Source organism: Gossypium arboreum, chromosome 2, assembly GCF_025698485.1.
Source record: "Gossypium arboreum isolate Shixiya-1 chromosome 2, ASM2569848v2, whole genome shotgun sequence".
Classification (NCBI taxonomy): Eukaryota; Viridiplantae; Streptophyta; class Magnoliopsida; order Malvales; family Malvaceae; genus Gossypium; species Gossypium arboreum.
Genome location: NC_069071.1, coordinates 9623222 through 9695310, shown reverse-complemented (window position 1 = coordinate 9695310; position 72089 = coordinate 9623222). Strand labels below are relative to the sequence as shown.

The 72089-nt window shown below is 38.1% G+C and overlaps 3 non-coding genes across 3 annotated transcripts; 1 reads left to right on the top strand and 2 right to left on the bottom strand.

The window, feature by feature from the left end:
• Window positions 1-24273: 24273 nt before the first annotated feature.
• On the top strand, window positions 24274-24380 carry LOC128290002 (small nucleolar RNA R71). The gene has a single exon (XR_008279642.1). It is a non-coding gene; the product is annotated as a small nucleolar RNA R71 (small nucleolar RNA).
• A 15891-nt stretch (window positions 24381-40271) lies between these two features.
• Window positions 40272-40378, bottom strand: LOC128289900 (small nucleolar RNA R71). The gene has a single exon (XR_008279541.1). It is a non-coding gene; the product is annotated as a small nucleolar RNA R71 (small nucleolar RNA).
• Window positions 40379-43006: 2628 nt separating this feature from the next.
• On the bottom strand, window positions 43007-43112 carry LOC128289580 (small nucleolar RNA R71). The gene has a single exon (XR_008279225.1). It is a non-coding gene; the product is annotated as a small nucleolar RNA R71 (small nucleolar RNA).
• Between the last annotated feature and the right edge of the window lie 28977 nt (window positions 43113-72089).

Sequence of the window (72089 nt, the reverse complement as noted above, 5' to 3'; positions counted from 1 at the left end):
CAAACCCATCATTTTCATAACATGCATTAATAGGCCACTTTACATTTGCCTAGCACATTTCCTAAATTTTCTCACATAAGTCCTATTTAATAAAATTCACTTACAATTAACAAAATTCAAACATGAAATTTTCACACATGCATATATGCATATAATAAGCATCAACTATGATGGCTAATTATTTTTTTATGACTCGGTTTAGTGGTCCCGAAACCACTTTCCGACTAGGGTCAATTTAGGGCTGTCACATAATCTAACAATTAAACAAAGTATATCGAATTCAATTGCAAAATTCCTATACACAAACATTCATCAATATGTTAGTCTCATAAGTACATATAATCAACCTTTATCTCCATTTCATACATCAATGTATTAATTCATACCAAATTCATGTAACATGTATAACATATGCAACAATTCATCCTCATTCATATAACCGATAAGCCATTTATATAACCAGTAATTCATTCGTATAACCATTAGCAAAATTATGCCCGTTGAACCTATTAGAATATTAGTAGATACTCGGGTGATACACACTAAGTGTATTAATCGGTAATCCGTCAATTTATCATCGTATTCGCTCTTTTTGACCTATGATTGGTAAGCTCCTCTTGAGCTGATTGTAACGCCCCAATTTTTGAGTTTTCTGTGTTTCTGTGTTTTTTAAAATTTGTGTTTATTCTGGTTGATTAATATATATATTTTAGTAGGTTAGTGGCCTTTGGAAGGCCCAAACTTAAGTTAAATCCGTGGTAGACTTCGGAATTTTAATTTTATGACCAAGTGATGCAATTGGCGTTTGGGCTTTTAATAGTAAAGGGGTAAAAGATGACAGAAAAAGGAGTGTGGTGTAGTGGCAAGGTGGCGCCACTTAGGGACAAGGAAGTGACGCCATAGAGGAAGCAAGGGGTCCAAGGTTCAAGTCTTGGCTCTTGCAATATATTTTGGTTTTTCTTTTCAATAAATTTGGAAGTAAGTAGGTGCGCTTTAAAGTTTAATGTGTTGGATTTATGACACAAATGAGTTGATGGCCTAGTGGTGGTGGCGTGAGTTGGCATGTGAGAGGACTTTGGTTTGAATCCCTTGGCACGCAAAGTTTGATTATTTTGCTATGTTGGGACGGCAAGAGTTGGTGTTGGTTTTAAACTCTGGTGATGGAGGGATCCCACATCGGGAAGCTAACATAAGAGTAGATGGAGAGTTGGCTTTAAATAGAGCAAACCATGAGGAGAGTAGGCATACCCTTCTTGGTTGATCCCTTTCGCTTTGTGACGTGTTCGTTTGGGTTGGGCGTCAGCTAAGAGTGTTTGGAGCGCGGATTAAACTGCAGTCTCCTAACAAGTGTGTATTTCTCATCACTCTAGCAGTAGGACGGCTATTTTGGGCCGCGATGGGCTGAAATGGGCCATGTGGTCCTAATGGGTCTGTAGGCCCAAGTGGATAAGTTGTAGAATTACCAAAATACCCCTGTAAGGTAGAATTACCGAAATACCCCTGTAAGGTAGAATTACCGAAATACCCCTGTAGGGTAGAATTATTGAAATACCCCTGTAGGATAGAATTACCGAAATACCCTTGTAAGGTAGAAATACCGAAATTCCCCTGTAGGGTAGAATTACCGAGATACCCTTGTGGGGTAAAATTACCATTTTGCCCCTAGGGTGTTAAATGACTATTTTGCCCCTCGTGCGTAAATGACTAACTTGTGTGATGATTGGGTTAGTTGACATGGATTTATGTTAGTTGCCGTTAATTCGTATGTCTAAATGTGTTAGTGGTCGATTGTAGGATTATCGCGTGGAAGATATCGTCATCAATCATCATCAACCAGGTGTGTAAACGACACCCTCCCTTAGACTGAATCCAGAAAGTGAAATACCAAAACGTTGGTATTTTAGGAAATCACGAGCGTCTGAAGCTTCGTGAGACAGTTGTTAATGAATATGGTGCATTTGGATGATTAGAGTGCAGAGTGTACATTTTTGTGCACAACGGTATTTTTAGGCTTAATGGGCCGAAAACGGGCCAATGGGCCAATGGGCCCACTTTGGTAAAAAGACAAGGTAAGTACTTCTGATTACTTGGTAAACGTTAGAATGAGCATGAAACCTTAGCAATAGGTAATAATTACTGAAATACCCTTATGCATGCAAAATTATGATTTTACCCCTAGGGTTATTTTTTTTTTCTGAAAAGCATGATGTTCTGTTTTTGTATACATATTCCATGACATATTATTTCTATTGCATGGTACGTGGGTTTATATTGATGGAGGAAGTGTTCGCGGCACCTTTTGCAATTTGGTGGCCTCGCCACATATATCTGCTCCGTGACTTCATTATAATATCTGGCGACCTCATTTCCAGAATCAGAATGTGGCTTCGCCATATATATATATATATCTGTTCGTGGCCTAGCCACAATATCTCAGATCCGTGACTTCATCACAATATCCGCGACTTTGCTACAATTTCGTGGTGTGTAGCGGTTGGGTGCGCCGAGTAGTCTCCCACATGGTGTAAGGCTTGTATGTGGGTGTTCGGATGGATCGGGTTGGGATTTCTGCATTCATGATATATTTGTTCTGTATCTGCTATGGGCCTATGGGTTTCATTTTGATATCTGTACTGGGCCAAGGCCCAGATAAGTCTGACTCTGAGGTTTGATCTGTTTTGGGCTATGGTTGGGTTATGTTACACACTGAGTTTACCGAACTCACCCTTTATTTTCATCTCTGCAGGAAATCCCCAACCATAGTGGGCTTGGACCCGTGAGGGATTCGGAGTGGCCACATCATCTGCGAAGTTGGTTTTTCTAAGTTAGTTTATTTTTATTATTTTTATATTTTGATTTAATTTTGGGTTTTAAGTTGTAATGAGGCCGCTATTTAAATTTCTTTTTCCGCTATGGTTTTATTTTCTGATTATATTTATACTATGTTGAAACTGCTAGTGTTAGGCTGCGCGGGTTTTCAAAATTAATAAACGTTTCCAAGACTCAACAAGCACAAAAAATGGATAGCCTAAAGATTGATAAACCGACTTTTCATTCAACCACTATTTTTACAAAGACCACCCCAATCACTTAAACCAACGAATGCATACTAAGTCGTAAGTCCATGTGACACGTTAGATTTGGCCATAACGTCTGGGCCGAGTTTGGGGTGTTACACTGATGGAAAATAAGCTCTATTAAGCTGAAACTGTAAGCTCTGACTAGCTGATATATCGGTAAGCGTATATGAGTTGTGGTGAGTCCATAACACATGCAGGATCTCGACCTAAACAGTAACCCTAGTGATATGTCACTCGTATCCTACGAATTCCTACTGTTCAAATGGGGCTCATAACCATCAGACTATATCAATAAGGCATTCAAATTTTAAGTAGATCATTTATTCAATTACATACATTCATTTCAAATAATTACAAGTATTTAAAAGTTCAATTCTAATTATACGAACTTACCTCGTATCGCTCGGATAGAAATTATTGACTATTTGTCTACTTTTCCTTTTCCCCGATCTAATCCCGATCTCGGCTTATCTTGATCTATATATTATCAAATTTAACACATCCAATATTCAGTCTATTCAATTTAACCTTTAATTCATATTATGGAAAATTTACACATTTGCCCTTAATATTTCACGCTTTTACAATTTAGTCCCTATCACATAAAATTGCATATTCATGCAATTAATCACAAACCCATGCTTAGTCGAATTTTAATGAAGTCCCTAGCAGCCCATATCTTTGATTTATTCACACTTTTACTCACATAATTTTACATTTTCACAAATTAATCCCTTTTTAACATTTTTGTCAAAAAATCACTTTACAAAACTAGTTTATCTATCAATAAACATTCATAATCTATCATCAACATCAAATTACTAAAAAATATAAAAATCATTAAAAATGGATCAAAATACATACTTAATTGCTTGAATTTTGCTTAGCCGAATGAAGAACCCTATTTTCTTCTTGTTCTTCTTTTATTTTCGGTTATAATATGATAATGGGAAGCTTTAATTAGCTTTGTTTTATTTATTTTATGTTTAATAATCAAATTACATAATTAACCTTTAATAATAAACCATTTAATACACCTAAAATGTGTCCATATAAGTCCACTAATGTTTCAAATAGTTTAATTACCTATTAAGGCCACCATATTTCAAAACCAAAGCCATTTGACACCTTTAACTAATAAAACACTAATTTGCATTTTATACGATTAAGTTCTTTTTACCGAATTAAGAATTCAAATGATAAAATTATTTCATGAAATTTTCACACCAACATAATATCATACTGTAGACATTGAAATAATAATAAAATAAATATTTTAACCTCGAATTTGTGCTCCCAAAACTACTATTTCAATTTGACTAAAAATGGGCCGTTCCACCTATTCCGGCAACGGATATGTGTTAGGGGTGTTACACAACAGAACAATCTTCAACCTCATCAGGAGATTTTACGGCCTTAACTATATTAAAAGTCACCTTTTCATCTTGAACTCGCATGATGAGTTCACCTTTCTGTACATGGATTATCATCTTGCTGGTTGCTAAGAAAGGCCTTTCTAAGATGATTGGTACTCCTTTATCTGCTTCAATGTAACACCCCTTGCCTGTATCCATCACCGGATTAGGGCTACGGAGCATTATCGAAGCATAATGCCATACAATGAACAATTTAATTCATAAATAAATCACAGGGTAAAACATAACAATATCAAACCAAAAACATACATACGGTCCCTTATACGAGACCTCAAGGCCCAAAACAGACATTGGAAACTATTCGAGAATAAATCGAAAACATATGAAATTTTTCAAAAAAAGTCAAAAATTTTCAAACTATAGAAGTCACACTGCCAAAAGACACACCCGTGTCTTAGGCCGTGTGGGAATTCGAAATAAGGACACACGGTCGTATCTCAGCCCGTGTCCGCACTTGTGTAACTCTCTGACTTGGGCTACATGGCCAAGCCACATGCCAGTGTGCTAGGCCGTGTACCTTTCGAAATAATCCCACACGCCTGTGTGCCAGGCCGTGTTCTAGGCCGTGTAATAGTCTAACTTGCAATCCTTTGAAAGCTACAGGGGACACACAACTGTGTCACCTAGCCATGTGTCACACACGGTTGAGACACATGCCCGTGTCTCTGCCTGTGTGGACAAAAATAGGCCATTTCCAAGCCATTTTTTTCACCCAAACTCACAATTCATGCCCAGGCCATTATCACCTAAATTCAAGCATTCAAAACTCACTTTATATATGCATATTAAAGCATTCACATCTTAGGAACTATCCATTCAACCAATATACCAAAATGGCACCTTAATTTCATTATTCAAACTTATTCAAACACCTAACCAATTCATTCACTAATTAAACCACCAATTAAAAAAATTCACTAACACATTTTTCATAATGATATTATACCAAAAGTTCATAAACAACCAATGCAAAAATGACCATTTCTCACCTAACATGATCCATACCAATTTGGCCAAAGATGCTTACTTCCAAAATACCAAAAATGAACCATTTTCAACATTATGCCACATTCATTCCATATCAACCATTAATTGCTACTGAATCATTCCCATCAACATTTCCTTACCATTATCTTAACCAACAGAACATCAATTTAACAACCACACAAAGTACCATATAATCTTAATAACATACCAACTAATTTATCAACCAAAATCACATATATACAAACCATACATAATGGCTAAATTCATTAAACAAGACACCTATACATGCCATTATAACCATGATTCAAAATATTCAAAATATACCGATATAACCGGTGGATAGTGTGATGGATCTTCGACAAGCTTCCAAACCATACGAACCTCCGATTAACTAGAATCATAAGAGAAAATTGCACAAGTAAGCATAAATTGCTTAGTAAGTTTGTAAATCATTAACATTACTTACCATTTCATTGTAAAGGTTTAAAAGAAAATAGTGAACATATACAACATTGCTTGGCACAAGCCTAAGCACCAACAAAAATTCTCAAGTATAATTAGCGTATAAATTAACCAAACTCATTATACAACAAAGGGCTTCATTAAACTTTCCATGTAAACATTCGTTCTATTATAAACATACTAAAAATCTTTAACCAATATCTTATCATACCTTTCCCAGGCTTTCATGATATTATAAGTCAATGCTTATATCGATCCTTCACTTTTTGTATACCCGTTGAACCACTAGAATAATATTAGATACACGGGAATCTCGTACACTAAGTGCCCACATGTGGTCGAAACCACTACTAACTCATATCTCATATCAATTCTCTCTCTCAAGTCATAAATGTGTCTGCTCACACAAGCTGTCAGTCAAGACAGAGCTACACGGTGTTGCTCATACAAGTTGTTAAGTAACCGCAACACAATCCGGAAACTCAGCCACCGGTAGGACGTACGAGACCAACACCCAAAACATGGCAACCCCTAATGACATTTTATTTGTATCTTATATATTCCTAAGGTTCAAACGGGATTCAAAAGTCATCGAAACTTCATTGGATATTTCTGTAGAGTCATAATATCAAGAATATAACATAACAAAAACATTTAAATCAAACAGAATTTCATGCTAATTAAATATACAAACTTACCTGATAAACCATAATTTATACATATTATTATCCCATGCTTAACACATTTTTTGGATGAATTATCCTTAGATTTGGTGAATTCGATGCTCCTAATCCTTTAATTTCATATTTTATACTTAGGAGAGCATAGGAAGGAAAAAAAAAGTGAGAAACAGGCCAAAAACAGAGAAAATGAACCCACATGGGAAATCAACACGGCCTGGACTTCCTCACACGGGTAAGCCACACGACCGTGTCCACTTGGTAGGATCGAAGTACGACTTACACGGGCAGACTACACGCCCGTGTCTATTTAACAGCCTTGATCACGGTCTGAAGCAATTGCACATGGGGGTGTTACACAAGCATGTCCCTGTTGAGCCCAAGTTTAGTCCTATTCGGAAAAGGGCACTCTTGAGGGATTTTAGGCATTCTAAAGCCTATTTAAACACCCGATGAGGCACTTAGAACGGGGACACAGAGTAGGAGGCAAGGAATTACTCAAGGGAAGCCGATTAATCCATCTCAGAAGCTGGATTCATCGTCAAGACTGAAGATCTCCCTTCAATTTCCTTCAGGAGTTTTGGGTTTTCTTTATGTTTTGTTATCTTTGAGATGTTTTCTTTCATAATTATGAACTAAAACCCCTAAATACCTAAGGGGAATGAAACCTAAGATGGATCTTGTTATTATTATCTGAATTATATGATAAATATTTGACTTGTTCTTAATTATGTGTTCTTAATTCTTATTTTAATATTCCAGGATATTGATTCAAGTTAATGCGCTTATTCAGAGGAGCAAAAGTCTCTATCTAAGAGTAAATTTGTTATAATTAAGTGGAGTTGATTGCACGCCTAGAGATAGGGTGACAAGTTTTTACCGAATTAGGGTGAAACCTAATAAGAGAGTCCATAGGTCGAGTTAATGCAACACTAGGGTGTTAATTAGAAAGAGATTTCAATTAATTAACCTGGGGTTAGACGTTATTAGTCTCGAGGGAGATAATAATATAACTTAGGGATTTCTATGGATCAAGTCAAATGAATAAATCGTCTGATTCAGAGTCAAACAAGTGAAGTCTAGGTGAATTTTTCCCTGGGTATTGTCTTAATCAATCGAATTTTCTAAAAGTATTTTCCCCAATTTTCTTTCTCTGCACCCTTAGTTTAGTTAATTAGTTTAGATAAACAAATCCCTTAATTTTTAGGCTAGATAATAAAAAGAAAGTAATTACTAGTACTCTTGGTTCCTTTGGGTTCGACAATCCGGTCTTGCTAAAGCTACACTACTGTTCGATAGGTACACTTTGTAACACCCCGAACCCGAGACCATCGCCGGTGTCGGACACGAGGGGTTAACAAGCCAAGTTCACATATTTTGCCCACCAATTTCCACTTTTCCAGTCAGGCTGGAAAACTGCGTCACCGTCGCCTTAAAAATCATATCTCGAGTTTCAAAACTCAGAAACTGGTTTTGTAAATTTTCCCTGAATTTAGACTCATATATCCATCCATGGATTTATTTCTAGAATTTTTGGTTGGGCCAATTGGTACAGTTTATTAGTTAAAATCACCCATGTTACAGGGATCGACTGCTTTGACCTTCACGCGGTATAACTTGAATATCTCTCTGTACAGGGCTTTAATACTGGTGCCGTTTGTTTCTAATGAAACTAGACTCAAAATGGAATCTGTACATATAAGGTATGACTCCTAATTCTTTCTGGATAATTTATAGTAAATTTTTAAAGTTGCGACAGGGGACCCAGAAACCGTTCTGGCCCTGTCTCACAATAGCTTTAATATCTCTTAACATGTAACTCCTATGACCATTTCGTTTCTTCCATATGAAAATAGACTCATCAAGGTTCATTTACATAGCTTATTCACTAATTAATACCATTCCTACAAATTTTGGTGATTTTTCACATTCACGTCACTGCAGCTGGCAGCATCTGTTTTAAGGTAGGTCTTACCTATTTTGTAGTCTCCATGAACCAACTAGTCTTGCCATACATAGGTTCATATATGATCATTTTAACCATACCAATGGCTGATCATGTGACCAACATTCCCATTTCCAATCCATAATCACATCATGACACCATATATATACATACAAACCACAAATAGTCTAAGTTCATGCTTCCTTTTTACGAGCCATTTTCGCATGGCCGTATACATATACATCACCACATTTTTAAACCAACAAGGGGTAGTCCTATACATGCCATTTCAAAGTTCAACCAAAAATTTATACCAAAATAGAGGCGTTGATAGTGTGGATGACTTCGACTTTATTGATCCCGAATCCGATTGCTATCGAGCGAAATCTATAAAACAGAGAGCCAAAGTAACGGGGTAAGCATTTTTATGCTTAGTAAGTCTCAAGGAATATAATCAACTCTAATTACAGCAATACATTCACATAGCCAAATGCATCATTTCATTAATACACATTCTTACTTCACACTTCATCATTACATACTTTCACAAAGTATCAATCAATTCAATTGCTGAAATTCATTAGTCGATTGAGCGAATGTTGCTCAAATATGTCGACTTTCCAATGCACATATAAACGTACCTTATTCTTTGGGCTTTTCGAGTGTACTAATTGAATTTATTACAGCAACCAACACTCACCTCCAGCCCAAGATTCTTGAATATAACCGGATATAACCATGTGCACAAATGCCTTGGTCTTAGCCGGATAGAATGACTCGCACGAATGCCTTGGTCTTAGCCCGGATGTAGCCACTAGCACAATTGCCTTGGTCTTAACCGGATATAATTTCAGCATAATTGTCTTGAGGCTTAGCCGGATATCATTCAATTTCTCATGCACACATACATCAATAATCATTGGACATACATATTTCATTTTCGTTACTAAGGCTCAAACACAATTATAATCACTAGCATAATCGCCCGGGACTTAGCCGGGTATCATTCGAATACTCATACACACATAAATCAATAATCAATACATCCATATTTCATTCCACATAATTCAAGTAAGATCACTTCTTGAGGACTTACCTCGGATGTTGTCGAACGGCTTTACGGCTATTCGATCACTTTTTCCTTCCCTTGTCCAATTGTGGCCCTCTTAGCTCTTGAGCTAATTCAAACAAATTCAATTTATTAAAACCTCATTGTGCTAGCTTATGGCGAATATGACAAGGAGTTTAAATGGTCTTATGGCCACTCTTTAGCTTGAATACACAATGGTCATGCACATTTTATACTACATCAAGCAATTCAATACAATTCATTCGAGCATCAAGGAAAAGCTAAGGCCATCAATAGGCTACCTAAGGCCGAATATACATGTCCATGTTGAGGCCAATTATGCACTTAATACCACACAAAAACAGCATGCATTTTACTAGTTAATGCATTGCATATTGTAGCTCAAAACTTATAATATAGCATCAAGCACTCATATGTGTGCTAGGCCGAATGTGCTTGCAATTTCACAATTATTCTTCAACATCTTCTTCTTTAAACAAACATATTCATCACTTACTTCATAACCAAAACATCATGTGCAAACATATATATACATATATGAGCATGGCCGAATTTCAAGGTGTCCATAGCCATCCAAAACACAAATTTTAACTAACATGAAAGAAGCATGAACCATGCTCATGAATGCATCATGGCCGAATATGACAATCATGCCCCTTTTCAACTTCAATCACGGTTAAACAAAAGAAAACTCAAAATCTTACTCAAGAGTAGACAATCCATCATTGCATGCATCATCATCAAGCTTCACACTTAGCATGCAATGGCTTTATCACCATAACAACTTTGGCCAAATACCATTTCCATGGCATAACAAAGATTTGAGCCATGGCTAACATGCACATCAAGTTAGCAACCAAAACATGCATGAAACTCCAAACAGAACCTCATACATACCTTAATCTTGATGCAAATTTAGCCAAATCTCCTTTTAGGTCTCTTCTAAACCAAGCATGAAGCAAAAATCCTCCCCCTTTTTCCTTAGTATTTTCGGCCAAGAAGTGAAAATGGATGAACAAAAATTTCTCCTCTCTTTTCCTCTACTCACGGCAACAAGGGGCATCCAAGCTCATCTTTCTCCTTTTTTTTTTTCAATTTTTTATGCTTATTTTTATTATAATACTTCCTACATAACTCACTAGCCAAACATGTTGGAAACATGTTTTCCTTGCCCATCATACCCACCTTGGCGGCCATTATAGTCAAATTTGGGAATTTGACATGCAAGGACAACATTTCCTAGTGTGCATCAATAGGCCACTTCAACATTTGCCTATCTCATTTCTAAGTTTTCTCACACAAGTCCTTTCTAGTGAAATTCACCTTTATAACACTAAATCAATCATCATAAAATGTCATACATGAGCACACACATATTATAGGTATCAAAATAAATTTTTAATTATTTTTATGCCTCGGTTTTGTGGTCCCGAAACCACATTCCGACTAGGGTCAATTTTGGGCTGTCACAACTCTCCCCCTCTTAAAAAAAAATTTTCGTCCCCGAAAATCTTACCGGTAAATAGGTTTGGATATCGCTCTTTCATAGAGTTCTCGGTCTCCCAAGTAGCTTCTTCTATCCCGTGCTTGAGCCATAACACTTTCACTAGCGGAACCCGCTTGTTTCCCAACTCTTTCACTTCTCGTAATAGGATACGAATCGGTTCTTCCTCATAACTCATATTAGCTTGAATTTCAATTTCTGATGGACTAATCACGTGCGATGGATCGGATCTATAGCGTCGAAGCATCGAAAGCGTGAAAGACATCGTGAACCTTTTGAGTTCAGGGGCAAAATCAAACGATATGCCACTGGACCGACTCGCTCGGATATCTCATATGGCCCAATGAACCTCGGGCTCAGCTTGCCCTTACGGCCGAATCGAGTATCTTTTTCCAAGCGATACCTTGAGAAACACTTTATCACCCACGATACTCGATATCCTTACGCTTGGATCCGCGCACGACTTCGACGATCGGAGGCTATCTTCAGACTTTCACGGATTACTTTCACTCTCTGTTCAGCATCTCTAATCAAATCCACCCCGAAAATCTTACTTTCACCAAGCTCAGTCCAAAACAATGGTGTACGGCATTTACGACCGTACAAGGCCTCGTAGGGTGCCGTCTTAATACTTGATTGAAAGCTGTTGTTGTAAGCGAATTCAATCAACGGCAAATACCGTTCCCATGAACCACTAAACTTGAGGACGCAACATCTTAACATATCCTCAAGTATCTGAATTATCCGCTCGGATTGACCATCGGTTTGGGGGTGAAAGGCGGTGCTGAAATGCAACTTGGTACCCAAAGCTTCTTGCAACTTTTTCCAAAATCGCGAGGTAAATCTCGGATCTCTATCCGACACGATGGAAATAGGCACCCCGTGTAATCTCACAATCTGAGAAACGTACAATTCGGCTAATTTGTCCATTGAAAAATCCGTACGTACGGGGACAAAGTGAGCAGACTTAGTCAATCGATCTACCACGACCCAAACCGCATCCTTCTTACTTGCTGACAATGGCAGTCCGGATACAAAGTCCATTGTGACTCGATCCCATTTCCACTCGGGTATTGTGATTGGCTGAAGTAATCCTGAAGGCACTTGATGTTCCGCTTTCACTTGTTGACATATTAAACATCTCGAAACAAAGTCGGAGATGTCTCGCTTCATACCATGCCACCAAAACCGACGCTTCAAATCATTGTACATCTTCGTACTCCCCGGGTGGATTGCCATTCGGCTACAATGGGCTTCATTCAGAATTATCGAAATGAGTTCCGAATTCTTTGGAACACACAGACGAATTTTGAACCTCAAACAATCGTCATCATCGATTTGAAATTCGAGTCCTTGTTCGAACACACTCAAACCCATTTTGCGACCAACTCGTCGTCGACTTTCTGAGCTTCTCGAATTTGATGTATCAACAGTGGTTTGGCTTTCAATTCAGCTACTAACACACTGTCGAATCGAACAGACAAGTGCACATTCATCGCTCGTAAAGTGAATAATGATTTACGACTCAAGGTATCCGCAACCACATTCGCCTTTCCCGGGTGATAGTTAATGATCAGCTCATAATCCTTTAACAGCTCGAGCCAACGTCTTTGTCGCAGATTTAAGTCTCTTTGGGTCATCAAATATTTGAGACTTTTGTGATCCGAGTACACATGGCACCTTTCACCAAATAAGTAATGTCGCCAAATCTTTAAGGCGAATACGATGGCGGCCAATTCGAGATCATGGGTCGGATAATTTTTCTCATGTGGCTTTAATTGCCTCGACGCATAGGCCACAAGTCGACCTTCTTGCATCAATACACAACCTAACCCAAGTAGGAGGCGTCGCTATAGATGACAAACTCTTTCTTGGGACTCGGGTTGCACTAGAATTGGGGCTTCGGTCAAATAAGTTTTCAGTTGATCGAAACTTTTCGACATTTCTCCGTCCATTTGAACTTAACATCCTTTTGGAGTAAGCCGTCATCGGCGTGGCTATCGTTGAGAAACCTTTACAAATCGTCGGTAATAACAAGCAAGCCCCAAAAGCTTGAACCTCAGTAATATTTCTGAGGCTTCCAATTAAGTATGGCTGAAATTTTATTGAATCGACTCGAATACCGATCTGAGATACCACATGACCCAAGAAGCTAACCTCTCTTAACCGAACTCACACTTCTGAACTTAGCATATAATTGCTTATCTCGTAAAATTTGCAGCACTAACCTCGGTGTTCAAGCATGTTCGGTCTCATTTCTTGAATAGACCAAGATGTCATCAATGAACACGACTACGAATCGATCCAAATATGGTCGAAGATCCGATTCATTAAATCCATAAATACCGTAGGGGCATTAGTGAGCCCAAACGGCATCACTAGGAACTCATAGTGATCATATCTCGTTCTGAAGGCAGTCTTGGGTACGTCCGAATCTCGGATTCGCAATTGATAATAGCCCGATCTCAAATCTATTTTGAGAACACCGAGGCTCCTTGAGTTGATCGAACAAGTCATCGATACGTGGTAACGGATATTTGTTCTTTATCGTCGCTTTATTAAGCTGACGATAGTCGATGCACAGCCGCATGGTTCCATCCTTCTTTTTCACGAACAACACTGGCGCACCCCAAGGCGAAAAACTCGGGCGAGCAAAACCTCTATCCACCAATTCTTGCAACTGAGCTTTCAACTCCTTTAATTCGGTTGGTGCCATACGATACGGAGCTATCGAAATTGGAGTGGTACCAGGTACCAATTCGATGCCAAATTCTATTTCTCGAACAGGTGGTAAACCCGGCAACTCTTCGGGGAAAACATCCGGGTATTCACAAACCACGGGCACAGATTCGGGTTTCTTTTCTGATTCCTTGTCATCGAGCACGTACGCAAGGTACGCTTCGCACCCTTTTCTTACATATTTCTGGGCCAACATCGGCGATATTACGGTGGCAACCCTTTAAGTCCGTAGACTCAACCCGAATTATCTTGTTATTCGCGCTCCTCAAATCGATAGTCTTGCTCTTGCAATTTACAACCGCATCGTGCATGGTCAACCAATCCAAACCAAGAATAACGTTGAACTCATCGAACGGCAAAAGCATCAAGTCCGCCGGAAAACAAGAACCTCGGAACACTAGGGACCTTTCTTGCACACTTTGTTGACAAGCACGTAATGACCCAAGGGTTTGACACCGAATTACAAACTCGATGAGACTCAATAGGCAAAGTCTTCTTTGGATGCTAAGGTTTCACATATATATGAATGAGTAGAACCAGGTCAATCAAAGCAATCACATTTGTATTGAAAAGAGTGAAAGTACCGGTAATGACATCCGGAGAGGCAGCATCCTCGGCGTGCGTGCAGATGGCATAAGTCCTAGCAGAGCACGAGCCTCGGATCGATGGTAGCATCTCTAGATCCTCTCGACCGCCACCGACATTGCCCATATTTCTAGGTGGCCTACCTCGGCGATGGTAGCACCGGGTTTCCACTCTGACTTACATTCTGTTCATGCATCCTCGGGCAATCCTTCATAAAGTGGTCGGCTGATCCACACTTATAACAGGAGCGATCACGAAACCAACAGCTCCCCGAATGCCATTTGCCACAATGTAGACACTCCGCCCTTTCTCGGCGATCATTTCCACCACTGGCGATCGAAGTGACTCGTGTGGTCACAGGGGGTCGATCACGTCCTCGTCTAGAAAAGCCCGATACGCCTTTAGACCGGCTCACATCATCTCGAAATCTCTTCGATGCTTGTTGAAGAGACTTTCTCGAAGACCTCTTCGAATTCTCCGGTTCCACATCACTTTTGTTTCTCCTTTCTATGCTCTTGACTTTACAAGCTCGCTCAACAAGTACTACGAACTCTCGTATCTCGAGAATGCCAACGAACATCCTTATATCATCATTCAGCCCATCCTCGAAGCGTTTACACATAATGGCTTGGACGAAATGCATTCTCGCGTCTGGCTAAGCCTCACAAATTTTCGTTCGTAGTCGATAATCGACATAGAACCTTGCTTAAGATCAAGGAATTCCTTCGCTTTTGGTCGATGAATCTCGACTAATATACTTTTTGAACTCGGTTTGAAAGAATTCCCAAGTCACTTGCTCTCTAGGTACCACGAAGTCGAGTACTCCACCAATAGTAGGCGGACTCACGTAGCAAGGAGATGGTACACTTTAAGCACTCATCGGTGTACAGGATAGCTCATCGAGCACCGGATAGTGTTATCCAACCAAAATTCAGCTCGCTTGGCATCATCATCATCCGTAGCCTTAAATTCAGTGGCCCCATGTTTTGAATCCTATCGATTGGGGCTTACTTGACCTTATTTGGTCAGTCACGGAGGTATTGTAGGTCTTGGGGTTGCATTTGTCGGGAATGGAGGTTGTGGAACAGTAGTGTTAGTTCGAATGTATTGATTAAACCATTCGTTCATCACACTATAAAAGGCTTGCCTAGCCTCATCATTCGGATTGCTGGCCATAGGTTGAGAGTCCGCTGGCGCTGTCCCTTGCGCTGAGCAAAGCGCTACACTCTCCACATCATCAGCTATCGCTTCGGTTGGGATCGGGATCCATTGCTATAAACAAACACAAAGTCAAATTGTCAGAAATCACCACACTATCGATTCATCATTTAATGGCATGTATAGCTAGACCCCAAACACATCACGGTAGTCCTAGAATCGACTAAACCGTGGCTCTGACACCAAAAAAATTGTAACACCCAGAACCCGAGACCATCGCCGGTGTCGGACACGAGGGGTTAACAAGCCAAGTTCACATATTTTGCCCACCAATTTCCACTTTTCCAGTCAGGCTGGAAAACTGCGTCACCGTCGCCTTAAAAATCATATCTCGAGTTTCAAAACTCAGAAACTGGTTTTGTAAATTTTCCCTGAATTTAGACTCATATATCCATCCATGGATTTATTTCTAGAATTTTTGGTCAGGCCAATTGGTACAGTTTATTAGTTAAAATCACCCATGTTACAGGGATCGACTGCTTTGACCATCGCGCGGTATAACTTGAATATCTCTCTGTACAGGGCTTTAATACTGGTGCCGTTTGTTTCTAATGAAACTAGACTCAAAATGGAATCTGTAAATATAAGGTATGACTCCTAATTCTTTCTGGATAATTTATAGTAAATTTTTAAAGTTGCGACAGGGGACCCAGAAACCGTTCTGGCCCTGTCTCACAATAGCTTTAATATCTCTTAACATGTAACTCCTATGACCATTTCGTTTCTTCCATATGAAAATAGACTCATCAAGGTTCATTTACATAGCTTATTCACTAATTAATACCATTCCTACAAATTTTGGTGATTTTTCACATTCACGTCGCTGCAGCTGGCAGCATCTGTTTTTAAGGTAGGTCTTACCTATTTTGTAGTCTCCATGAACCAACTAGTCTTGCCATACATAGGTTCATATATGATCATTTTAACCATACCAATGGCTGATCATGTGACCAACATTCCCATTTCCAATCCATAATCACATCATGACACCATATATATACATACAAACCACAAATAGTCTAAGTTCATGCTTCCTTTTTACGAGCCATTTTCGCATGGCCGTATACATATACATCACCACATTTTTAAACCAACAAGGGTAGTCCTATACATGCCATTTCAAAGTTCAACCAAAATTTATACCAAAATAGAGGCGTTGATAGTGTGGATGACTTGACTTTATTGATCCCGAATCCGATTGCTATCGGCGAAATCTATAAAACAGAGAGCCAAAGTAACGGGTAAGCATTTTTATGCTTAGTAAGTCTCAAGGAATATAATCAACTCTAATTACAGCAATACATTCACATAGCCAAATGCATCATTTCATTAATACACATTCTTACTTCACACTTCATCATTACATACTTTCACAAAGTATCAATCAATTCAATTGCTGAAATTCATTAGTCGATTGAGCGAATGTTGCTCAAACATGTCGACTTTCCAATGCACATATAAACGTACCTTATTCTTTGGGCTTTTCGAGTGTACTAATTGAATTTATTACAGCAACCAACACTCACCTCCAGCCCAAGATTCTTCGGAATATAACCGGATATAACCATGTGCACAAATGCTTTCGGGTCTTAGCCAGGATAGAATGACTCGCACGAATGCCTTCGGGTCTTAGCCCGGATGTAGTCACTAGCACAATTGCCTTGGTCTTAACCGGATATAATTTCAGCATAATTGTCTTCGGGCTTAGCTCGGATATCATTCAATTTCTCATGCACACATACATCAATAATCATTGGACATACATATTTCATTTTAGTTACTAAGGCTCAAACACAATTATAATCACTAGCATAATCACCTTCGGGACTTAGCCCGGGTATCATTCGAATACTCATACACACATAAATCAATAATCAATACATCCATATTTCATTCCACATAATTCAAGTAAGATCACTTCTTGAGGACTTACCTCGGATGTTGTCGAACGGCTTTTACGGCTATTCGATCACTTTTCCTTCCCTTGTCCAATTGTGGCCCTCTTAGCTCTTGAGCTAATTCAAACAAATTCAATTTATTAAAACCTCATTGTGCTAGCTTATGGCCTAATATGACAAGGAGTTTAAATGGTCATATGGCCACTCTTTAGCTTGAATACACAATGGTCATGCACATTTTATACTACATCAAGCAATTCAATACAATTCATTCGAGCATCAAGGAAAAGCTAAGGCCATCAATAGGCTACCTAAGGCCGAATATACATGTCCATGTTGAGGCCAATTATGCACTTAATACCACACAAAAACAGCATGCATTTTACTAGTTAATGCATTGCATATTGTAGCTCAAAACTTATAATATAGCATCAAGCACTCATATGTGTGCTAGGCCGAATGTGCTTGCAATTTCACAATTATTCTTCAACATCTTCTTCTTTAAACAAACATATTCATCACTTACTTCATAACCAAAACATCATGTGCAAACATATATATACATATATGAGCATGGCTGAATTTCAAGGTGTCCATAGCCATCCAAAACACAAATTTTAACTAACATGCAAGAAGCATGAACCATGCTCATGAATGCATCATGGCGAATATGACAATCATGCCCTTTTCAACTTCAATCATGGTTAAACAAAAGAAAACTCAAAATCTTACTCAAGAGTAGACAATCCATCATTGCATGCATCATCATCAAGCTTCACACTTAGCATGCAATGGCTTTATCACCATAACAACTTTGGCCAAATACCATTTCCATGGCATAACAAAGATTTGAGCCATGGCTAACATGCACATCAAGTTAGCAACCAAAACATGCATGAAACTCCTAACACAACCTCATACATACCTTAATCTTGATGCAAATTTAGCCAAATCTCCTTCTAGGTCTCTTCTAAACCAAGCATGAAGCAAAATTCCTCCCCCTTTTTCCTTAGTAATTTCGGCCAAGAAGTGAAAATGGATGAACAAAAATTTCTCCTCTCTTTTCCTCTACTCACGGCAACAAGGGGCATCCAAGCTCATCTTTCTCCTTTTTTTTTCATTTTTATGCTTATTTTATTATAATACTTCCTACATAACTCACTAGCCAAACATGTTGGAAACATGTTTTCCTTGCCCATCATACCCACCTTGGCGGCCATTATAGTCAAATTTGGGGAATTTGACATGCAAGGACAACATTTCCTAGTGTGCATCAATAGGCCACTTCAACATTTGCCTATCTCATTTCTAAGTTTTCTCACACAAGTCCTTTCTAGTGAAATTCACCTTTATAACACTAAATCAATCATCATAAAATGTCATACATGAGCACACACATATTATAGGTATCAAAATAAATTTTTAATTATTTTTATGCCTCGGTTTTGTGGTCCCGAAACCACATTCCGACTAGGGTCAATTTTGGGCTGTCACACACTTGCCTTCATCGTGATAATAGTTGGCTTCAAGAACGATCATTTATAAATTATTTAAAACTTATCGCAAATATCACGAATCATTACCTCAAACACGTACGGAGAAAAACGATCAATTAATCCAATACTTTTGCTTTTCCCTGATCTAAATCCGCATGTTGATTTTTTTGATCTATCTAATCAAATTTAACTCACTTAAAATTCATTCTATTGAATTTAATCCAAAATCATGTTTTGGAAAAATTACACTTTTTCCCCTTAAATTTTAAATTCAATACAATTTAGTCCCTAACTCATAAAAATGCAAATTCTTGCAATTTAATCCATACCCATACTAGCTGAATATTAACTTAGTCTATACCAATCCCTACGTTTCCTTTATTTCACAATTTAACCATGAATAATTTTTTATTTTTCAATTTAATCCCTAAGTGACAAATTTATCAAAATTTCCTTTGCAAAAGTAGCTCAACTATAACCAAACTTTCATTTTCATCCATCAAGCATAAAAAACAACTAAAAAACATGCATGGTAAAACCCTATACTTTTAATAGTTTTGCAAATTAGTCCCTAGGATAGATAGATTAAGCTACAACGACTCCAAAAACATAAAAATCATTAAAAACCGAACAAAAATGCACTTACATGCACTAGGGAATATTGGCCGAATGCTTGGTGTTCTCTAATGGCTTCTTTATTGCTATATTGGGTTGGAGAATGAAGAAGAAAAGATGATACTTTTCTTTTTCTTACTTTAGTTTTAGTTTATTTTAGTAATTACCAATTTACTCTTACTTATACATTAAAACATACAAAAATAATGTCCATCATTGTCCACCATTAATATTAATGGTCTAATTACCACTTAAGGCTACTCACATTCAAATTCCATATTAAATTGACACCTTCTCTAATAGAATACAAGTTTTACACTTTATGCAATTTAATCCTTTTTATCAAATTAAACATGCAAACAATAAAATTTCTTCACGAAACTTTTATACGACACTACTAACATGCTGTAGACATTAAAATAATAATAAAATAAATTTTTTGACGGCAAATTTGTGGTCCTGAAACCACTGTTCTGATTTCACTGAAAACGGGCTGTTACATTCAAAATATAAGATAATAAAGTAAATAGTAAATATGATTTGATCAGCATGTACCAAGACATCCTTGATCTTTTCTTCTGGGTATGCCAAAGAACAATTCGCCAGTTGGAGTGTAATTATAGCTGGTCTGGCCTTACCAATACTTAATCGTCTAAACATAAATGTAGGCATCAAATTGATACTCGATCCCAATTCGCACAAAGCCTTACCACAATAGGATTCTCCAATATTGCAAGGTATGGTGAAACTATTGGGAAATGTGCCCATATTGTAGTAAACATGTAACTGTTTTCTATTTATTTGAACAATGAATAAATAAATAAAGTTAATTTCACATTTCACTACTATGTCTTTTGTATTTATTTCTTTTATATTTTGCATGCATATTAAAATTGTGACAAACAAATATTAGCTCATTGATTGTCTAAAGTTCAAACTGAAGATAATTGACATTGTAAAAAAAAAATTTACATTGCAAGAAAGATGACTTACTTCAGTAGATAATCTAAATGAGTTTGTAATCCCATAAAAGAATCAAAGTGAGCATCTAATTCAAATACTGAGAAGGATTATTATGTCGTATACAATTCCAATTGGGGATATGGCTAATCTTGGCTATCGGAGTAGTTAACTCTAGGAGTAGAGAAATAGATGCACTCATTGGTAGAATGATACATTGGACTGGACCCAAGATGAATTAATCCTGAATCAGTTTGTGAATTAATTCACTTGTGACGTTCATGGTGTGATTTAACTAAATCCTGAGTTAGTCACTGACCATGTGTATGCAACTCATGTGCTTTGATATAAGTGGAGGCTTATACTTTAAAGACGATCGAGCCCATAGCCAGTATGTTGGGTACATGACTTGTATATGGCATGGATTTATTAGCAACATTTTATTGCTCAATTAAAGAGTTAATGATATCCTTTCATTGGCATTGTGTGGATTGATAAATATGGAATGTGGTCACGAGTTGCTTGTTCTCGAACGATCAATTTATGATAGTCATTTGTTGACAGTGATCATATTAATCATTAAGAAGACACAATGGTGGCAATGAGATAAAATAAGATTGTATTGAGTGAACAGATTTGACTCAAAGGAATCAAGGATATCATATGAGGGTAACACACACATGACGAGGTCATTAGAGAAATCAGTTGGGTGAATTGCTTTTGTAAAGAGTATACAATAAGGAGGTTTCAGTTATGGTAATTCTTGTGGACTGACTCCTTGATTAAGTAATTGCAAATTAAGAACGATGCTTCTTGACATAATTGCAATCACTAGACCCTAAATGTATATGCCCGATTGGTCCCACCGCTAGCTCAACAAAAGCTCGATCAAACTCAATTTGAATCAGAAGAAAATTGTACAACTTTGAGAATAATTTAATTGTGTCAATTTATTCGATGTAGAATTAAATTATGTGGTCGTGAGAATTATTCAAATAGAGAATTTGATTAAATAATTTTCTTGAAAAATTAATTTGAAAAATCTAAGTGATTTTTGGAAAAAATATTTTTGATAAGTAAAATTAAATTAATCAAATCAATTAAATTAATATGATATTTTTGGAAGTTAATTTTCAAGACAGACAATTGGCCCAATGGGTAATTGAATTTGAAAACTAGACCTAATATCGTGAATTGGGCCTGGGAGCCCAAAATAAAGACCAAGACCCAAAAACTGGTTGAACTGGGCCCGGTATGTAAAATCGGGCCGATGGTCCAACCGGTGGCTAGATCAGACCAATCGGGTCGTCTTTGACCTATATCGAACCAATAGCAGCCGAACCAACTCAGGATGCCATAAGGGTGTTGCACCTGCATCACCAGACACGGCGGTGCCGGCGGTTTTGACGGCGGCATCCTGGTGGTTGACGGCGGTTGGTCATCGGTAGTTGAGCAATGGAAGAGTTACATTCCTACTGGGACTCTTCCAGAGAATTTAATTTCAGATTAATTATTCCAAAAATAATATTATTTTAATAGTTTAATAGTAAATTTAATTTAATACTTATCTTAATTGTATTTTATTAATTTAATACTAAAGTGATTATCTTAATATTAAATTTAATTTAATCTTTATCTTGATAAACATTCTATTATTTTAATAAGATTTACTATTAAATTTAATCTAATATTTAAAATAATATTATTTTAATAGTTTAATAGTAAATTTAATTTAATACTTATCTTAATTGTATTTTATTAATTTAATACTAAAGTGATTATCTTAATATTAAATTTAATTTAATATTTATCTTGATAAACATTCTATTATTTTAATAAGATTTACTATTAAATTTAATATTAAAGTGATTAAGTTTAATCATAGTTAAACTCTCTAAACTCTCCCTATATAAAGGGAGCCTTGGGTCATTATTTGACACACAATTGGATTCAAGAGAAAGTTGTAGAGAGAAAATTCTCTGAAGAGATTATTCTAGAAAATTTCTAGAGATATTTTTCTGATTTACGACTTGACCTAAAAGTTTTAAAAAATTACAAAATTACCCTACTAGTAATTTTTGTGAAAAATTTTCTGATTCGAAGCGAGGCCACACTCAGTAGACGTGAGCTTAAGGGTAGCAGAGAAGATAACTTAGTCGAAGTGCTCATCCTAAACGAATCGAAAATGTACAATTTTGATTAAGTGTTTATTACTTTAAATATCACAACCAAGATTTTGTTGTGGAAAAAAAATTAAAATTCTGGTGTTTCCTATAAATTTATTTTCCCCTACGTTTTCCGAACCCATTTTCCCAACAGAAACTTCCTAAATCCTTCAACTTAGGAGACAACTTGTTCTGGAAAAATAGGCTACATTCTGTAGTCAAGGCTACAATTTCTAATTCCCTAAGCTTTCTTTTCTTAGACAGAAATTCCTTCATAGCTTTTGCATAGTTTGACATTTTCTCCAAAGCTTCCACCAACAGAATGTTGATATGTAGTTGTTTCAATACATCCAACATTCTCTTAAATTAAGTATCATGTTTTTTCTTATGTTGCTGGAGTCTTTGAGGGTATGGAGGTTGTGGAAATTTGGCTTGGACTAGACAGCTCTTCCGAGGTAATATATCTGTATGTAACAAAGGAATTAGCTTATTAGAATTCACTAGTTTAGATTTTACCTCTTCAGAATTTGTAGAGTCTGGCTTCTCTGGTGTAGGAATTTCAACTGTTGGTTATTTTTTCTCTTTCTTGGGAGGTTTATCTTCAACCTCAATTTCCTTGGATTCGAAAGTCTTTCCACTTCGTAAAGTGACCGTTTGCAATTCTCCTTACCCGATTTTCTTAGGTTCTCCATGTCATTGGGCAAAGCTCCTTGTTGTCAAATTCAAAATTCATTGGCTAACTGCCCTATCTGGTTCTCCAAATTTCTCAATGTTGCATCATTCTTCTCCATGTATGCTTTTAATAAGTTCTTAAGATTATTAGAAGACTCAACTGGTAGAAGATTTTCTATGTTTCTTGGTACAACACCTTGGGGCTTGCTTTTAAGCCCATTAGCTAATTTTCCCACTTGATTTTCTAGGTTCTCCAATGTTGTTGCTTAGCCTTGAATCAAGGCATCTTTTTTAACAATGAATGCCTTCAATAAATTCTCCAAATTATTAGAAGGTTCTCCTTTTGGTGGTTTTTGAACTTGTTGATTGAAACCAAGAGGTTGATTTGCTCTATGCTGCATATAGTTGTTCTTCGATCCACCTCCTTGATAGTGGATTGGTGGCTAAGCTGCAACATAATTTAAACAGTTAGTAGTAAACTGTTTCAACATTGAAGAGATAGAAGATAGCTGAGCTAAGAGTGAAGTAAGGGCATCTACTTCATGTACTCCAGCTACTCGTCTTCCTAAAGTTTCTTGATTTGTCGGCCATTGGTAATTGTTACTAGCTATTCTCTCGATGATTTCATAAGCCTCATTCTAAAACTTTGATAAGAGAGCACCATTCACAGTAGCATCTAACACTAGCCTTGTGTGTGCATTGAGACCATTATAAAATGTCTCTAACTGGATACAATATGGAATCCCATGATGAGGACATATATGAAGTAACTCATTGAATCTGTCTCACGCCTCGTATATAGACTCATCATCCATCTGCTAAAAAGTGGTGATCTTATTCCACAACTTAGCATTTTTGCTAGGTGGAAAATAATTTACCAGGAAGTGTTCAACTAATTCTTGCCAAGTAGAAATTGAGTTGGATGACAACAAATCAAGCCATGCTCGTGCTCAATCTCACAACGAGTATGGAAACAACTTCAACCTCAGTGTGTCTTTAGTTACACCAGCCATCTTGAAGTAACCATTCACGTCCATAAACACACAATTGTGAAATCGTGGATCTCCTTTGGGCATTCCATTAAATTGGTCTATTTTTTGAAGCATCTAAAACTTCACAGGCATCAATTCAAATTGTGATGCCTAAATCTCTAGTCTCCTAATTCTCAGATTTAACTCATTAAGACATGGCATAGCATACTGCCTTATAGCTCGATCCCTATCACCGGTAATAAGGATTGGATTACGAGCATTAACAACTCTATTCCCTGAAATTTGTTTTGATTTTCAAGGTCTATTTCGACTGCTTGTCTCTGGGCTAATCTTTCTCATTTTCTTTTTCTAGATGCCCATTTGATTTTAGGGTCTATAGGGAGTAAATCGATGATTTGATCTATGCTCATGAAGACCTAAAAAGAAAATCACAAAAATAAAGAATAAAGAAGAAAAAAATAATTAAATAAGAAAAAATGAAAATAATTAATAAACCAAATTGTAAGAAATAATTTCACAAAAAATGATTAAGGGAACAATTTCCAGCAATGGTGCCAAAAACTTGTAATGCGTGGTTTGTGTAATGTTCACAATCGTTATCAGTAATAAGTACAAGAGTTATTGTCTCCATAGGAACTATATGTGTTAATCAATATTTTGTAAAATTAATGTTAACAATTTGGTAAGAAAAACACAATAGTTTTGATTGGTTGATGTTAAGTAAAAATAACTATCTAGATGCAAAATGATCCCTAAATGAAATGTATGCAATAAAATGAATGAGATGGATTTAACAACATAATTCAAAAGATTTCAGCAACAACATGAATAGACTAGAATAATCACATCAATTAACTACATTTTCATCATGTTAATAATGTCTCAGAAGATATTCCATGGCAACTTGATCTTTCATGAGTCTGAAACCAATATTAAGTCCTTTCAGAAACTTTTACTTAGAAAAAACATATATTTTACTAATCATATTCAACTAAAGGTTTCTTAGAATTCATGTAAAGTAACAGGGGCGGGTAAGGTTTGAAACAATTTAATCACATAAACCTAAAAACTATGCAAAATAATAGAGCTCGTTAAATTTATTATGAACCTTTAATGTAGTTGGGTTAGGATCTAAATTAAACATGCACTTCTCAACTATTGTGTCCATTAGCTGTCGTTTGGTTAGGATTTCTTCGATAATTCTAATGCATCCAATCACATATGAATAAAATACATGCTTGAATTTAATTGAAAACATGATCGACTGAGGCACAGAATTAACACCCCTAACCTGTATCCGTCGCCAGAATATGGTTACGAGACATTACCGAGTAACACACCTCATTCACATATATTTTCATATTCATAATCAAAATCCATTCAAAACATTCACAATATCCCTTGTAAGGCTTTACGAGACCTTAAAACATGCTTAGAAGTGGTTCGGGACTAAACCACTAACATTTGTAAACTTTGGGAAACATAGAAAATTTTCTTCGATTTCAGGGTCACACGCCTGTCTGAACAGGTCGTGTGCCTCACATGGCTATCAGACACACCTGTGTCATAGACCGTGTAAAAATAGGGCATACATACTAACTTGTACCATACGGCTGAGGACACGTCCATTTGCCATGGCTGTGGTAAAACTAGTGAGGTTACTGACTTGGGTCACATGGCTGACCACACGCGCATGTGCCAGCCCGTGTGCCATACACGACCATTAGACACGCCCGTGTGTCTAGGCTGTGTCAAAAACGTAGGGTATCCTGACTTAATTCGAAAGGATACCCAGGGGACACACGACCGTGTAACATGACAGTGTGTCGCACATGGCTGAGACACACGCTCGTGTCTCTACCCGTGTGGACAAAAATAGGCCATTTGTAAAGCCAATTTGCTACCCTTTCTCATGCACACCTAACCATCAAAATGGTATCATTTCAATAAGAGTATGCCCAAAGATCAATCATGAGATGGTTGTAATAACATACTTGATTTACCATGTTTATTAATATAAGGCATTGCCATTATTGTTTCATTTTCTTTTCTGTGTGTATAAATAAACTATTTTATAATAATGTCATGAGAATAATATGATTATTCTTAAAAGATCCTTAGTCAAGTATTATTGTTGACTAGGACAATAATAATGCATTAAGACTAACATGTAGTTGATTGATGATAAAGAGTTGTCATTGATATGGAGTGTCAGAATCAATGCATGAATATGTGTGTTAGAGAGCAACATATTGGACTGACCCGCTATGAGTATGTTTCTTAGATTATTATATAATTGTCACAACATTACTTATAGTGATTGATATGTATATGATCCTCAGATTTGAGATCATCATTATCCCAACATCGAGAGCTGTATATTTTGATATAGTCAAACGTACACCGTAACTGGTTGTTTTATAAAGGCTGATGTTGGATATACCACAATCTATGTAGAGGGATATGGTTGATAAATATAGGATAAGTCCCTTCTACATAATGGGAGTAATATCTTAGGCCACTTGATTGAGTTAGATTAGAAATGCATGGTCATGCTCAAATAAGTTGATATGAGATGTCATACTTATTTGTGTATCATAGTCTGCTCAAGGTATCAAGAAACATGGGATGGACTATGCAAGTGTGACTATTCCATGACTTGTGTCCATTCCAGAGATAAAGGACTTAAGGATTAATGCATGAAAGGTTAATCACAAAAGGTTATGTCGAATCATTACTTCTTGTAACTTAGGTAGCAATGATGCATTGATAGATGCCACTCATTGCTTGTAACATTAGAATCGTTCTAGTATTACTGCTAACGTTACAAGAACCTACAGGGTCACACCCTATAGTTGAAATGAACGGAATAAAACATAGTTGGTATTGTGTTTAGTTGTCACATGAATTAAATTAATTATAGAATTAATTTAATTGGGCAATCAAATATCGAACATATTATATGTACAAGGATGTTGTACACATAAGGAGAACATAATTCTATTAATATATGAATTTGGTTCAGTATATAAATTTAAACAAATATAGTTTATCGAAATCTTTATTATAATTAATGTAATTATAATTTTCGATTAAAACTTTATGATATTTATTTATTTTAATTATGATTATTATGTTCGGATTAAAATTTAATAAATTAAGAATTCATTATATACATACCAATTATAAGGGAGTTATATATAAAAAGGGAGAAAAACCCTAAAAAGTTAATATATATACAAACCCGAAGCTTTGCTACTAGGTCTAGCACCGTCAAGCAAAATATCTCTGAAAATAGTTTTGGGGATTTCCTCCGTTCATTGTCAAGTGGGTGGATTACGTAGAGGTTGGGATCATAAATATTACGGCTTGGATTCGAAAGAAAAACAATATTTTTATTGTCGAGGCTTCACTGTCTACTCAGATTGAAGTTTTGGTAATTGCGAAACCTTTTTCACCCCGATTCGTTCCTCGCACATGGATCCATGGTTTGGATCGCCGGAATATATATTTTTTTCCGCTATGCCATACGGGTACCGATGTTCCAACAATTTCAATACATCTATCATCAACCAAATCATTCTTCTCAAACATACCAATTCATCATCTATAAATCATACCAAAATATACCATTTCTCAAGCATTAATATATCAACTAATAAATAACCAAATGAGCAACCACTTAGTCATACCAATAACCATGGAAAACATGCCAAAACACATGGTAAATTATAAACATCACATATATCATTTGTCAACATATAAATCAAGCCACACATGGTAAATTATAAACATCACATATATCATTTGTCAACATATAAATCAAGCCAACTCAAATGGCCATACACATCACCATTTACAAGCCAAATTGCATGGCTAATATTGTAACTCAAAACATACCAAAATGACACTAGCCTATACATGCCATATACCATATATACAATGCTTCAAAAGTACCAACGAGTTAATCGATAGTGTGATGACATTTCCCGACGATCCCCGAGTCTGAGTTAGCTTTGATACTCTATAAAACACAGACAAATAACACACAATAAGCTTCATAGCTTAGTAAGTTCGTACTAAATAAACTCGACAGTTCATAATATTCAAATCATCAAATAATAAACACTTAATCAGTTTCATATCATCACTCAATTCTAACCCATAACCATTTATCATATATATACAAATCCTTCAAGCGTCATGCACATAGCATCAACTACCACATAGGTATCGTACGTACCTGTACTCTCCCATATTTATTTATTACAATTTCATCTATTTGTTGAATACGTTAAGCATCCGGAAATCTTTCAATACTCAAGGAACTCGCACACTTAGTGCAAAAATGATTAGCCAAAGCTATAACGATATCGCACACTTAGTGCCATCACATTAAACCGAAGTTATCTCAGTATCGCACACTTAGTGCCACATATAGCCGAAGCTATTCCAATTCACACACTAAGTGCTATATATAGTCGAAGCTATCTCGAAACGCACACTAAGTGCCAAACGTAGTCAATTTGTTGTCATACTCAACCATAGTCTCATATATACAATTTATGTAATATTAAATCATTCAAAAAATAATTGTAACAATGTTTATCACGTACGAACTTACCTCGTACTCAGAATTGATGAATCGGATCGATTATTCGACAACCTTTGATTTTCCCTGATCTAAATCTAAATTATTTCTTTATTGATCTATATATATTCAAAATTAACCCATTTAATCACCAATTCATTCAATTTAATCCACAAACACATAATTTTAGCCACTTTGCACTTTGGCCTTAAACTTTCACATTTTAACAATTTAGTCTTTATTTCATAAAAACACAAATTACTCAAAATTCAATAAGACCCATGCTTGGCTGAATTCTCTATAGGTCCCAACCCATATTTTTCATTTATTTCACAAATTAACCCCTCAATTTACACTTTTCTCAATTTAATCCCTAATATGCATTTTTACTCAAAATCACTTTACAAAACATGTATATTAAACACCAAGCTTTCATAATTCATCATCAAACACCATAAAACTCATGGATCCATCAACGAAATTTTCCAAAATCACTAACAAACTCAAAAATTAAGGTACGGGCTAGATAATACTCAAAGCAACGATCTCAAAAATGTAGAAATCATAAAAAATCAAGCTCAAAACATACTTCAATCAAGATATGCAAGTACCAAATATCAAAGCCCTATTTTAGCTTTCGTCTTTGCTTCATTCGGCCATAAAAGATGATAATGGAACCATATTTGATTTTTGTTTTTACTTAATTATACATTAATTCCATTATTACAATTTTTACCTTTGTTTAAAACATCATATTTATGCCCATTTATGTCCATTCCCACTATCAATGGGATAATTACATCATAAGGACCTCATATTTAATAAGCCATGGAAATTAAGCACTTTTAACATATAGAATGCAACTTTTGTATTTTACGCGATTTAGTCCTTTTATCAAATTAAGCTATTAAACGATAAAATTAGCTCGCGAAATTTTCACACATATATAATCACATGCTGTAAACATAAAAAATAACACTAAAATAATTTTAGTACCTCAAATTTATGGTTTCAAAACCACTGTTCTTGTTTAGCTAAAGCCAGGCTGTTACACAGAACATCATAACATGATTTAAATAAACTTTATTGAATTGATGCAATCATCCTAGCTAAACAAAATTAAGCTATCATCATTAATGAAAAAACATTAAAGAAAATTGCAAACATGTTTAATAATAAAAGCAATAATAAAGATAAAGGAAGAAAACACTCAGAATAATTATGGCAATCTCCAGAATTGATCGTAGTGGCTTCTTCCTATTCTCATAATTGCTCCTTCACGAGATGCTCCTCAAGGTGGCCAGCCAAGGGAGAATTTTCTCAAGGAATTGCTAACTAAATGAAGGGGAAAATGGAAGGTTTATGAATGAGAGAAAATAAGAGGTTAGTGAATGATGAGAAGAAATGAATGATAAATGTTAAGTGAGGGATGAAGGATGATTTGAAATGGGGAATGGAAGTGGGTATTTATAGTGAAGGTTGGTGGATGAGTTTACTAAAAATAGTGTGAAAAATCTTTCCATTTACTTCTTTTCTTGGTTGGCCATGTATTGTTAAAGAGGGAGTTGTTTGGTTGCTTGATTCATGCATGATATCATGCTTGAATCAAGCAAGGGGTGGACAGTTTCTTGGCCAAAGTTGGTGAAACTATCCAAAGTTGGTGGGCTGTTTTCTGATTTCTTTGCAAGTGTAGGGACCTCCAGTAAATCTCCCAAAAATGAATTTCTGAGTAGTCCAAATGTCTTTTCTGAATTTAGGCTTCTTCTCCCTTGTTTGGACGGTTTGGTGACCTAATTGCTTACCAGACTTGTCCATCAATTGATCCATTTTCAATTGTATGAAAAAACAACCTCTTCATGACCCATTTTACATGTGTTTGTCATCCATGTAGAGTGAATTTGAACATGTCCATGTAATTTTATTTTATGAATAAAACATGCATAATTTCCTTGGTCCAACTGCATTAAATAATGTCAAGATCAATAAGTAGCCAAAAACAATTAAATTATGCATAAATTTAGTAAAAAATAACATAAAATCACTTTCTTCATTAAATGATGCCCATTATTGAAATATAAACAAAATTCACTCAATTAGTGGTCAAATACTTGGGACTTATATTATTTTTAAATACTTGGGACTTATATTATTTTTATGTTAAATGGTGCCAAAAACAATCATAAAACCCCATATAAAATAGAGTTTACACCTACCCTTGTATCCGTCTTGATGTGTAGCACTTATAAGAATAATAATACATGTTCATATATATAAATATATATTGTTAAAAATTCAAAACTTCATCTTAAAATTAGAATTTAAATAATTAAAATTCAAAATTTAAAATTCAAAATTTAAAATTTCAATCTTAACTTCATCATATAAACTAATTTAAACTTAAAATTTTAAAATACTGTGTAAATGAGTTCTCACCTTAACAAGAGAAAAGAATTCCTTGTAAAAACACAATTAGATTATTCTACGAGTATTTGTAAAAATAATACATAAAATACGAAAATGGTTTGAAATAAGAACTAATTATGAAAACAGATCCTTTTCTACAATGCACATCGATGCCGTTTCACTGGTTGGTGGCATCGCCCTACTTTTTCAACAATAATCATCCAATCATATGATTAAAAAAAAAAAGATTTTTCAGTGGTGTTGCGTGACACCTTAGCAGCATCGATATAGATTCTTAAAGAAAATACTCGTATTTTTAGTGTACATGGGAGAAAAAATAAGTTTGTTTTTTTGTTAGTGTCGCTTGACACATTGTGGTACTGCTTTAATATTTTTTTAAAATAGGGTTGATAGTTAAAAAAGCTACTGGAATAGAAAAAGAAAAAATAAAGCTAGTGGTGCTTGTACTAAGGCATGAGTAGCACCGGCCTGATGCCTGCCGCCAACATGATTAATCGGTCATGCCTCGGTACACACATCACCAACTTCTTTCTTTCTTTCTTTCTTTATATAAACCAAATGGTCCCCCTTTTCACCCACACAAAAACACTGGGGAAAAGAATTGTTAGTGGCTATTTTATGTTGGTGTTTTGGGAGGAAAGAATTGTTTGTATGGAAGTTGTGGGGAGAAATTTTGATAAATTTAAGATTTGTTTTTTAATAATAGTTTGTATATTATATGTGTATTTTTAATTTATTGTTAACATTTAGATTTAATATTTAATATTGTTTGTGAAAAATTTTGTTTGTGTTGGAGTTTTAGAGATAGACTGTGATAGTTTTAAGGTATTTTTATTAGTTTGTAAAAATAACTTTTATATTTTATTTTAATATTTAGATGTAATGTTGAAAGATTATATTTTTTTTGTTAAACTTTTTGTTTGTGTCGGATTATTAGGAGAAAAAAATGTTGGTTTGTCTTGTTTATGTAACACCCCTTACCCAATCCGATCGTTGGGTTCGAGCTATGGGATGTCAATCCGTTGGTAGAGAAATTACGGATAATAAATACATCATTCAAACATACATTCATGTCTTAACCGTATTCCTAATAATTTACACATATAAATCTGAGCCTTAATTGAGCTTAAGCTCTTCCGCTAACCCGAGTATAAAATAGGACTAAATTGTAAAGTTTTAAAATTTCAGGACCAACATCGTGATGTCATTTCCTCTACGCCGTGAATAGTTTGTCACGTCATGACGTCAAACCACTTGACATTGCGATGTTACATATTGTTGGCTAACATTATGATGAGGAAGATTGCTCGTTGGAATGTGAATTCTGTTTTAGGTAAAATTTAAGCCACTTGGTACCTATTTCATGGCTACAACAAAAAAACTTCAATTTTTGCATATTTGGTTAACCTTACCTGCATTAAACACATTCAAATACATACCAAAACAATCCATTTAACCACTACAATTCAAACTAGTCCAATATAACATCAATTTGGTATCAAAACATATCAATTCAACTTATTCCATTTCATAGAATTTATTTTATTAATCATTCATTCAATATTGTCTTCTTATCAATGTTAAAACATATTCAAACATGCTATTTTAAAACATCAACATGACCCAATGACATTTTTCAAAACCAACTATTTCAACTAGGCATTAACATTGTAAAGATCAAACATTAAGTTTCAACTATGTTTAATATTCAAGCTAACATTTACGAAACACGTATGTACATGCCAGAAAATCAAACTTAAGGAAATTGAAAAGCTACCGATTTAATAATAGGATAGTGTGAGTGTAACATCCTAGTTCTGGCAGATTCAAGGTTATGGCACTTAGTTTTAAAATAGTCTATCGGGCGTGGTGTTATTCACCCAAATGATTATTTTGGCATATACGTGTGGGCGTATAGTAACTGCCACAAGAGTAAGTAAGAATTTTACTTTTTGGTATTCTGCCAAGTATTAAAGAGAAGTTCATGACTGATAAAGGGCAAGTATGGAATAAGTACTCATCAAAGGTATAGTATGCCTAGTTTGCATGGAATACTATGTTAGTTAGATTCTAAGTAACTTGGCTAGAAATCAACTAGTTATCCTAGCTTGATAATTGTGATTGGAAGGTGCTTATCTATATTTTTCTTGAAAACTATAGGTCAATAAAAGGCAAGTTTTGATACGTATGACACTTGTTAACTTCCACTAAGTAAGTGGGTCATATTTATATGTGAGAAATGAGTTCTGAAAGGGTTCTTACTTCTTCTTCCTCTTCCTTAAGTGATATTTACTAATACCTTCCATAAGCCTAAAGGTATCATACATCGATGATTGAGATGCTATGGTTCTTTTATGATTAGTGGTTATTTCGCGTCAGGGTGAGTATTTCAACTCCGCATGTTAAGTTCTAAATGAGTAAATCTGTATGTGGTGTTTTAATAGTAAGATTGCAAGTATAATATTTCTGCATGAGATTGTCAGCAATTGATATGATAAGTAATTTGCATGTACAAGAGTAGTGGTTGCTGCTGGTTCAAGATGGATATCTGGATCTGGATTTTGAATTGTAGTAAGTGAGAATCAGGTGAGTTCCTATGCTGACTCTTGCATTTATACTGTAACGCCTCGAATTTGGGCCTAGAAGTATTGGGCCTTGAGTATGGGTCCGTAGGGAGGTTGTATATAAGTAGTTAATTGTGCAAGGAAATGACACAACTGTGTATTTACTTCAGTGGTTAAGTGCTCTGTGAATTCAAACTTGGGCTTTAGCAAAAATTTTGGTTTTAAGTGAAAAAAACCCTGGATGCTTGGATGATGGCCTTTTAAATTATTGTGTTAAGTAAATGACACAATGAAGCATGTGGTCTAGTGGTTGTGGTGTCATTAAGGTTGCAAGGGAGCCTGGGTTCAAGTCTTGGCTCTTGCAATTTATTTTAGTTTTTCTTTTAAAGGAACCTGGACTTTGGCCTATAGACCTTATAATTAATTGAAGATATTTTGTAACACAAAAAGAGCCAGTGGTGGAGTGGCAAGGTGGCGTGTTGTGTAACTGTGAGGTTTGAGGTTCAAGTCCTGGGATGCGCAATGGAGTATTTATTTTGCTGTTTGAGCTGTGTAGAAGGTGGAGTTGGATTGGAACTCTGTGGTTGAAGTGGTCATAAAAAAGGAAAAATAAGGAATTTTCCTAATGGTTGAAAGTAATCCCACATCGGGAAGCTAACATGAGCATTGGTGAGAAGTTGGCTTTGAATAGAGCAAACCAGATGACTAGGTGAGAGGGGGAAGTGATTAAGACTCAATGCAGGATGTGCCAAAGTTGGTGATCGTGGACTTCGGCACGTTCTCATAAACAGGTGTGTATTCACGCCCTTATTTGTTGGAAATCGTCAAAAGCCAAAAAGCTGAAACTTCGGCATTTGAGGCCTCACGAATGTACGATGGCTCATGGGGTAAACGAACCCACAAACTATGGGCGTTTCACTGTAGAGGCCTCCACGAGCATTCTTGTGTACTGGGCCTTGATAGGCCACGATGGGCCAAATAGGCCCAATGGGTCCAGTGGGCCCGCTTGTGTAAATCTAACTGATAGGTGGGAAGTAGTTGGGCTTGTCATGTCATGTGGATGGCATAGGCTGTTAAGGGCTTCGTTGGGCCAAAACGGGCTCGTGAGCGCCACACAGATTAAATCCATGGTAAGTGATAAATTTTGGACTGGGTTATGTAGGTCACATAGCCGTAGCTAAATTTGGGCTAAGTGGGCCAAATGAGTGTGTGGGCCCACTTTGGCCGAATCATGGGTCTTAGGCCCATTTACATCATTAGGTCTGTTTAGGTTACTTAAGTCACTTGAGGTGACTGTGGACCTTCTGAGAGGTCGATTATCTGTACCGAGACCCCAGAGGGTAAAATGACCAAAATACCCCTGAGGGATAAAATTACTATTCTACCCCTAAGGGTGGAAATGACTGTTATACCTTAGAGGTAGGTTAATTGATGAGTGTATGATATATACATGACTGCATCTGAGTATGAAACCTTGCATACACGAAATATTATGACATGACATACTGTACTGGGGTTGGGATTCTGATTTGGAGGAAGTACTGTTCTAGTAGCTTTGCCACGTATTCTGATATTAGTGGCTATGCCACGTTTAACACTATTAGCAGCTTTGCTGCATTATTATTAGTAGCTACACTGCGACGTTGGTGAGTTGGTTGGATGGGTCGATTTAATCCTCACATGGTGAGTTGGTTGGTACTAGTGGTGAGCAGGATCGATTGGGTTGGGTTGCATTCTTGTATTGTGATTATACTATTTTGGGCATAGGCCCACATTACATCTTGATAGGGCTTAGGCCCGCATATGTCATTGTTAATGAATAGGGCTCAGCCCAAACCGTTCAGATATACTTTATTATTGTTGATGATAGGGATTACACACTGAGTTTTTGAAAACTCACCCTTCTTTTAACTGTGTAGGTAATCCCAGCCTTAGACGATTTGGAGCCGCGAGGGACTCAGTGGTGGCCACACGTCAGCAGATTGGTTGTTAATAACTCAATTTAATTAAGCTTTCATATTTGGATTTTAGTTATGTAATAAGGCCATTTGGGGGTTTTTAACTTTTAATGGGCTCTTGATATATTAAACTGCTAGTCTAGGAAAACTTGAGTTTTCAAACTATTCACGTTTTTCTAAAGAAAATGAGCTTTAAACAACAAAGTTTTCAAAAGAGCTTCCACGATTTAAGTTGAATAAATATCCTGAAGGCAAATATTTTGAGCAAACATATGTGAGGAGATGATTTGCTAACCCCGTACAAAAGGTTTTACTTTTAGAAATAAACTTTTACCGACAACTCAATTTTTGAGCGACGCTTTGATGCAACACACTAGATTCAACCTTAGCATCTAGGTTGGGTCTAGGGTGTTACATTTAGTGGTATCAAAGTCAGGTTACAAAACTCAGCCATGGAATGGGTTTTTGTGGATTTGAATGTTAAATGTTGTGGTTGGTAATGTGGCACACTGAGTCTCCGGACACTGATTATTGTTATGAACTGAAATGTATTACTGAATACTACCATGGGTAGTAGAATTACAATAAAACTCTGTAGTTAGAGTAGACATGAGATTATAGAAGACTGACAACTGTAGAAGATTCTGTTCTGCGAAAACAAACTCTAATTGCTAATGTTCATAACACATTGTTAATAATTATTGAAATTATAAACTGATTCATAAGACTTTAAAACAGACAATTCGCTATCGATATGAGCACAAGAAGTACTAGCGGACGGGGTACACGAGGCCGCGGTAGAGGTCAAGGAAGTGCTAGAACTGGGTCTTCAGCATCGGGCCACAGGCTGGCTAGGGAGGCACTAGCCTCGCTAATAACTGAGTCAGGATCTCATGACCAAGCAGCTGGGGATGATGCTTTATCTCAAGCAATGCTAAGAGTTCTTGAAAGGTTACTAGAGCAAGTATTGGATCTATAGGCCGGGGGTAAATTTCAGAGCGACTCTGATCTAATGGAGCAGAAATCTTCAGGGGTGTTTTGGGTGTAGCCCTGAATGTGGCAGAATATTGGTTAGAGGCTATCGAGTGAGTAATGGATGACCTTGACTGTACTTTAAAGCAAAAATTAATAGGGGTAGTGTCTTTACTGCGTGATGAGGCCTACCAGTGGTGGCTCACTCTGAGAGAAGGTACGCAAGTTGACCGTTTGACATGAGATTTCTTCAAAGAAGCCTTTTTAGGGAAGTATGTGGGCGCAAGTTATGTAGACGTCCGAAGGAAGAAATTTCTGAATTTGACTCAGGGGAATAAAACCATGGTGGAGTAAGAGGTAGAGTTTCTGCGGTTCAGTCAGAATGCACGCGGGATAGTTGCAATTGAATATGAACGCTGTGTGCAGTTTGAGGATGGCCTCTGGGACGAGTTATGTGTGTTCATAGCACTGCAGAGGGAGTGAGACCTTGCTGCCTTTATGGAAAAAGAAAAAAATTGCTGATGAAGTGAAACACTCTAAGCACCTGAATCGCGAGAAAGATAGGGGCAGAAATAAAATGGATTTTTGACCCTCAGGTTCTTCTAGAAGGCCTGTAAAGAGGGCCAGGTTTGATGGGCCAGTTCGAGTGGTTCCTGGTATTATTGCAAGACCGCAACCTTGCGCCGATTGTGGGAGAGCTCACCAGGGTGAGTGCTGGAAATGAACTGGGGCATGCTTTAGATGTGGGTCTATGGATCATCAGGTTAAAAACTATACTCAGGGGATTACTCAGATGCAAATTGTAGGACAGGGTCCTGTTCAGCCTATGAGAGGTGGTCAGTAACCACCGAGAAGTCGAGGTCAGACTAGAGGTGGAAACGGGTTTGGTCGAGGTCGTGAAGCACCAGGAAGAGGTACTGGAAACACTGAGGAGAGACAGCCAGCCTTGGTCTATACTATTCGTCACCGAGAGGATGGGGAAGCCTCTGACGTCATAACTGGTACGTTCTTAATTTATAATTTTCCATACACTTCTTTAATTGATATTGGGTTTACACACTCGTATGTTGCGTGCATTGTATCTGAGACGTTGGGTATTCTGTCTGAAAATACAATTAGTAAAATTTCTATGTTGAGTCCACTGGGACAATCAGTTGGGGTGAGTAAGTTGTTCAAAGATGTGCCCTGAGAAGTGATAAACTATAAATTATACATATTTTTACCCCATGTTTAATGCATTTTATGGATGATTTCCCATTAGAATTGGTGATTTCGATACTCCTAATGCTTTAATTTCATGTTTTATACTTAGGAAAGCATATGAGAGCGAAAGGAACGAGAAAGGGGCCAAAAACGGAGAAAATGGGCCAAAGTACGAAATCAACACGGCCTGGACCATGTCACACGGGCAGACCACATGGCCGTGTCAATTTGGTAGGCTTGAACACGGCCTGAAGTAATCTAACACGAGTGTGTGCCACGGGCGTGTCCTTGCTGAGCCCAAGTTGAGTCCAATTCGAAAAAGGCTAATTTTGAGGGCTTTTAGGCATTCCAAAGCCTATAAATACACCCTAGAGAAGGAGGAAAAAGGGACGGAGAATAGGGAGTAAGGAATTACTCCAAGAAAGCCGATTGATCCATCTCAGAAGCCGAATTCATCATCAAGACTGAAGATCTCTCCTCAAATTCTCTTTAGGAGATTTGGGTTTTCTTTATGTTTTGTATTCTTTTTTCTTCTGAGATGTTTTCTTATTTAGTTATGGACTAAACCCCTGAATACCTAAGGGGAATGAAACCTAAGAAGAATCTTGTTATTATTTTCTAAATCGTATGATAAATATTTAACTTGTTCTTAATTATGTGTTCTTAATTCTTGTTTTGATATCCTAGGATACTGATTCAAGACAAGCTCTTATTCAGAGGAGGAATAGACCCTGTCTAAGAGTACATTTTTCATAATTAAGCGGAGTTGATTGCGCGCCTAGACATAGGGTGACAAGATTTTGTCGGATTAGGTTGAAACCTAATAAAGGGATCCATAGATCGAGTTAATACAACCTAGAGTGTTAATTAGAGAAAAGTCTTGGTTATTCAATCTAGGGATTAGACGTTATTAGTCTTGAATAGGGATAATAACATAACTTAGGGATCTCTACGGAACAAGTTGAATGAATAAATTGTCCGATTCGGAGCTAGAATAACAAGTAAAGTCTAGGTGGATTTTTCTTTAGGTATTGTCTTAAGTCAATCGATTTTCCCCAAAAGCAAAACCCCAATTCTTTTCTTTGTGAGTTCTTAGTTTAGATAATTAGTTAATTAAAACAAAACCTTTTTATTCTTAGGCTAGATAATAAAAAGACAGTCATTACTAGTACTTTTAGTTCCTTTGGGTTCGACAATCCGGTCTTGCTAAAACTATACTACTGTTTGATAGGTACACTTGCCTACATCGCAATAATAGTTAGTTGAAGAACGATAATTATAAATATTTAAAACCTATCACAAAATCACGCGATCAAGTTTTTGGCGCCGTTGCCGGGGAGCTAAGATATTAGGAACGCTCAATTTTTATTACTTTAGCCATTTATTTTTCTTGCAATTTAATTTAATTTAATTATTATTTATTAACTTAGTTTTTCTTTCTCTTGGCAGGTTTTTATAGTTTATGACTAGAAGAAACCCGTCAGGACCATTACTTTTTAACGAAGAAATTGATCGTACAGTTCATAGAAATCAAAGAGAAATAACGCGAAGCTTACGATACACAAACAATGAGCAAGAAGACGATATTCAACCCCCAATCGAAGAGATGGCTGAAAACCAAGACAATCAGCTACCTCCTACAATTGCGGCTAATCAAAAACCTGCTCCACGCACTATGTATGATTATGCTAAACCTTTTTTAACAGGAACTGAATCTAGCATAGTTATACCTACTGTAGCTGCAAATCCTTTTGAATTAAAACCTAACACTATTCAAATGATACAGTAATTTGTTCAGTTTGATGGTTTGCAGGATGAAGATCCCAACGCTCACTTAGCAAACTTTCTGGAATTATGCGATACATTTAAAATCAATGGCATTTCTGATAATGCCATTCGTCTTCGGTTATTCCCTTTTTTATTAAGGAACAAAGCTAAACAGTGGTTGAACTCGTTACCACGAGGGTCAATTACTACTTGGGAACAAATGAACTAAAAATTCTTACTAAAATATTTTCCGCAGGCTAAAACGGCTAAATTACTTAATGACATCTCTTCTTTTGTGCAGATGGATTTAGAAACCCTCTACGATGCATGGGAGAGATACATGGACTTACTGAGAAGGTACCCTCACCATGGGTTACCGCTTTGGCTCCAAGTTCAAACATTCCACAATGGTCTAAATCCTTCGACTCAGCAAATGGTTGACGTAGCTGCTGGCGGAACCATCAATAATAAAACACCTGAAGATGCCTATGAGTTTATTGAGGAGATGTCACTGAATAACTATTAGTGGCAAGTCATAAGGACAAAGCCAACAAAAATAGTCAGTGTTTATAATGTCGATTCGGTCACCATGCTGTCAAATCAGGCAGAACTCTTGAATAAAAAGATTGATGGTTTTCTTAGTTCTTTATCGGTTCACCCAGTAATGCAGTGCGAAGCAAGTAGCGGTGGAACAAGCCATTCTGAATACCAACTTTATGGCCATAACATGGATAACGAGCAACTAAACTACATGGGAAATAATCCTCGACCTCAAAACAATCCATTTAGTAACACTTACAATGCAGGTTGGAGGAACCATCCCAATTTTTCGTGGGGAGGCCAAGGAAATCAAAGACCACAACATCCTCCGGGTTTTTAGCAACCACACTACCAACAGGAAAAGAAGCTGAACCTTGAAGAGATGCTCTCAAATTTTATATCGGTGTCAAAAACTAGTTTCCAGAACACCGAGACAGCACTTAAGAATCAACAAGCATCGATCCAAGGGCTCAAAACTCAGATAAGCCAGCTATCCAAATTAATTTCAGAAAGACCACTAGGGAGTTTCCCTAGTAACACCCAATCAAAAGAGCATGTGGAAGCAGTTACACTAAGGAGTGGGAAAGTGTTAGCGGAAACTGAAAAGAAGCTAACACAAGAAGCCGTGATAAGTAAAAGCGGGAAAGAAAAAACTGAAAATAGTGACAAACGAGTGCCAAAAGAATATAAACCTCCGGTTCCGTACCCAGCAAAATTGAAAAAAGATCAAATTGATGCACAATTTGGTAAGTTTCTTGAACTTTTTAAGCAACTACATATCAACTTACCTTTTGTTGAAGCCATCTCGCAGATGCCTACATACACAAAATTTTTGAAGGAGCTTCTAACAAATAAAAGGAAATTCGAGGACTGGGCTACAGTAGAACTCAACGAGGAGTGCTCAGTCATACTCCAAAATAAGTTGCCAACCAAACTGAAAGATCCAGGGAGTTTTACTATCCCTTGCTTAATTGGTAGTCTAAATGTTAAAAAAGCACTAGCTGATTTAGGTGCTAGCGTTAATTTGATGCCATATAAAATATTCAAACAACTTGGTCTTGGGGAACCTAAACCTACTAGGATGAGTATTCAATTAGCCGATAGATCTGTTAAACATCCTAGGGGCGTTATAAAAGACATACTCATGAAAGTAGATATGAACCTATTGACTTTGTTGTGCTTGACATGGATGAAGATGTGGAAGTGCCCTTAATTTTAGGGCACCCATTTTTAGCCACTGCTAGGGCTGTAGTCGATGTGGGTGACGATAAATTGGCACTTAGAGCAGGTGACGAGGAGATTATCTTTAAAATTTATGATGCTATGAGGTTTTCTAGGGAACAGGATGATTCATGTTATTTTATTGACAAGATTTTTCTAGGGTGAAACCTAATAAGCGGATCCATAGATTGAGTTAATACAACCCTAGAGTGTTAATTAGAGAAAAGTCTTGGTTATTCAATCTAGGGATTAGACGTTATTAGTCTTGAATAGGGATAATAACATAACTTAGGGATCTCTACGGAACAAGTTGAATGAATAAATCGTCCGATTCGGAGCCAGAATAACAAGTAAAGTCTAGGTGGATTTTTCCTTAAGTATTGTCTTAAGTCAATCGATTTTCCCCAAAAGCAATTCCCCAATTCTTTTATTTGTGAATTCTTAGTTTAGATAATTAGTTAATTAAAACAAAACCTCTTTATTGTTAGGCTAGATAATAAAAAGACAGTCATTACTAGTACTTTTAGTTCCTTTGGGTTCGACAATCTGGTCTTACTAAAACTATACTACTGTTCGATAGGTACACTTGCCTACATCGCAATAATAGTTAGTTCAAGAATGAGTAATTATAAATCTTTAAAACCTATCACGAAATCACGCGATCAAGTTTTTGGCGCTATTGTCGGGGAGCTAAGATATTAGGAACGCTCAATTTTTATTACTTTAGCCATTTATTTTTCTTGCAATTTCATTTAATTTTATTATTATTATTATTTATTAACTTACTTTTTCTTTCTCTTGGTAGGTTTTTTATAGTTTATGACTAGAAGAAACCCATCAGGACTATTACTTTTTGACGAAGAAATTGATTGTACAGTTCGTAGAAATCAAAGAGAAATAAGGCGAAGCTGACGATACACAGAGAACGAGCAAGAAGAAATCGAAGAGATGGCTAAGAACCAAGACAATCAGCTACCTCCTGCAATTGTGGCTAATTAAAATCCTGCTCCACGCACTATGATGAAGATCCCAACGCTCACTTAGCAAACTTTCTAGAATTTTGCGATACATTTAAAAGCAATGGTGTTTCTGATGATGCCATTCGTCTTCGGTTATTCCCTTTTTCATTAAGGAACAAAGCTGAACATTGGTTGAACTCATTACCACGAGGGTCAATTACTACTTGGGAACAAGTGACCGAAAAATTCTTACTAAAATATTTTCTGCCGGCTAAAACGGCTAAATTACATAATGATATCTCTTCTTTTGTGCAGATGGATTTAGAAACCCTCTACGATGCATGGGAGAGATACAAGGACTTACTGAGAAGGTGCCCTCACCATGGGTTACCGCTTTGGCTCTAAGTTCAAATATACTACAATGGTCTGAATCCTTCGACTCGACAATTGGTTGGCACAGCTGATGGCAGAACCATCAATAATAAAACACCTCAAGATGCCTGTGAGTTTATTGAGGAGATGTCATTGAATAACTATCAGTGGCAAGTCATGAGGACAAAGCCAACGATAACAGCCGGTGTTTATAACGTCGATTCAGTCACCAAGCTATCAAATCAGGTAGAACTCTTGAATAAAAAGATTGATGGTTTTCTTAGTTCTTCACAGGTTCACCCAGTAATGCAGTGCGAAGCAATAACGGTGGAACAAGCCATTCGGAATGTCAACCTTATGCCCAAAACATGGATAACGAGTAACTAAACTACATGGGTAATAATCTTCGACCTCAAAACAATCCATTTAGTAACACTTACAATGCAGGTTGGAGGAACCATCCTAATTTTTCATGGGAAGGCCAAGGAAATCAAAGACCACAATAGCCTCCGGGTTTTTAGCAACCACCCTACTAACAGGAAAAGAATCTGAACCTTGAAGAGATGCTCTCAATGTTTATATCGGTGCCAGAAACTCATTTTCAGAACACCGAGACAGCACTTATGAATCAACAAGTGTCGATCCAAGGGCTCGAAACTCAGATAGGCCAGCTTTCCAAACTAATCTCCGAACGACCACAAGGTAGTTTGCCAAGTAATACTGAACCCAACCTAAGGGAACAGCTCGACGCGATTAATGTTCAAGATGAAGAAGGATTTGTGGAGCCTGAACCAGAACCGCGGCAAGAAACTATGGTAAGCAAAGGTCAATGTGAGGTAGATCAAAATACAAACAAATCAATGAATGTCGAATATAAACCTCGTGTACCATACCCCAATGCAACAAGGAAAGACCGCTCAGATGAACAATTTGGTAAATTCCTTAAACTCTTAAAAAGTTACATATTAACTTACCATTTATTGAAGTTCTATCGCAGATGCCAAATACAATGAAATTTTTAAAAGAGCTTTTAGCAAATAAGCGGAAGTTGGACGAGGCATCGCATGTGGAGCTAAACGCAGTGTGCTCAGCTATTCTGAAAAATAAGCTACTGAACAAACTAAAAGATCCAGGGAGTTTTACGATTCCTTACTTAGTTGGTAGTTTAGATGTTAATAATGCATTAGCTAATTTAGGGGCTAGTATCAACGTCATGCCTTTTAAAATATTCAAGCAACTAGGTCTCGAGAAACCCAAACAGACTAGGATGAGCATTCAATTAGCAAATAAAACTATAATATTTCCTAGGGGTATTATTGAAGATGTGCTAGTCAAAATCGATAAATTTATATTTCCCGTTGACTTCATTGTTTTAGACATAGAGGAGGATAGCAATACTCCTTTAATCCTAGGAAGGCCCTTTTTAGAAATTGCTAAAAAAATTATTGATGTTAGCACAGGTGAGGTCACACTTCGCGTAGGAGACGAAACCCTCACCCTTGAAGCTCGCAATTTTTATAACACATCGAAAATTGAAGGTGATCGTCTAAATCGTTCTATTCAAACTGACCACATGATACAACCCACTTTGCAGGAGATAAGTCTGAAGGAAGTACATGAGCCACTCCTAAACAAAAGTAGAGGTTCTGTTTATGAAGAACGAAGGCTGCAAATAAAGGAGTTAGATGAATGGCGAACACATAAACTGAGAACACACGATAAATCGAAACTACGCCAGAACGAGCCCGATACCTCTCTAAATCAACTTAAGGTTGGTGATAAAGTCTTATTAGATGCCGCAAATCCCCACATTGTCACTACCACACCGAATGAGGAAATCCCTTTTATGGTACTCAGAATTTTTCCATTCGGTACATTGGAGGTGAGTCATCCCAAGTTCGGCACTTTTAAGGTAAACAATACCCGTTTAAAACCTTATTTTAAGATTAATAGTAGGAATGAGGAGTATAAACTCCTCGAACCACCATGATCATTTAACGGAGAGGTAAGTCGAGCTTAAACTATAAATAAGTGCTTCTCGGGAGGCAACCCGAGCACTAACTGTATTAACTTCTTCCAAAATTTAGTCTTCAACATCTAACTTACTAACGGAGCTCTTTAATATAGGTTTTCCTCATAGACACGACAAAGCACACGGGAGTGCTTATGGCAGTGTGAAAGTAGGGAAAGGATTTCCCCAACACGGGTTACGATACAACGCCATGGCCGTGTGACATGGTCATGGTCAAGCCTGCCAAAACAACACGGGCGTGCGACACGTCCGTGTGGAAGACCCGTGGTTGAACCTGTCAAATTAACACGGGCATGAGGCTTGCACACACGGGCGTGGGAGAAGTGAACGAAGCTAGACACGGTCGTGTGGACCCACACGCCTGAGGTACACTGGTGTGGGACGAATTTCAGACGTGCCCAAATAGGAAAAATACGAAACACAAGGGCAAAAATTAGGGAACACGGGCGTGTGCCATGGTCGTGTGGCCCAAAATCTATAAATACCTTGCACTATTCACTTTCTTCCCCATTTAGAAACCTTAACCCAAGCCGCTACAAGTTCACACGGCCTCCTTACCACGCCCGTGCGCCGCCTACAGCTCTATTCTCGACGCCCAATCTCTTCCCTTAGCGTTTGTTTACTCCTTTTTCTTTTATTTCACTGATTTATAATGCTATTTATCATATTAATCTATATTTTTCATGTTATTTCCATATTGATAATCACATAAATGTCATTTATCAAACAAGTTATCATCTCTCTCATGTTTAAAATTTTACTCATTACATGATTCCTACACTTCATTTAATTTGTTAGAAGTGAATATTTATGGCTAGGATAGTTGAAATAATCATGCATATTGTGTTGACATCTCTTTTCATTCATATAGTATTTTGCATTCCATTCCTTGCCATTTTTACTTATATCACCATGCTCATGCCACAAAGAAATGAGACATTGAACTTATTGTTTTAATTGAATTTAGGAATTGTGGCTGAATATATTTATGCATTTTCCATTTCGAATTTAGTCGCATTCCTTTTATATATTATAAATTGTCCACTCATCAAAAGATGAATTGATGTTTCCAATTGCAGGTACACAATGTCATCTTCAAGAGGAAAGAAAACCGTCGTACCTACTTCAAAGAAGAGGAAGGGAGCATCCTCTTCCGCTTGTCCAACCGCGAAAATTCGTCACCCTCTCCTATAGTTCCCCTAAGGGCCCCAGGAAGAACTGTTCTAAATACTTCGGGCCTGACCTTTAATTACGGGATGCTGCACTGACTGGACTGCTGTAGAATAAGTTCAGTTGGCTGATTCGATTCGAGCCCTTCTAACCACCGTCCCTTGAGAGCTATTCTTTAGGATTATCAAGCTAACATACCTTGAGCTCACGATGGAACTATGCTCAACATTCCATCTTCAGACTATAATGACGAACTACGATGATCCCGGTACGATTCAATTTCGCCTAGGCAAATTAATCTGCCAGCTAAGCGTCTTAGAGTTCGGTGCGACACTTCGGGCTCCTCAACACTGTGGCCCAAGAATCATCCCTCACCCTCATCGGCCAGATGTCTCCATAAGGCATCTCGAGCATGCTTAGCATAAGGATGATCGAGAGGCGTTGAAGAACCTATCCTCCCCAGTATCGTCTCACCCAATCTACTGAGGAGGAGGCCTACGAGGACATTCCTGATGATGTCCCCCCACAGCACGAGGACCCACCGACTCAGCCACCACCACCCTCTCGTCCAATTCATGCGGCGACTTCATACGCTGACATCTCTGAGTGCCTCACTCGATTCGAGCAACAGTATTTTCAATGATTTGACAACATTGATGCTACTCTACAGTAGATTTGTCAGTACCTCCACATCTCATCGCCAGTCCCACCTCGCGAACCATCCAGTGATAAAGATGTTTAAAAACATTTATTTATAATTTTATGTTTTTATGTTAATTTTTATTAAAACTACTTTTTATTTTTGTTAGATTTTATAATTTTATTTTTAATTATTAATTTCAGTTATTTCTTTATGAGTAATTATTCTTTCTAATATCCCCTAAAAAGTTCCTGATTTTATCACAGTTATATCGAGCTCTTAAGCTCATCATCACATAAGAACTAAAACTTCACCGGGAAAGGTTCTCCACGATTGCCATGTCCTGCTCGACCACGACCATAGTTACCACTAGATATAATATTCTTGTGGCGCAAGAATTATGGATTAATGAACCTCTACGACCGCTAGAGTATCTTCCTCCACTCTCGAACCAATTACTCTTCAAAAACTCTAGTTCGAGGAATTCATCATACAGGAAGTTTAACCTCTCCCCCTATCTTTTTTTTTGTTTTACTTTAATGTCTGTCTCTGTACATTGAGGGAAATTTACCTCTTAAGTGTGGGGGGTATTTATTTCATTATTAGAAAAATTCCTGAATGATTGCCTTGTTCTGTTGAAAAGCTTTTATATCATATTTAGGATAAATTTTAATTAATTTATCATTTTGATTGATATATCTTGAATTAAAACATAGGCAATTATACATTGATTGTTTAAACTTTAAGACATTAGAGAAACAAGCATGATGAGTTGATTTTTAAGAATTCAAAATCTTAGGCTGTTTCCACAAAGTTTAGGTATTACTTTGAATTGGAATTCACAAGTTTTTAACATCAAAAAGCCATAATTTTTGTGTGATTTTTGAGCCTTTTGAGCATCTATTAATTCTTTCATGCTCACTTTTATAATTGCTTTGAGTGCGTCAATATTGAACTGTTATTGTAGAACTTGCTTGATTATGCATGTCGAGACCACACCATTTGATTTGATATGTTAAAATGATTAAGGAACTTAGGATTAACCCACTCATGCCATGAAAAGCCTACCTCCACGATCAACCCCTAGTAAACCCCCTTGAGCCTAACAAACCATTCTTTGTATTACCCTTAATATTAACCTTTAACCCATTGTTGTTGAAATCCCCTAAATTAATCCCTATTTTTGTCGAGATTTGAGTTGAATGGATTGCTTAGCTATGTTTGTTCTTAATAGTTAGTCTATGTTATTTAACTTGTTCTTAAAAAAAAACCTATGTATATATATTAGTAATTCCATATTCTGAGAAGAAGCTCTGTTGTACGCAAGTGAAGATTAACTCTTTTTCTAGTTAGACAATTTTTTAATTCAACCTCAATTCTAACCCTTTCTTTCAGCTTATGACCATACCCCCTAACCAAGCCTCATTACAACCCTCTAAAGACTTTTTGATTGATGTATCATCTTAAATTATAGTGGTGGAGATTTGATTTTCATGCAAGCCTATGGTAATGACTTTTCATTATTGACTATTGAGTGCTTCATTTATTGGCCTTAAACGCCTCGAGTGATTTGAGTGAATCTTTAGTGAGGATGTAAAACTTTGTGATATTTTGAATCAAAGGTAATTACTTAGATGAGGGGAGACACCAATGTTTGCATGAATAAAATGCTCAACTTGGAATGTTTGGAACTTTTATGTTCTTTTAGTTGAATTCTCAATGTATGATTACTTATGGATTAATGTGAGATATTATCGATAGAAATTATAAGTTGAGAAGAATTTATTTTGATTATGAGTTGAGAATTTTGCTTGAGGACAAGCAAATGCTTAAGTGTGGGGGTATTTGATAAACCGTAAATTATACATATTTTTACCCCATGTTTAATGCATTTTATGGATGATTTCCCATTAGAATTGGTGAATTCGATGCTCCTAATGTTTTAATTTCATGTTTTATACTTAGGAAAGCATAGGAGAGTGAAAGGAACGAGAAATGGGGCAAAAACGGAGAAAATGGGCCAAAGTACAAAATCAACACGGCTTAGACCTCCTCACACGGGCAGACCACATGGCCGTGTCAATTTGGCAGGCTCGAACACGGCCTGAAGTTATCGAACAAGGGCGTGTGCCACGGGCGTGTCCCTACCGAGCCCAAGTTAAGTCCAATTCAAAAAAGGCTAATTTTGAGGGCTTTTAGGCATTCCAAAGCCTATAAATACACCCTAGAGAAGGAAGAAAAGGGGACGGAGAATAGGGAGTAAGGAATTACTCCAAGGAAGCCATTTGATCCATCTCAGAAGCCAGATTCATCATCAAGACTGAAGATCTCTCCTCAATTTCCCTTCAGGAGTTTTGGGTTTTCTTTATGTTTTGTATTCTTTGTTCTTCTGAGAAGTTATGTTATTTAGTTATGAACTAAAACCCCTAAATACCTAAGGGGAATGAAACCTAAGACGAATCTTGTTGTTATTTTCTAAATCGTATGATAAATATTTAACTCGTTCTTAATTATGTGTTCTTAATTCTTGTTTTGATATCCCAGGATATTGATTCAATGTGACAGCCCTAAATTGACCCTAGTCGGAAATGTAACACCCCGATCCCAAGACCATCACCGGTGTCGGACACGAGGGGTTAACAAGTCAAGTCCACATATTTTGCCCACCAATTTGACATTTCCAGTCGGGCTGGAAAACTGCGTCACTGTCGTCTTAAAAATCATATTTCGAGTTTCAAAACTCGGAAACTGGTTTCGTAAATTTTCCCTGAATTTAGACTCATATATCCATCCATGGATTTATTTCTAGAATTTTTGGTCAGGCCAATTGGTACAGTTTATTAGTTAAAGTCACCCCTGTTACAGGGATCGACTGCTCTGACCTTCGCGCTTTACAACTTGAATATCTCCCTGTACAGGGCTTTAATACTGGTGCCGTTTGTTTCTAATGAAACTAGACTCAAAATGGAATCTGCACATATAAGGCATGACTCCTAATTCTTTCTGGATAATTTATAGTAAATTTTTAAAGTTGCGACAGGGGACCCAGAAACCATTCTGGCCCTGTTTCACAATAGCTTTAATATCTCTTAACAAGTAACTCCTATGACCATTTCGTTTCTTCCATATGAAAATAGACTCATCAAGGTTCATTTACATAGCTGATTCACTATTTAATACCATTCCTACAAATTTTTGTGATTTTTCACATTCACGTTACTGCAGCCGGCAGCATCTGTTTTTAAGGTAGGTCTTACCTATTTTGTAGTCTCCATGAACCAACTAGTCTTGCCATACATAGGTCCACATATGATCATTTTAACCATGCCAATGGCTGATCATGTGACCAACATTCCCATTTCCAAATCATAGTCACATCATGACACCATATGTATATATACAAACCGCAAATAGTCTAAGTTCATTCTTGACTTTTACGAGCCGTTTTCGCATGGCCGTACACATATACATCACCACATTTTTAAACCAACAAGGGTAGTCCTATACATGCCATTTCAAAGTTCAACCAAAATTTATACCAAAATAGAGGCGTTGATAGTGTGGATGACTTCGACTTTAATGATCCCGAATCCGATTGCTATCGAGCAAAATCTATAAGACAGAGCCAAAGCAACGGGGTAAGCATTTTTATGCTTAGTAAGTCTCAAGGAATAAAATCAGCTTTAATTAAAGCATTACATTCACATAACCAAATACATCATTTCACTAATACACATTCACATAATCATACTTACTTCACCATCCCAACTCTTAGGTTCATACACAAATAACGGCTTCGTTAAGGCCGATAACTCGTTCCATCATAGGAGCGGATATGCATACGCTCTTACTCCTAGCAGCAAAGCACACACCACACTTACCTTGTTATTGGGAAATTTCACAAGTGTATTAGCTGAAATTTTCCAGCAAGCTTAAAATTTTCAAATCACATACCTTTGAGCTTAACAGGATATAGCTACTCGTTCAAACGCCTTGGGACATAGCCGGATATGGTAACCCGCACCAAGGCCTCACGGACTTAACCCGGATATCACGATTGCACAAATGCTTTGGTCTTAGCCGGATAGAATGACTCGCATACGAATGCCTTGGTCTTAGCCGGATATAGCCACTAGCACCATTGCCTTGGTCTTAACCGGTTATAATTTCCAGCATAATTGTCTTCGGGCTTAGCCCGGATATCATTCAATTTCTCATGCACACATACATCAATAATCATTGGACATACATATTTCATTTCCGTTACTAAGGCTCAAACACAATTATAATCATTAGCATAATCGCCTTGGGACTTAGCCGGGTATCATTCGAATACTCATACACACATAAATCAATAATCAATACATCCATATTTCATTCCACATAATTCAATTAAGGTCACTTCTTGAGGACTTACCTCGGATGTTGTCGAACGGCTTTTACGGCTATTCGATCACTTTTTCCTTCCCTTGTCCAATTGTGGCCCTCTAAGCTCTTGAGCTAATTCAAACAAATTCAATTTATTAAAACCTCATTGTGCTAGCTTATGGCGAATATGACAAGGAGTTTAAATGGTCATATGGCCACCCTTTAGCTTGAATACACAATGGTCATGCACATTTTATACTACATCAAGCAATTCAATACAATTCATTCGAGCATCAAGGAAAAGCTAAGGCCTTCAATAGGCTACCCAAGGCCGAATATTCATGTCCATGTTGAGGCCAATTATGCACTTAATACCTCACAAAAACAGCATGCATTTTACTAGTTAATGCTTTGCATATTGTAGCTCAAAACTTATATTATAGCATCAAGCACTCATATGTGTGCTAGGCGAATGTGCTTGCAATTTCACAATCATTCTTCAACATCTTCTTCTTTAAAAAACATATTCATCACTTAGTTCACAACCAAAACATCATGTGCAAACATATATATACATATATGAGCACGGCCAATTTCAAGGTGTCCATAGCCATCCAAAACACAAATTTTAACTAACATGCAAGAAGCATGAACCATGCTCATGAATGCATCATGGCGAATATGACAATCATGCCCTTTTCAACTTCAATCATGGTTAAACAAAAGAAAACTCAAAATCTTACTCATGAGTAGACAATCCATCATTGCATGCATCATCATCAAGCTTCACACTTAGCATGCAATGGCTTTATTACCATAACAACTTTGGCCAAATACCATTTCCATGGCATAACAAAGATTTGAGCCATGGATAACATGCACATCAAGTTAGCAACCAAAACATGCATGAAACTCCTAACACAACCTCATACATACCTTAATCTTGATGCCAATTTAGCCAAATCACCTTCTAGATCTCTTCTAAACCAAGCATGAAGCAAAAATCCTCTTTCTTCCTCCTTATGGTTTTCGGCCAAAAAGATGAGAAAGGATGAACACAACAAATTTTTTTTTCTTCCTTCTTTCTCAACTCACGGCAAGGGGGGGATTACCACACTCACACACATTTTTTTTTTCATTCTTTTCTTACCCATGCTTATTTGTTTATTATTTCTCCCTAATGCCCAACAAAACATGTTTCATGACATGTTTAGCCCATATCTCTTTGTCATGGCCGGCCATCACTTGTACAAAGGGAATTTGACATGCAAGTCCATTATTTTGCATGCATGCTTTAATTAGTCATCACACATTTCCCCATCATACTTTCAAAGTTCACTACTAGGTTCTTTCTAGTGAAATTCACCTTTATAACACTAAATCAATCATCAAAATGTCATACATGAATACACACATATTATAGGCATCGAAATAAATTTTAAATTATTTTTATGCCTCGGTTTTGTGGTCCCGAGACCACCTTCCGACTAGGGTCAATTTTGGGTGTCACAACTCTCCCCACTTAAGAAATTTTCGTCCCCGAAAATCTTTCCTAAGTAGGTTTGGATATCGCTCTTTCATAGAGTTCTCGTCTCCCAAGTAGCTTCTTCTATCCCGTGCTTGAGCCATAACACTTTTACTAGCGAGAACCCGCTTGTTTCGCAACTCTTTCACTTCTCGTGATAGGATACGAATCGGTTCTTCCTCATAACTCATATTAGCTTGAATTTCAATTTCTGATGGACTAATCACGTGCGATGGATCGGATCTATAGCGTCGAAGCATCGAAACGTGAAAGACATCGTGAACCTTTTCGAGTTCAGGGGGCAAAATCAAACGATATGCCACTAGACCGACTCGCTCGGATATCTCATATGGCCCAACGAACCTCGGCTCAACTTGCCCTTACTACCGAATCGAGTATCTTTCTCCACGGCGATACCTTGAGAAACACTTTATCACCCACCGATACTCGATATCCTTACGCTTCAGTCGCGCACGACTTCGACGATCGGAGGCTATCTTCGACTTTCACGGATTACTTTCACTTTACATTCAGCATCTCTAATCAAATCCACCCGAAAATCTTGCTTTCACCAAGCTCGGTCCAAATCAATGGTGTACGGCATTTACGACCGTACAAGGCCTCGTAAGGTGCCATCTTAATACTTGATTGAAAAGTTGTTGTTTAAGCGAATTCAATCAATGGCAAATACCGCTCCCATGGACCACTAAACTCGAGGACGCAACATCTTAACATATCCTCAAGTATCCGAATTATCCACCGAATTGACCATCGGTTTGGGGGTGAAAAGCGGTCTTTGAAATGCAACTTGGTACCCAAAACTTCTTGCAACTTTTTCCAAAATCGCGAGGTAAATCTCGGATCTCTATTCGACACGATGGAAATAGGCACCCGTGTAATCTCACAATCGAGAAACGTCGATTCGGCTAATTTGTCCATTGAAAAATCAGACGACGGGGACAAAGTGAGCAGACTTAGTCAATCGATCTACCACGACCCAAACCGCATCCTTCTTACTACCGACAATGGCGGTCCGGATACAAAGTCTATTGTGACTCGATCCCATTTCCACTCGGGTATCGTGATTGGTCAAGTAATCTCGAAGGCACCGATGTTCCACTTTCACTTGTTGACATATTAAACATCTCAAACAAAGTCGGAGATGTCTCGCTTCATACCATGCCACCAAAACCGACGTTTCAAATCATTGTACATCTTCGTACTTCGGGTGGATTGCCATTCGGCTACAAGGGCTTCATTCGAATTATCGAAATGAGTTTCAATTCTTTGGAACACACAGACGACTTTTGAACCTCCAACAATCGTCATCATCAATTTGAAATTCGAGTCCTTGTTGGAACACACTCGGCCGCTTTTGCGACCAACTCGTCGTCGACTTTTCGAGCTTCTCGAATTTGAGGTATCAATAGTGGTTTGGCTTTCAATTCAGCTACTAACACACTATCGGATCGAGCAGCATAAGTGCACGTTCATCGTCGTAAAGCGAATAATGATTTCTGACTCAAGGCATCCGCAACCACATTCGCCTTTCCGGGGTGATAGTCAATGACCAGCTCATAATCCTTTAACAGTTCAAGCCAACGTCTTTGTCGCAGATTTAAGTCTCTTTGGGTCATCAAATATTTGAGACTTTTGTGATCCGAGTACACATGGCACCTTTCACCAAATAAGTAATGTCGCCAAATCTTTAAGGCGAACACGATGGCGGCCAATTCGAGATCATGGGTCGGATAATTTTTTTCTCGTGTGGCTTCAATTGCCTCGACGCATAGGCCACAACTCGACCTTCTTGCATCAATACGCAACCTAACCCAAGGAGGGAAGCGTCACTATAGATGACAAACTCTTTGCCAGATTCAGGTTGCACTAGAATTGGGGCTTCAGTCAAATAAGTCTTTAGTTGATCGAAACTTTTTTGGCATTTCTCCGTCCATTTGAACTTAACATCCTTTTTGGAGTAGCTTCGTCATCGGCGTGGCTATCGTTGAGAAACCTTTTACAAATCGTCGGTAATAACCGGCAAGCCCCAAAAAGCTCCGAACCTCAGTAATATTTCTCGAAGGCTTCCAATTAAGTATGGCTGAAATTTTATTCGGTCGACTCGAATACCGATGCAGATACCACATGACCCAAGAAGCTAACCTCTCTTAACGAACTCACCCTTCTTTGAACTTAGCATATAATTGCTTATCCCGTAAAATTTGCAAGACTAACCGCAAGTGTTCAGCATGTTCGATCTCATTTCTTGAATAGACCAAGATGTCATCAATGAACACGACTACGAATCGATCCAAATATGGTCCAAGATCCGATTCATTAAATCCATAAATACCGCGAGGGCATTAGTGAGCCCAAACGGCATCACTAGGAACTCATAGTGACCATATCTCGCTCAAGGCGGTCTTGGGTACGTCCGAATCTCGGATTCGCAATTGATAATAGCCCGATCTCAAATCTATTTTCGAGAACACCGAGGCTCCCTTGAGTTGATCGAACAAGTCATCGATACGTGGTAACGGATATTTGTTCTTTATCGTCGCTTTATTAAGTCGACGATAGTCGATGCACGTACCGCATGGTTCCATCCTTCTTCTTCACGAACAACACCGGCGCACCCCAAGGCGAGAAACTCGGCGGGCAAAACCTCTATCCACCAATTCTTGCAACCGAGCTTTCAACTCCTTTAATTCCGTTGGTGCCATACGACACGGAGCTATCGAAATGGAGTGGTACCGGTACCAATTCGATGCCAAATTTTATTTCCGAACGGTGGTAAACCCGGCAATTCTTCGTGGAAAACATCGGGTATTCACAAACCACGGCGAGATTCGGGTTTCTTTTCGATTCCTTGTCATCGAGCACATACGCAAGGTACGCCGCACCTTTTCTTACATATTTTCGGGCCAACATTGCGATATTACGGTGGCAACCCTTTAAGTCCGTAAACTCGACCGAATTATCTCGTTATTCGCGCACCTCAAATCGATAGTCTTTCTTTTGCAATTTACGACCGCATCGTGCATGGTCAACCCATCCAAACCAAGAATAACGTCAATTCATCGAACGGCAAAAGCATCAAGTCCGCGGAAACAAGAACCTCGGAACACTAGGGGACTTTTCTTGCACACTTTGTTGACAAGCACGTAATGACCCAATGGGTTTGACACCGAATTACAAACTCAAGAGACTCAATAGGCAAAGTCTTCTTTGGATGCTAAGGTTTCACATATATAAGATTGAGTAGAACCGGGGTCAATCAAAGCAATCACAATAGTATTGAAAAGAGTGAAAGCACCAGTAATGACATCCGGAGAGGCGGCATCCTCGGCGTGCGCGTATGGCATAAGTCCTCGCAGGAGCACGAGCCTCGAGATCGATGGTAGCATCTCTAGATCCTCTCGACCGCCAACGACATTGCCCATATTTCTAGGTGGCCTACCTCGGCGAATGGTAGCACCGGGTTTCCACTCGACTCACATTACATTCAAGCATCCTCGAGCAATCCTTCATAAAGTGGTCGGCCGATCCACACTTATAGCGAGGCGATCACGAAACCAACAGCTCCCGAATGCCATTTGCCACAATGTTGACACTCCGCCCCTCTCGACGATCATTTCCACCATCGGCGATCAAGTAACTCGTGTGGTCACAGGGGTCGATCGCGTCCTTGTCTAGAAAAGCCCAAAGCGCCTCTAGACCGGTTCACATCATCTCGAAATCTCTTGATGCTGTTGAAGAGACTTTCCCAAGGACCTCTTCGAATTCTCTAGTTCCCACATCACTTTTTGTTTCTCCTTTCTAAGCTCTTGACTTTACAAGCTCGCTCAACAAGTACTACGATCTCTTGTATTTCGAGAATGCCAACGAACATCCTTATATCATCATCCAGCCCATCCTCGGCGTTTTTACATAATAGTTTGAGCGAAATGCATTCTCACGTAAATGCTAAGCCTCACAAATTTTCGTTCATAGTCGGTAGAACCGACATAGAACCTTGCTTAAGATCAAGAAATTTCCTTCGCTTTTGGTCGATGAATCTCTGACTGATATACTTTTTTCGGAACTCGGTTTGAAAGAATTCCCAAGTCACTTGCTCTCTAGGCACCACGAAGTCGAGTACTCCACCAATAGTAGGCGGAATCACGTAGCAAGGAGATGGTACACTTTAAGCACTCATCGGTGTACAAGATAGCTCATCGAGCACCGGATAGTGTTGTCCAACCAAAATTCAGCTCGTTCGGCATCATCATCATCCGTAGCTTTAAATTCAGTGGCCCCATGTTTTGAATCCTATCGATTGGGGCTTACTTGACCTTATTTGGTCAGTTACCAGAGGTATTGTAGGTGCGGGGGTTGCATTTGTCGGGAATGGAGGTTGTGGAACAGCAGTGTTAGTTCGAATGTATTGGTTAAACCATTCGTTCATCACACTACAAAAGGCTTGCCTAGCCTCATCATTCGGATTGCTGGCCATAGGTTGAGAGTCCGCCAAGATCGTCCCTTGTGCGGAGCAGCGCCACACTCTCCCCATCATCGCTATTGCTCGGTTGGGATCGGGATCCATTGCTATAAACAAACTCAAAGTCAAATTGTCGAAATCACCACACTATCGATTCATCATTTAATGGCATGTATAGCTAGACCCCAAACACCTCACGGTAGTCCTAGAATCGACTAAACCGTGGCTCTGATACCAATAAAATTGTAACACCCCGATCCCGAGACCATCACCGGTGTCGGACACGAGGGGTTAACAAGTCAAGTCCACATATTTTGCCCACCAATTTGACATTTCCAGTCGGGCTGGAAAACTGCGTCACTGTCGCCTTAAAAATCATATCTCGAGTTTCAAAACTCGGAAACTGGTTTTGTAAATTTTCCCTGAATTTAGACTCATATATCCATCCATGGATTTATTTCTAGAAATTTTGGTCAGGCCAATTGGTACAGTTTATTAGTTAAAGTCACCCCTGTTACAGGGATCGACTGCTCTGACCTTCGCGCTTTACAACTTGAATATCTCCCTGTACAGGGCTTTAATACTGGTTCCGTTTGTTTCTAATGAAACTAGACTCAAAATGGAATCTGCACATATAAGGCATGACTCCTAATTCTTTCTGGATAATTTATAGTAAATTTTTAAAGTTGCGACAGGGGACCCAGAAACCATTCTGGCCCTGTTTCACAATAGCTTTAATATCTCTTAACAAGTAACTCCTATGACCATTTCGTTTCTTCCATATGAAAATAGACTCATCAAGGTTCATTTACATAGCTGATTCACTATTTAATACCATTCCTACAAAGTTTGGTGATTTTTCACATTCACGTTACTGCAGCCGGCAGCATCTGTTTTTAAGGTAGGTCTTACCTATTTTGTAGTCTCCATGAACCAACTAGTCTTGCCATACATAGGTCCACATATGATCATTTTAACCATGCCAATGGCTGATCATGTGACCAACATTCCCATTTCCAAATCATAGTCACATCATGACACCATATGTATATATACAAACCGCAAATAGTCTAAGTTCATTCTTGACTTTTACGAGCCGTTTTCGCATGGCCGTACACATATACATCACCACATTTTTAAACCAACAAGGGTAGTCCTATACATGCCATTTCAAAGTTCAACCAAAATTTATACCAAAATAGAGGCGTTGATAGTGTGGATGACTTCGACTTTAATGATCCCGAATCCGATTGCTATCGAGCAAAATCTATAAGACAGAGAGCCAAAGCAACGGGGTAAGCATTTTTATGCTTAGTAAGTCTCAAGGAATAAAATCAGCTTTAATTAAAGCATTACATTCACATAACCAAATACATCATTTCACTAATACACATTCACATAATCATACTTACTTCACCATCCCAACTCTTAGGTTCATACACAAATAACGGCTTCGTTAAGGCCGATAACTCGTTCCATCATAGGAGCGGATATGCATACGCTCTTACTCCTAGCGCATAAGCACACACCACACTTACCTTGTTATTGGGAAATTTCACAAGTGTATTAGCTGAAATTTTCCAGCAAGCTTAAAATTTTCAAATCACATACCTTTGAGCTTAACCGGATATAGCTACTCGTTCAAACGCCTTGGGACATAGCCGGATATGGTAACCCGCACCAAGGCCTCACGGGACTTAACCCGGATATCACGATTGCACAAATGCCTTGGTCTTAGCCCGGATAGAATGACTTCGCACGAATGCCTTGGTCTTAGCCCGGATATAGCCACTAGCACCATTGCCTTGGTCTTAACCCGGTTATAATTTCAGCATAATTGTCTTTCGGCTTAGCCGGATATCATTCAATTTCTCATGCACACATACATCAATAATCATTGGACATACATATTTCATTTCCGTTACTAAGGCTCAAACACAATTATAATCATTAGCATAATCGCCTTCGGGACTTAGCCCGGGTATCATTCGAATACTCATACACACATAAATCAATAATCAATACATCCATATTTCATTCCACATAATTCAATTAAGGTCACTTCTTGAGGACTTACCTCGGATGTTGTCGAACGGCTTTTACGGCTATTCGATCACTTTTTCCTTCCCCTTGTCCAATTGTGGCCCTCTAAGCTCTTGAGCTAATTCAAACAAATTCAATTTATTAAAACCTCATTGTGCTAGCTTATGGCGAATATGACAAGGAGTTTAAATGGTCATATGGCCACCCTTTAGCTTGAATACACAATGGTCATGCACATTTTATACTACATCAAGCAATTCAATACAATTCATTCGAGCATCAAGGAAAAGCTAAGGCCTTCAATAGGCTACCCAAGGTCGAATATTCATGTCCATGTTGAGGCCAATTATGCACTTAATACCTCACAAAAACAGCATGCATTTTACTAGTTAATGCTTTGCATATTGTAGCTCAAAACTTATATTATAGCATCAAGCACTCATATGTGTGCTAGGCGAATGTGCTTGCAATTTCACAATCATTCTTCAACATCTTCTTCTTTAAAAAAACATATTCATCACTTAGTTCACAACCAAAACATCATGTGCAAACATATATATACATATATGAGCACGGCGAATTTCAAGGTGTCCATAGCCATCCAAAACACAAATTTTAACTAACATGCAAGAAGCATGAACCATGCTCATGAATGCATCATGGCGAATATGACAATCATGCCCTTTTCAACTTCAATCATGGTTAAACAAAAGAAAACTCAAAATCTTACTCATGAGTAGACAATCCATCATTGCATGCATCATCATCAAGCTTCACACTTAGCATGCAATGGCTTTATTACCATAACAACTTTGGCCAAATACCATTTCCATGGCATAACAAAGATTTGAGCCATGGATAACATGCACATCAAGTTAGCAACCAAAACATGCATGAAACTCCTAACACAACCTCATACATACCTTAATCTTGATGCCAATTTAGCCAAATCACCTTCTAGATCTCTTCTAAACCAAGCATGAAGCAAAAATCCTCTTTCTTCCTCCTTATGGTTTTCGGCCAAAAGATGAGAAAGGATGAACACAACAAATTTTTTTCTTCCTTCTTTCTCAACTCACGGCAAGGGGGATTACCACACTCACACACATTTTTTTTTCATTCTTTTCTTACCCATGCTTATTTGTTTATTATTTCTCCCTAATGCCCAACAAAACATGTTTCATGACATGTTTAGCCCATATCTCTTTGTCATGGCGGCCATCACTTGTACAAAGGGAATTTGACATGCAAGTCCATTATTTTGCATGCATGCTTTAATTAGTCATCACACATTTCCCCATCATACTTTCAAAGTTCACTACTAGGTTCTTTCTAGTGAAATTCACCTTTATAACACTAAATCAATCATCAAAAATGTCATACATGAATACACACATATTATAGGCATCGAAATAAATTTTAAATTATTTTTATGCCTCGGTTTTGTGGTCCCGAGACCACCTTCCGACTAGGGTCAATTTTGGGCTGTCACAACTCTCCCCCACTTAAGAAATTTTCGTCCCCGAAAATCTTTCCGGTAAGTAGGTTTGGATATCGCTCTTTCATAGAGTTCTCAGTCTCCCAAGTAGCTTCTTCTATCCCGTGCTTGAGCCATAACACTTTTACTAGCAGAACCCGCTTGTTTCGCAACTCTTTCACTTCTCGTGATAGGATACGAATCGGTTCTTCCTCATAACTCATATTAGCTTGAATTTCAATTTCTGATGGACTAATCACGTGCGATGGATCGGATCTATAGCGTCGAAGCATCGAAACGTGAAAGACATCGTGAACCTTTTCGAGTTCAGGGGGCAAAATCAAACGATATGCCACTAGACCGACTCGCTCGGATATCTCATATGGCCCAACGAACCTCGGCTCAACTTGCCCTTACGGCCGAATCTGAGTATCTTTCTCCACGGCGATACCTTGAGAAACACTTTATCACCCACCTGATACTCGATATCCTTACGCTTCAGGTCCGCGTACGACTTCTGACGATCGGAGGCTATCTTCAGACTTTCACGGATTACTTTCACTTTTCATTCAGCATCTCTAATCAAATCCACCGAAAATCTTGCTTTCACCAAGCTCGGTCCAAATCAATGGTGTACGGCATTTACGACCGTACAAGGCCTCGTAGGGTGCCATCTTAATACTTGATTGAAAGTCGTTGTTGTGTTTAATTCAATCAATGGCAAATACCGTTCCCATGGACCACTAAACTCGAGGACGCAACATCTTAACATATCCTCAAGTATCTGAATTATCCACTCGAATTGACCATCGGTTTGGGGTGAAAGGCGGTCTTGAAATGCAACTTGGTACCCAAAACTTCTTGCAACTTTTTCCAAAATCGCGAGGTAAATCTCGGATCTCTATTCGACACGATGGAAATAGGCACCCGTGTAATCTCACAATCGAGAAGCGTCGATTCGGCTAATTTGTCCATTGAAAAATTCATGCGACGGGACAAAGTGAGCAGACTTAGTCAATCGATCTACCACGACCCAAACCGCATCCTTCTTACTGCGACAATGGCGGTCCGGATACAAAGTCTATTGTGACTCGATCCCATTTCCACTCGGGTATCGTGATTGGTCAAGTAATCCTCAAGGCACGATGTTCCACTTTCACTTGTTGACATATTAAACATCTCAAACAAAGTCGGAGATGTCTCGCTTCATACCATGCCACCAAAACCGACGTTTCAAATCATTGTACATCTTCGTACTCCTGGGTGGATTGCCATTCGGCTACAAGGGCTTCATTGAATTATCGAAATGAGTTTCAATTCTTTGGAACACAGACGACTTTTGAACCTCCAACAATCGTCATCATCAATTTGAAATTTCGAGTCCTTGTTCGAACACACTCGGCCCGCTTTTGCGACCAACTCGTCGTCGACTTTTCGAGCTTCTCGAATTTGAGGTATCAATAGTGGTTTGGCTTTCAATTCAGCTACTAACACACTATCGGATCGAAGCAGCATAAGTGCATCGCTCATCGCTCGAAAGCGAATAATGATTTACGACTCAAGGCATCCGCAACCACATTCGCCTTTCCGGGTGATAGTCAATGACCACTCATAATCCTTTAACAGTTCAAGCCAACGTCTTTGTCGCAGATTTAAGTCTCTTTGGGTCATCAAATATTTGAGACTTTTGTGATCCGAGTACACATGGCACCTTTCACCAAATAAGTAATGTCGCCAAATCTTTAAAGCGAACACGATGGCGCCAATTCGAGATCATGGGTCGGATAATTTTTTTTCGTGTGGCTTCAATTGCCTCGACGCATAGGCCACAACTCGACCTTCTTGCATCAATACGCAACCTAACCCAAGGAGGGAAGCGTCACTATAGATGACAAACTCTTTGCCAGATTCAGGTTGCACTAGAATTGGGGCTTCAGTCAAATAAGTCTTTAGTTGATCGAAACTTTTTTGGCATTTCTCCGTCCATTTGAACTTAACATCCTTTTGGAGTAAGCCGTCATCGGCGTGGCTATCGTTGAGAAACCTTTACAAATCGTCGGTAATAACCAAGCAAGCCCCAAAAGCTCGAACCTCAAGTAATATTTCTCGAAGGCTTCCAATTAAGTATGGCTGAAATTTTATTGGTCGACTCGAATACCCGTCGCGATACCACATGACCCAAGAAGCTAACCTCTCTTAACGAACTCACCCTTCTTTGAACTTAGCATATAATTGCTTATCCGTAAAATTTGCAAAGACTAACCGCAAGTGTTCAAGATGTTCGATCTCATTTCTTGAATAGACCAAGATGTCATCAATGAACACGACTACGAATCGATCCAAATATGGTGCGAAGATCCGATTCATTAAATCCATAAATACCGCGAGGGCATTAGTGAGCCCAAACGGCATCACTAGGAACTCATAGTGACCATATCTCGCTCAAGGCGTCTTGGGTACGTCCGAATCTCGGATTCGCAATTGATAATAGCCCGATCTCAAATCTATTTTCGAGAACACCGAGGCTCCCTTCAGTTGATCGAACAAGTCATCGATACGTGGTAACGGATATTTGTTCTTTATCGTCGCTTTATTGTCGACGATAGTCGATGCACAACCGCATGGTTCCATCCTTCTTCTTCACGAACAACACCGGCGCACCCAAAGGAGAAACTCGGCGGGCAAAACCTCTATCCACCAATTCTTGCAACCGAGCTTTCAACTCCTTTAATTCGTTGGTGCCATACGATACGGAGCTATCGAAATTGAGTGGTACCGGTACCAATTCGATGCCAAATTTTATTTCGAGCAGTGGTAAACCCGGCAATTCTTCAGGAAAACATCCGGTATTCACAAACCACGGCGAGATTCGGGTTTCTTTTCGATTCCTTGTCATCGAGCACATACGCAAGGTACGCCGCACCTTTTCTTACATATTTTCGGGCCAACATTGCGATATTACGGTGGCAACCCTTTAAGTCCGTAAACTCGACCAATTATCTCGTTATTCGCGCACCTCAAATCGATAGTCTTTCTTTTGCAATTTACGACCGCATCGTGCATGGTCAACCCATCCAAACCAAGAATAACGTCGAATTCATCGAACGGCAAAAGCATCAAGTCCGCCGGGAAACAAGAACCTCGGAACACTAGGGGACTTTTCTTGCACACTTTGTTGACAAGCACGTAATGACCCAATGGGTTTGACACCCGAATTACAAACTCAGTAGACTCAATAGGCAAAGTCTTCTTTGGATGCTAAGGTTTCACATATATAAGATTGAGTAGAACCGGGGTCAATCAAAGCAATCACAATAGTATTGAAAAGAGTGAAAGCACCGTAATGACATCCGAGAGGCGGCATCCTCGCGGCGCAGATGGCATAAGTCCTCGCAGAGCACGAGCCTCGAGATCCGATGGTAGCATCTCTAGATCCTCTCGACCGCCATCGACATTGCCCATATTTCTAGGTGGCCTACCTCGGCGATGGTAGCACCGGGTTTCCACTCGACTCACATTCTGTTCAAGCATCCTCGAGCAATCCTTCATAAAGTGGTCGGCCGATCCACACTTATAGCAGGAGCGATCACGAAACCAACAGCTCCCCGAATGCCATTTGCCACAATGTTGACACTCCGCCCTCTCTCGACGATCATTTCCACCACTGGCGATCGAAGTAACTCGTGTGGTCACAGGGGGTCGATCGCGTCCTTGTCTAGAAAAGCCCAAAGCGCCTCTAGACCGGTTCACATCATCTCGAAATCTCTTCGATGCCTGTTGAAGAGACTTTCCCAAGGACCTCTTTCGGAATTCTCTAGTTCCCACATCAGCTTTTTGTTTCTCCTTTCTAAGCTCTTCGGCTTTACAAGCTCGCTCAACAAGTACTACGATCTCTTGTATTTCGAGAATGCCAACGAACATCCTTATATCATCATCCAGCCCATCCTCGAAGCGTTTACACATAATAGTTTCGAACGAAATGCATTCTCGCGCGTAAATGCTAAGCCTCACAAATTTTCGTTCATAGTCGGTAACCGACATAGAACCTTGCTTAAGATCAAGAAATTTCCTTCGCTTTTGGTCGATGAATCTCTGACTGATATACTTTTTTGAACTCGGTTTGAAAGAATTCCCAAGTCACTTGCTCTCTAGGCACCACGAAGTCGAGTACTCCACCAATAGTAGGCGGAATCACGTAGCAAGGAGATGGTACACTTTAAGCACTCATCGGTGTACAAGATAGCTCATCGAGCACCGGATAGTGTTGTCCAACCAAAATTCAGCTCGTTCGGCATCATCATCATCCGTAGCTTTAAATTCAGTGGCCCCATGTTTTGAATCCTATCGATTGGGGCTTACTTGACCTTATTTGGTCGGATTACGGAGGTATTGTAGGTGCGGGGTTGCATTTGTCGGGAATGGAGGTTGTGGAACAAAGATGTTAGTTCGAATGTATTGGTTAAACCATTCGTTCATCACACTACAAAAGGCTTGCCTAGCCTCATCATTCGGATTGCTGGCCATAGGTTGAGAGTCCGCAAGATCTTGTCCCTTGTGCGGGAGCAGCGCCACACTCTCCCCATCATCAGCTATTGCTCGGTTGGGATCGGGATCCATTGCTATAAACAAACTCAAAGTCAAATTGTCAGAAATCACCACACTATCGATTCATCATTTAATGGCATGTATAGCTAGACCCCAAACACCTCACGGTAGTCCTAGAATCGACTAAACCGTGGCTCTGATACCAATAAAATTGTAACACCCCGATCCCGAGACCATCACCGGTGTCGGACACGAGGGGTTAACAAGTCAAGTCCACATATTTTGCCCACCAATTTGACATTTCCAGTCGGGCTGGAAAACTGCGTCACTGTCGCCTTAAAAATCATATCTCGAGTTTCAAAACTCGGAAACTGGTTTTGTAAATTTTCCCTGAATTTAGACTCATATATCCATCCATGGATTTATTTCTAGAAATTTTGGTCAGGCCAATTGGTACAGTTTATTAGTTAAAGTCACCCCTGTTACAGGGATCGACTGCTCTGACCTTCGCGCTTTACAACTTGAATATCTCCTGTACAGGGCTTTAATACTGGTTCCGTTTGTTTCTAATGAAACTAGACTCAAAATGGAATCTGCACATATAAGGCATGACTCCTAATTCTTTCTGGATAATTTATAGTAAATTTTTAAAGTTGCGACAGGGGACCCAGAAACCATTCTGGCCCTGTTTCACAATAGCTTTAATATCTCTTAACAAGTAACTCCTATGACCATTTCGTTTCTTCCATATGAAAATAGACTCATCAAGGTTCATTTACATAGCTGATTCACTATTTAATACCATTCCTACAAAGTTTGGTGATTTTTCACATTCACGTTACTGCAGCCGGCAGCATCTGTTTTTAAGGTAGGTCTTACCTATTTTGTAGTCTCCATGAACCAACTAGTCTTGCCATACATAGGTCCACATATGATCATTTTAACCATGCCAATGGCTGATCATGTGACCAACATTCCCATTTCCAAATCATAGTCACATCATGACACCATATGTATATATACAAACCGCAAATAGTTTAAGTTCATTCTTGACTTTTACGAGCCGTTTTCGCATGGCCGTACACATATACATCACCACATTTTTAAACCAACAAGGGGTAGTCCTATACATGCCATTTCAAAGTTCAACCAAAATTTATACCAAAATAGAGGCGTTGATAGTGTGGATGACTTCGACTTTAATGATCCCGAATCCGATTGCTATCGAGCAAAATCTATAAGACAGAGAGCCAAAGCAACGGGGTAAGCATTTTTATGCTTAGTAAGTCTCAAGGAATAAAATCAGCTTTAATTAAAGCATTACATTCACATAACCAAATACATCATTTCACTAATACACATTCACATAATCATACTTACTTCACCATCCCAACTCTTAGGTTCATACACAAATAACGGCTTCGTTAAGGCCGATAACTCGTTCCATCATAGGAGCGGATATGCATACGCTCTTACTCCTAGCATAAAGCACACACCACACTTACCTTGTTATTGGGAAATTTCACAAGTGTATTAGCTGAAATTTTCCAGCAAGCTTAAAATTTTCAAATCACATACCTTTGAGCTTAACCGGATATAGCTACTCGTTCAAACGCCTTGGGACATAGCCGGATATGGTAACCCGCACCAAGGCCTCACGGGACTTAACCCGGATATCACGATTGCACAAATGCCTTGGTCTTAGCCGGATAGAATGACTCGCACGAATGCCTTGGTCTTAGCCGGATATAGCCACTAGCACCATTGCCTTGGTCTTAACCCGGTTATAATTTCCAGCATAATTGTCTTTGGGCTTAGCCGGATATCATTCAATTTCTCATGCACACATACATCAATAATCATTGGACATACATATTTCATTTCGTTACTAAGGCTCAAACACAATTATAATCATTAGCATAATCGCCGGGACTTAGCCGGGTATCATTCGAATACTCATACACACATAAATCAATAATCAATACATCCATATTTCATTCCACATAATTCAATTAAGGTCACTTCTTGAGGACTTACCTCGGATGTTGTCGAACGGCTTTTACGGCTATTCGATCACTTTTCCTTCCCTTGTCCAATTGTGGCCCTCTAAGCTCTTGAGCTAATTCAAACAAATTCAATTTATTAAAACCTCATTGTGCTAGCTTATGGCGAATATGACAAGGAGTTTAAATGGTCATATGGCCACCCTTTAGCTTGAATACACAATGGTCATGCACATTTTATACTACATCAAGCAATTCAATACAATTCATTCGAGCATCAAGGAAAAGCTAAGGCCTTCAATAGGCTACCCAAGGCCGAATATTCATGTCCATGTTGAGGCCAATTATGCACTTAATACCTCACAAAAACAGCATGCATTTTACTAGTTAATGCTTTGCATATTGTAGCTCAAAACTTATATTATAGCATCAAGCACTCATATGTGTGCTAGGCCGAATGTGCTTGCAATTTCACAATCATTCTTCAACATCTTCTTCTTTAAAAAAAACATATTCATCACTTAGTTCACAACCAAAACATCATGTGCAAACATATATATACATATATGAGCACGGCCGAATTTCAAGGTGTCCATAGCCATCCAAAACACAAATTTTAACTAACATGCAAGAAGCATGAACCATGCTCATGAATGCATCATGGCCGAATATGACAATCATGCCCCTTTTCAACTTCAATCATGGTTAAACAAAAAGAAAACTCAAAATCTTACTCATGAGTAGACAATCCATCATTGCATGCATCATCATCAAGCTTCACACTTAGCATGCAATGGCTTTATTACCATAACAACTTTGGCCAAATACCATTTCCATGGCATAACAAAGATTTGAGCCATGGATAACATGCACATCAAGTTAGCAACCAAAACATGCATGAAACTCCTAACACAACCTCATACATACCTTAATCTTGATGCCAATTTAGCCAAATCACCTTCTAGATCTCTTCTAAACCAAGCATGAAGCAAAATCCTCTTTCTTCCTCCTTATGGTTTTCGGCCAAAAGATGAGAAAGGATGAACACAACAAATTTTTTTTCTTCCTTCTTTCTCAACTCACGGCAAGGGGGATTACCACACTCACACACATTTTTTTTTTCATTCTTTTCTTACCCATGCTTATTTGTTTATTATTTCTCCCTAATGCCCAACAAAACATGTTTCATGACATGTTTAGCCCATATCTCTTTGTCATGGCCGCCATCACTTGTACAAAGGGAATTTGACATGCAAGTCCATTATTTTGCATGCATGCTTTAATTAGTCATCACACATTTCCCATCATACTTTCAAAGTTCACTACTAGGTTCTTTCTAGTGAAATTCACCTTTATAACACTAAATCAATCATCAAAATGTCATACATGAATACACACATATTATAGGCATCGAAATAAATTTTAAATTATTTTTATGCCTCGGTTTTGTGGTCCCGAGACCACCTTCCGACTAGGGTCAATTTTGGGCTGTCACAGGAAAGTGGTCTCGGGACCACTAAACCGAGTCATAAAAATAATTAGCCGTCATAGTTGATGCTCATTATATGTACATATGCATGTGTGAAAAATTCATGTTTGAATTTTTGTTAATTGTAAGTGAATTTTATCAAATAGGACTTATGTGAGAAAATTTAGAAATGTGCTAGGCAAATGTAAAGTGGCCTATTAATGCATGTTGTGAAAATGATGGGCTTGCATGTCAAATTTCCTAGATTAAAGCCTAGTGGCGGCCATGACAAGGGGATAGGCAAAACATGTCATAAAACATGTTGTGTAAGTGGTTTATGTTGGAATAAATAAAATAAGGAGTATGGGTAATAAAAAAAAAGGAAAGAAGTGTGTGATTCCCCCATTGCCGTGAGTTGAAGAAGAGAAAAAAAAAGGTTGTTCATCCTTTTCATTTTCTTTTGGCCGAAAATTCTAAGGAAGAAGGAAGGAATTCTTGCTCCATGTTTGGTTTAGAAGAGGATTAGGAGGAGGTTCGCCATACTTGTATCAATATTAAGGTATGTTTGATGTTGTGCCATGAGATTCATGCATGTTTTAGTTGCTAGCTTGATGTTCTTATTAGCCCATGGTTCAAATCTTTGCTATGTCATGGGGATGGTATTCGCCAAGGTGGATTTTGTGTTGATATCATTGCATGCTAAATGTGAAGCTTGTTAATGATGCATGTGATGGTGGATTGATAACTCTTGAATCTCCTTTTAGCATCCTTGAGTGAGACATTAAGTTCCTTGTTCAACCATGACCAAAAATTGAAATGGTAAGGTGTTGTGATGCATTCGCCATGGTAGGATATAGAAGAGAAATAAGGTTGTTGTTAGATGAAGTAGAGTCTAACAAATGAGCTCAGATGTGCATTGGTTGCTAGATGGAGAAGAATCGGCTAGCAAGTTGTGTGCTAAGGCCGAATGTAATTTGGTATATTATGGGTAATGCATGTGTTGAATTAGTGTAAAGGGAGAGGATGCTTTAATAGTGTACATATGTGTATTAGCCAAGTTTTGAACTTGAAACAAATGGTGTTTAGTCAACACAAGTGACCATACTTGTAGAATGTATTAAGTGGTGCAATCGGCCTTAGCATAGATGTGTATGTTCGGCCATTGGTAGCCTATTGATGGCTTTAGCTTGACTTAGAAAATTCGGCTAAGGGGAAATATTAGCTAGTATGTTGAATTCGATTCGTGATTTCGTACATATGTGACTCTAATGTCTAATGTATATATATGGGCTAAGTACCTTGAGCTTCTCTTTTGATGTTTGAATGAATTGTATTAAATTGTTGATGTGATTAAAAATGCGTATGATCATTGTGTATTTGAGCTAAAGGGTGGCCATATGACCTATCAAACTCCTTGTCATATTCGGCCATAAGCTAGCAAAATGAGACTTTGATAAGTTAAATTTGTTTGAATTAGCTCAAGAGCTTAGGGGACCACAGTTGGATAAGGGAAAGGAAAAAGTGATCAAATAGCCGTTGAAGCCGTTCGACAACATCCGAGGTAAGTTTTTGAGTAATGGAACTTAAATTATGATTCGATTAGATTATGTCTTAAGTAAATCAAAATCATGCCCTTTGTATGTGGCTATTGAGCCGAAATTGTAAATATGATAAGTGTCTTGTGTTGAGCTTTGGTAATGAAAATGAAATATGGATGTGTCATGATTTATTGATATATGTGTGCATGGTTCTTCAAATGATGTCCGGGCTAAGTCTCGAAGGCTTTGTGCTAAGTGACTATATCCGGACTAAGATCCGAAGGCATTAGTGCGAGTTACTAAATCCGGACTAAGATCCGAAGGCATTTGTGCGAGTTACTAAATCCGGGATAAGTCCCAAAGGCATTTGTGCGAGCTACTATAACCGGGCCATGTCCCGAAGGTATTTGAACGAGTGGCTATATCCGGTTAAACTCCGAAGGTACGTGATTCTGGAATGAATGAACTTGCTGTAAAAATTTCAGTTAATACACTTGTGAAATCCCGACAATGAGGTATGTTTCAGTATGTGCTTTGAATTAGTCGAGCCCTTACAAATAAGTATTATTTCAGTTGATAAATGAGCTACCTAGGCCTTTGGCTAAGTTGATCTTTTGTGTATGAACATAAGGGTTGGTAATGTGAAGTAAGTATGATATTGAGAATTTGTGCATATGAAATTATCCGTTTAGCTATCTGAATGTTATGCTTTTGTTGTCTTTGGAATCCTTGCTCAAAACTTACTAAGCATAAATTGCTTACTCCGTTTCTTTGTTCCTCTGTTTTATAGATTTTGGCTCGTCACCATCGGACTCGGGATATTTGGAAGTCGAAGTCTCCCACACTATCAAAGCCTCCTTTTGGTACAATTTTGGTTGAACTTTGAAATGGCATGTATAGGACTACCCTTTTTGTTGTTGGTCATGTACCCATGGATTTTGTGTAAATTTGGATAGCCATGCGAAAATGGCTTATATCGTTTTAGCATAGTACTATAATCGTTTTGTATGTTGATCACTAAGAGGTGTGGAAATGTTTAGAAACGATTAGCCATTGAATGGTTAATCATGATTATACTTTGTGCTATGTATGCAAAAGGGCTAATTGAATCATGGAAACTATGAAATAGGTAAAGTCTACCTTAAAGGCAGATGCTGACAGCAGCAGCGATGTGGATGTGAAAAATCACTAAAAATAGTAGGAATGGAATTAAATAGTGAATAAATTATTTAAATGAACCATGATGAATCTACTTTCATATGGAAGAAACGAAATGGTCATATGAGTTGTATGTTAAGAGATATTTAGGTTTTCGTGAAATAGGGCCAGAACGGTTTCTGGATTCCCTGTTCCGACTTTGGAAATTCATTATACATTAACCAGAGATAATTAGGAGTCATGCCATATATTTATAGATTCTTATTTGAGTCTAGTTTCTATAGAAACAAACGGCATCAGTATTGAAGCCCTGTACAGGGAGATATCCAAGTCGTAATGCGCAAAGGTCAGTGTAGTCGATCCCTTTAACATGGGAGACTTTAACTAATAAACTGTACTAATTGGCCCGACCAAAAATTCTAGAAAAAACTTTGTAGATGCATATATGAGTTTAGTTTCAGGGAAAAATTACAAAACTGATTTTCGAGTTTTGGAACTCAAGATATGATTTTTAAAGTGACAGTGACGCAGTTAGCCAACTGCCTGG